At 33.4% G+C, this 72,089-nt stretch overlaps 2 protein-coding genes and 1 non-coding gene across 3 annotated transcripts; 1 reads left to right on the forward strand and 2 right to left on the reverse strand.

Annotated features, from left to right (window-relative positions):
• Positions 1 to 20,835: 20,835 nt before the first annotated feature.
• On the reverse strand, positions 20,836 to 22,445 carry LOC139861260 (pentatricopeptide repeat-containing protein At2g29760, chloroplastic-like). Its single transcript, XM_071849595.1, has one exon. It carries the CDS (start codon positions 22,421 to 22,423, stop codon positions 20,846 to 20,848), a length of 1,578 nt encoding a protein of 525 aa, XP_071705696.1. The 5' UTR covers positions 22,424 to 22,445; the 3' UTR covers positions 20,836 to 20,845.
• A 7,438-nt stretch (positions 22,446 to 29,883) lies between these two features.
• Positions 29,884 to 32,959, forward strand: LOC139861269 (vesicle-associated protein 1-2-like). Its single transcript, XM_071849606.1, has 8 exons — positions 29,884 to 29,996; positions 30,108 to 30,178; positions 30,401 to 30,482; positions 31,125 to 31,240; positions 31,911 to 32,063; positions 32,157 to 32,198; positions 32,440 to 32,517; positions 32,742 to 32,959. Exons 1-8 carry the CDS (start codon positions 29,945 to 29,947, stop codon positions 32,850 to 32,852), a joined length of 705 nt encoding a protein of 234 aa, XP_071705707.1. The 5' UTR covers positions 29,884 to 29,944; the 3' UTR covers positions 32,853 to 32,959.
• Positions 32,960 to 71,472: 38,513 nt separating this feature from the next.
• Positions 71,473 to 71,579, reverse strand: LOC139887298 (small nucleolar RNA R71). Its single transcript, XR_011773135.1, has one exon. It is a non-coding gene; the product is annotated as a small nucleolar RNA R71 (small nucleolar RNA).
• Positions 71,580 to 72,089: the final 510 nt, after the last annotated feature.

The raw sequence follows: 72,089 nt of genomic DNA on the forward strand, positions 1-72,089 counted from the left end.
AAGAACCGTTACCCACTACCGAGAATCGACGACTTATTTGATCAACTACAAGGCTCGTCGGTTTATTCGAAGATCGATTTACATTCCGAATATCATCAAATGTGGGTAAAAGAGGATGATATTCCGAAGACTACTTTCAGGACGCGATACGGTCATTACGAGTTTATGGTTATGCCGTTTGGTTTGACTAACGCACCAGTTGTGTTCATGGACCTCATAAACAGAGTGTGTAGACCATATCTCGACAAGTTTGTCATTGTCTTCATCGGTGACATACTTATTTACTCAAAGAATGATCAAGAGCATGAAGAACATTTAAGGAAAGTACTGGAATTGTTGAGGAAAGAAAAACTGTACGCTAAGTTTTCAAAGTGTGCATTTTAGTTGAAAGAAGTTCAATTCCTCGGACATGTTGTGAGCAAAGAAGGTACTCAGGTTGATCCGGCAAAGATTAAAACAGTTGTAAACTGGGAAACCCCAAAAACTCTGAAGCATATACATCAATTTTTAGGATTGGCTGGTTACTACAGAAGATTCATCCAAGATTTTTCCAAAATAGCAAAACTGTGATGACCCGAAAATTTCTGACCAAATTTAAACTTTATCTTTAAATGATTTAATGCTTTCGACACGATAAGCAAAGTCTATGAAGTTGAATCTTAAAATTTTAGAACTGTTTCATTTATTAAATTACATTTGACTGCTCTCGACGATTCATGAACAATTATATGTATGTATATATATATATATATATATATATATATATATATATATATATATATGTACAAGTAAAAACGACTTTCCTACCGTAAAACACTATTTGCTACAGTAAAATGACTTTCCTACCGTAAAACACTATTTGCTACAGTAAAACACTATTTGCTACAGTGAAACCGTATTTTGCTACAGTGCTACAGTGAAAGCGACTTTGCTACAGTGATTTGCTACAGTAACACACTATTTGCTACAATAAAACACTATTTGATGTCGACGAACTAGCAAACAAAAACAGGATAAGGCGGCCATGCGATCGCATGGCAAAAACACAGAAAACTCATGCGATCGCATAGGGTACTGTAGCAGGCCAGAATCCTATAAAAGCTCGAGCTGATTTCCACATTCTTCCGTATTATTTATTATATTTATATTATTATTATTATTATTATTATTATTATTATTATTATTATTATTATTATTATTATAATTATAATTATTATTATTATTAAGATTAATATTATTATTAATCTTATTATTATTAGTAGTATTAATATTATACATAAAATACTACGACGAGGTCTTGAGTGTATCACTTTCAAAATGGTTTTTCGAGCGGGATAGAACTAAGCAAATTATGGGTTATTGCCAAGGAGGTTATGGGTAATGTTCGGGGGAATATTTAACCTAGTGTTTATCATCTCCGTTACGTCTACGTACTTTTCTGAAATATTGAATCACAATATTGATACGTAAGCATTTATATTTTATCTTTTATAAATTAATAGTGTATACATGTCTAGTGCTCGAGTATATATATTTATACATGCTTGTATACTAAATTTCGTCGTTAAACAGTTTATAATAAATCACGAATTAAATACATATATGACGGGTAAAAGGTATATGATATACATGTTTTCGGAAAGCTGGCGAAAAATCAATAACTTTTCATTTAGATATCGAATAATTTCGATGAACGGATTAAAAGATATGATCAACTGAATTATGATTAACGTTAATTGAAATTGCTTTTGAATCTATAATTAAGATTTAAACAACTTGTTTACGAGATTGATAAATTGGATTTTTGAATATTACCAACCGAGTAAATGAATCCTTATATAAGGTATGTCTCGTTTTGTTGAACTATTGTCAAAATTGACTTTTTGAAACGACTTTGGATAACTTTTGTATGTCGATCTCGAGCATTAGGATTGTGATACACTATGACCTGACCTAGCTTGATAGACGTTTATTGACCAACATATGTTCTCTAGGTTGAGATCTACGATTATTTGGTAATCCGAGTTTCGATCACATTTTGGTGAACGACTTTATATGCTGCTAAGGTGAGTTTCATTTGCTCCCTTTTTAATTGCTTTTGCAATCTATATTTTTGGGCTGAGAATACATGCACTTTATTTTAAATTCAATGGATACAAGTACATACTAAATTCTACACTGAGTTTAAACCGAAAATCCCTTAGCTTTGGTAACTAGTAACTGCCAGTTATAAGAACTGGTGAGCGCGAGTAGTAGTATATGGATCCATAGGGCTTGATATCCCCGTCCGAGCTAGAGCACTAGCCTTTTAACGGACGTATGCTATTTGAGAAGCGTACACGTTGGTTTGCGTGTATTATTAAGATGATTATACAAAGGGTATAAAATATATATACGTTAAGTTTAGTTACCAGGGTGCTCAATTTCGTAGAATATTTTGATAAACGTTTTTGGATGAAACAACTGAAAACTTGTGATTCACCTTTACATACAGATTATACGAAACAATAAAACTATGAACTCACCAACCTTTGTGTTGACACTTGTTAGCATGTTTATTCTCAGGTTTACTAGAAGTCTTCCGCTGTTGCTTATATGTTAGACAAGCTATGTGCATGGAGTCTTATATGACATACTTTTCAAGGAAACGTTGCATTCACCAAATCATCACCATGTATCTTATTTTGACTGCATTGTCAACGGAAGTACTATTGTAAACTATTATTTACGGTGATTGTCTATATGTAGAAATCATCAGATGTCCAAAACCTTTGATTTAAATATTCATTTATGGTGTGCCTTGGATTTAGAGCGATCGCCACAGTTGGTATCAGAGCATTGGTCCTAGTGAACGAGGTCTTGCATGAGTGTGTCTAATTGGTTATTGTTAGGATGCATTAGTGAGTCTGGACTATGACCGTATATGTTTTTACCAAGTTTTGCTTACCATTTATCTTCGAAAATTACTTGCTTATCATTCCTAAGTCTAGACACGTCTTACTGCATTTACTGCATAGATAGTGTACCGACAAAATTTATATCTTAGCATATCTGTTACTGTAAACTTTTCCTCACATCTTCCGAAAATTTCTCCGTAATTTACGGGATTTTGGTATTATATATACATATGTAAATTATGTATTGAGGAGTACCAATCTAAATTCTATAATCTATCTTATATCAAAAAATCAATTCCCTAATTATACAAGATGGATCACGTATCTAGTTCAAATTCCTTAAATTCTGATAGCTATTTCGATATGGATATTCACCTGAACTCCGAAGATAGTGTAACCGGAATGGATCAACCAATTAGCCATCATCTATTCTGGATGAATTGGGGATGGGTTCGTAGCTTACTTAGTCATTGGAGACAAGAAGAAGGCGATCCCTTCCATCCACCACATTGCCCTCTTGGCGAAGAACCTGAAGCACTTACCGGCGAACCTGTTCGTAATACCATTTTCTCTCTCATTTCCAGAGTATCTAGTCATGATTATATACTATCTCACATTCTAAATCTTATTCGTCCGCTCATCCGAACCACCGATCATCCCGGTATAATAGAAGAAGTCAACGAGCTTCGCGCTCGGGTAGTGGCTTTGGAGAATATGGTGCGAAGGTTACAAACACCAGCAGCAGCACCAGCAGCATAACCAGTACCACCATCAACAATAACAACAGTACCATTACCACCACCAACAACCACATCCGCATCCGACATCTCAATATCACATCTAAAAACTGTACTTCGGATATCAACATCATACGCACAGTAGATACCAAGGAGTGCCAACAACAATAAATGATGAAGTACTGATTCATAACTTCATCGAAGAAATATTCTACGGTGATTATGTAATCTCTAAAATCTTAGAGATTATTTATCCCAGTTCTAACCGTAAATCATATAAATAGAAGGAAGAATAGAAACCCTAACAAGAATGATGCGTAAGGTACAAGCTAGACTTGTTTTACCAATAGCATCAATAGTACCCTTAGCCTCACCAGCACAGTTAGTGCTGTCAACATCATTAGAATCATCAGCACCTCTAACATCACAAGCTCTGCCAGTTCAAGAAAGCACCGTGGATATTATTACAAGTCAACAACGCGTATATTTGTATCAACGAGTTATGAAATATTAACTCATTCCCTCAGAAGAATTTATATGTATATCTTATATATATTTTAAAACCATCATAAATCTTTTCGTACTAAGCTATTAAGTATGAATTGAAAAAGGGTAAATACTACTCGGTTAAATTCATATTACTAATATGCTATGATGTCCATTCTTCATTAACAACTTAACCTTCGTTAACTACAATCTCTGTTTCAATCCAAAGAATTCCGTTTCATAATAAACCAAGTGTATTATTCAATAATATGGTTGATTTTACACTTTCATCTTCGATGCACTCGAAACTTTCTAGAAAACATCATTTGCACCTTGCGAAGTTTGCAAGAATTCCACGAATATCAATACCCTTCACCAAGGAATATCAATAAGAATAAATAATGAAGTATTGATTTCATTAGCGAAATACTCCGCAAAGATTATGTAATCTTTAATATTTTAGAGATTATTCATTTCTAATTCAAGCCGAAAATCAATTGAGCTTAATATGATATTAAATCATTAAATCTGTATTACATCTGAAGAAAATATACATACATATATTTTCATAAAAACGGTAATAAAAATTCTTTTGTACAAAGTATTAATTGTGAAATCTTTAACGGGTAGGTAATACTCGGGAAATATATAAGTTCACAATTAATATGTTATATTGTACATTCTTCAACTTTGATTCAAAAATTATTAACTATGCTCACAGCGATATACAATCGTTTTCATACAAATTCAATTACATATTCTGATATTGACGGATCAGAATCCAAGTCATAACTCTGAACCGGTGAAATCATTCTTAGATCTCTACATCTTTCAAAGCTATACTTTGACTTCAAAACTGTGAAAGATCCTTTGGTATTGTTTTTACCAAAAATAACCTTGCAATTCCTTTTCAAAGTATCCAGTATTATCAACCATTCAACCAGTCAACGACGACCTTTCAGACTTGTAATTTTGGCATATACGTTTTTGTTACTGGGGAACCTTTCATGTTCCACCACATTAGCAGTAAATTTACCAACAACTTCATTGATCTTTGACCTTCCGAAAAATCCTTATACTCATTGAAACTGTATCATATACTCATCCACATCTTGCAACGGTGATTGCCATACCAACTATCGGGAATTAGCAATCAGTATTTTGAATCTCGCAGCATTTTCTACGACAACAGTTATATATAGATAACATCTATCTTCTAGACTTACAGATTTCGAATGTGAAGTTTCTGAAAAACACCTTAAACTACGAACTAGTTCTCGAAATCTTGAAAAATGCTGATGAAGCAGCAAAAACTGTAAACGACCTTAACAGTAAAAAGTTTGATGATAAAGGATAGTGTGCTGGCAAAGCTCGGAAAAAGAGAAAGTTTGGAACTGGAAAACGGATTGAGCAAAGTATGAAAGAGGCTGTGGATAAATCACAAGGACGAAATCTGTCTTCAAAGAATCCAAATGATTCAGTATCTGCTGAAGCCATTAACGAATGCCTAGCTTCCAAATCTAAACCCTTGCGGACAATATTCTTCATCATCCTCTGATATTAGAAATTCTAAGATATCATCGTATCTTTCATTATAAATATCCTCCATATTTCTGGAGATAATTCCATAATCATTCTTATCGAAAATCAATTTTCTCCTTACGATATATGTGTTACACCATAAAAGAAACTATTTTAGTTTCTAAATTCTGAAACTTTCAAGTTTAAAATATAAATGTTTTGAAGTAATGTTGGGAATTGAAGCATGGGTTAGTATAATATAATGACACTTGATCAACGTGATTATATTACAGTAAGTCATGCTGAGTTTCTAATGGAACGTGATAAAGGTTCACAGATCACACCCTCATCATAAACCATGTTACATAACTCTTTCATTCTATATAATCTCTAAATATATCAAGAAAATATATTTCTTGATGATTCGGTCTTTTCCGGATATTCTGGTAATTTGACAAGTCAGATTGTGCCATTACCGTTTCTTTCTTAGAACGTTAATTATGTTTTTTTTTCCAAAATTCATACCTACGAATTCTGGACCATTATTCGCTTGACTTAAGGTCGGGAAGAGAAAACGAAAGCATGAAGCTCTGAAATATAATGGAGAACATAAAGCCCGATAACAACCCCGAAATTACAAACCGTGTATATCAATGCGTATAGCAATATAAAGACACGGGAGAATGAAAAACACTATAACCCCAAGGTAATAGTATAAGAAAATAACTTTCTCTGGTGGCAGATGAAAAAGAAGAATGAAGGATACGATAGCCAGGAAAATATCAAGAATCAGAACTGGATTAAGCATTTTCACAATCTATTGGGATGTATGAAATAAGAAAGAAGATTATAGGAGTGGTAAAAATAAATGAAACGGAAGAGGTCAATTTATAGCAATCGAGACAGATTACGCATTTAATCAAAGAAAATCCTAATTTCCGCAAATTCCGAAGAATCAAATCTTATTTAGATTATGAAGATTTTCTATTCCTTAAATTCCGGAAATCAATCGTAACTAAGTCAAAAGCTAAGACGAATCTCTATTCTTTCATGTCACTCTTTTACGATAACTTCTCTCATACGCTTCGAGAAATCGGATTGTTTTATCCATATAATTCAACGGTGATAAAATTCTATTTATCAACTCATATTCGTCATGAAAACATTTCTATTGTTAGCCATGACGACCTCACTTAAATTTCGGGACGAAATTTCTTTAACGGGTAGGTATTGTGATGACCCGGAAATTTCTGACCAAATTTAAACTTTATCTTTAAATGATTTAATGCTTTCGACACGATGAGCAAAGTCTATGAAGTTGAATCTTAAAATTTTAGAACTGTTTCATGTATTAAATTACATTTGACTGCTCTCGACGATTCATGAACAATTATATGTATGTATATATATATATATATATATATATATATATATATATATATATATATATATATATATATATATATATATATATATATATATATATGTACAAGTAAAAACGACTTTCCTACCGTAAAACACTATTTACTACAGTAAAATGACTTTCCTATCGTAAAACACTATTTGCTACAGTAAAACACTATTTACTACAGTAAAATCGTATTTTGCTACAGTGCTACAGTAAACACTATTTGCTACAGTAAAACACTATTTGCTACAGTAAAAATACTATTTGCTACAATAAAACACTATTTGATGTCGACGAACTAGCAAACAAAAACAGGATAAGGCGGCCATGCGATCGCATGGCAAAAACACTGAAAACTCATGCGATCGCATGGGGTACTGTAGCAGGCCAGAATCCTATAAAAGCTCGAGCTGATTTCCACATTCTTCCGTATTATTTATTATATTTATATTATTATTATTATTATTATTATTATTATTATTATTATTATTATTATTATTATAATTATAATTATAATTATAATTATTATTATTATTAAGATTAATATTATTATTAATCTTATTATTATTAGTAGTATTAATATTATACATAAAATACTACGACGAGGTCTTGAGTGTATCACTTTCAAAATGGTTTTTCGAGCGGGATAGAACTAAGCAAATTATGGGTTATTGCCAAGGAGGTTATGGGTAATATTTAGGGGAATATTTAACCTAGTGTTTATCATCTCCGTTACGTCTACGTACTTTTCTGAAATATTGAATCACAATATTGATACGTAAGCATTTATATTTTATCTTTTATAAATTAATAGTGTATACATGTCTAGTGCTCGAGTATATATATTTATACATGCTTGTATACTAAATTTCATCGTTAAACAGTTTATAATAAATCACGAATTAAATACATATATGACGGGTAAAAGGTATATGATATACATGTTTTCGGAAAGCTGGCGAAAAATCAATAACTTTTCATTTAGATATCGAATAATTTCGATGAACGGATTAAAAGATATGATCAACTGAATTATGATTAACGTTAATTGAAATTGCTTTTGAATCTATAATTAAGATTTAAACAACTTGTTTACGAGATTGATAAATTGGATTTTTGAATATTACCAACCGAGTAAATGAATCCTTATATAAGGTATGTCTCGTTTTGTTGAACTATTGTCAAAATTGACTTTTTGAAACGACTTTGGATAACTTTTGTATGTCGATCTCGAGCATTAGGATTGTGATACACTATGACCTGACCTAGCTTGATAGACGTTTATTGACCAACATATGTTCTCTAGGTTGAGATCTACGATTATTTGGTAATCCGAGTTTCGATCACATTTTGGTGAACGACTTTATATGCTGCTAAGGTGAGTTTCATTTGCTCCCTTTTTAATTGCTTTGCAATCTATATTTTTGGGCTGAGAATACATGCACTTTATTTTAAATGCAATGGATACAAGTACATACTAAATTCTACACTGAGTTTAAACCGAAAATCCCTTAGCTTTGGTAACTAGTAACTGCCAATTATAAGAACTGGTGGGCGCGAGTAGTAGTATATGGATCCATAGGGCTTGATATCCCCGTCCGAGCTAGAGCACTAGCCTTTTAACGGACGTATGCTATTTGAGAAGCGTACACGTTGGTTTACGTGTATTATTAAGATGATTATACAAAGGGTATAAAATATATATACGTTAAGTTTAGTTACCAGAGTGCTCAATTTCGTAGAATATTTTGATAAACGTTTCTGGATGAAACAACTGAAAACTTGTGATTCACCTTTACATACAGATTATACGAAACAATAAAACTATGAACTCACCAACCTTTGTGTTGACACTTGTTAGCATGTTTATTCTCAGGTTTACTAGAAGTCTTTCGCTGTTGCTTATATGTTAGACAAGCTATGTGCATGGAGTCTTACATGACATACTTTTCAAGGAAACGTTGCATTCACCAAATCATCACCATGTATCTTATTTTGACTGCATTGTCAACGGAAGTACTATTGTAAACTATTATTTACGGTGATTGTCTATATGTAGAAATCATCAGATGTTCAAAACCTTTGATTTAAATATTCATTTATGGTGTGCCTTGGATTTGGAGCGATCGTCACAAAAACCCTTGACTGCATTAACGCATAAAGGAAAGAAATTTGAATGGAAGGATGAACAGGAGGAAGCGTTCCAATTGTTGAAGAAAAAGCTAACTACGGCACCTGTATTGTCATTGCCTGAAGGGAATGATGATTTTGTGATATATTGTGATGCCTCAAAGCAAGGTCTCGGTTGTGTATTAATGCAATGAACGAAAGTAATTGCTTATGCGTCTAGACAATTAAAGATTCACGAACAAAATTATACGACTCACGATTTGGAATCGGGCGCTGTTGTTTTTGCATTAAAGACTTGGAGGCATTACTTATATGGGGTCAAAAGTATTATATATACCGACCACAAAAGTCTACAACATATATTTGATCAGAAACAACTAAACATGAGGCAGCGTAAATGGATTGAATTGTTAAATGACTACGACTTTGAGATTCGTTACCACCCGGGGAAGGCGAATGTGGTAGCCGACGCTTTGAGTAGAAAGGACAGAGAACCTATACGGGTAAAAGCTATGAACATAATTATTCGTACTAACCTTACTACTCAAATAAAGGAGGCGCAACAGGGGGTTGTAAAAGAAGGAAAGTTGAAGAATGAGATACCCAAAGGATCGGAGAAACATCTTAAAATTCGGGAAGACGGAACCCGATATAGGGCTGATAGAATTTGGGTACCAAAGTTTGGAGATGTGAGAGAAATGGTACTTAAGGAAGCACATAAAACCAGATACTCAATACATCCCGGAGCAGGAAAAATGTACAAAGATCTCAAGAAGCACTTTTGGTGGCCGGGTATGAATGCCGATATTGCTAAATATGTAGGAGAATGTTTAATGTGTTCTAAGGTCAAAGCTGAACATAAGAAACCATCAGGTCTACTTCAACAACCCGAAATCCCGGAATGGAAATGGGAAAACATTACCATGGATTTCATTACTAAATTACCAAGGACTACAAGTAGTTATGATACTATTTGGGTAATAGTCGATCGTCTCACCAAGTCAGCACACTTTCTGCCAATGAGAGAAGATGATAAAATGGAGAAGTTGGCGAGATTATACTTGAAGGAAGTTGTCTCTAGACATGGAATACCAATCTCTATTATCTCTGATAGAGATGGCAGATTTGTTTCAAGGTTTTGGCAGACATTACAACAAGCATTGGGAACTTGTCTAGACATGAGTACTGCCTATCATCCATAAACCGATGGGCATAGCGAAAGGATGATACAGACTCTTGAAGACATGCTACGAGCATGTGTTATTGACTTTGGAAATGGTTGGGATCGACATCTACCATTAGCAGAATTTTCCTACAACAACAGTTATCACTCGAGTATCGAAATGGCACCGTTCGAAGCACTTTATGGTAGAAAGTGCAGATCTCCAATTTGTTGGAATGAATTGGGGGATAGACAGATTACGGGTCCGGAGATAATCCAAGAAACTACAGAGAAAATCATACAAATTCAACAACGGTTGAAAACTGCTCAGAGTCGACAAAAGAGCTACGCGGACCTTAAAAGGAAAGATATAGAATTTGAAATTGGGGAGATGGTCATGCTTAAGGTTTCGCCTTGGAAAGGCGTTGTTCGATTTGGTAAACAGGGGAAACTAAATCCAAGATACATTGGACCATTCAAGATTTCAGATCGTGTCGGACCAGTAGCCTACCGACTTGAATTACCTCAACAACTCGCCAATGTACATAATACCTTTCACGTCTCGAATCTGAAGAAGTGTTTAGCTAAAGAAGATCTCACTATTCCTTTAGACGAAATTAAAATCAATGAAAAACTACAATTCATTGAAGAACCCATCGAGATAATGGATTGTGAGGTTAAAAGGCTCAAGCAAAATAAGATACCGATTGTCAAGGTTCGATGGAATGCTCGTAGGGGACCCGAGTTCACCTGGGAGCGTGAAGATCAAATGAAACTAAAATACCCGTACCTATTTCCAGAAGATTCGTCAACACCTTCAACAGCTTAAAATTTCGGGACAAAATTTAGTTAACGGGTAGGTACTGTAGTGACCCAAACTTTTCCAGGTTTATATATATTAAATGAAATTGGTATATTTACATGATTAAATGTTTTCAACATGTTAAGCAATCAAACTTGTTAAGACTTGATTATTTGAAATGTGCTTCATATAAACAATTGACCACCTAAGTTGACCGGCGATTCACGAACGTTAAAAATTTGTAAAAACTACATGATGATATATATATGGATATATATATATGGTTAACATGAGATTATGATAAGTAAGTATCTCACTAAGTATATTAACAATGAGTGATATACATAAAAATGAGTTTATTGAATTAAGAAACTCGAAACGATATATATAACGATTATCTTTATAACAACGTCTTACTAAATACATATGAATCATATTAAGATATGGATACACTATGTTTAACATGATAAAATGATAATTAAGAATTTCGAAACGAGGCATATATGTAACGATTATCGTTGTAACGACATTTTAATGTATATATATATCATATTAAGATATATTCATACATTATAATATCATGATAATATAATAATTTAACATCTCATTTAAGTATAATAACAATGGATTAATTACATTTAACAAGATCGTTAACTTAAAGGTCTTAAAATAACATTTACATGTAACGACTAACGATGACTTAACGACTCAGTTAAAATGTATATACATGTAGTGTTTTAACATGTATTCATACACTTTTGAAAGACTTCATGACACTTATCAAAATACTTCTACTTAACAAAAATGCTTACAATTACATCCTCGTTCAGTTTCATCAACAATTCTACTCGTATGCACCCGTATTCGTACTCGTACAATACACAGCTTTTAGATGTATGTACTATTGGTATATACACTCAAATGATCAGCTCTTAGCAGCCTATGTGAGTCACCTAACACGTGTGAGAACCATCATTTGGTAACTAGCATGAAATATCTCATAAAATTACAAAAATATTAGTAATCATTCATGACTTATTTACATATAAACAAAATTACACATCCTTTATATCTAATCCATATACTAACGATCAAAAATACCTACAAACACTTTCATTCTTCAATTTTCTTCATCTAATTTATCTCTCTCAAGTTCTATCTTCAAGTTCTAAGTGTTCTTCATAAATTCTACAAGTTCTAGTTTCATAAAATCAAGAATACTTCCAAGTTTACTAGCTCACTTCCAATCTTGTAAAGTGATCATCCAACCTCAAGAAATCCTTGTTGTTTACAGTAAGATATCATTCTAAATCAAGGTAATACTCATATACAAACTTTGGTTCCATTCCTATAACTATAACTATCTTAATTCGAGTGATAATCTTACTTGAACTTGTTTTCGTGTCATGATTCTACTTCAAGAACTTTCAAGCCATCCAAGATCCTTTGAAGCTAGATCATTTCTTGTCACTTCCAGTAGGTTTACCTACTAAACTTGAGGTAGTAATGATGTTTATAACATCATTCGATTCATATATATAAAACTACCTTATTCGAAGGTTTAAGCTTGAAATCACTAGAACATAGTTTAGTTAATTCTAAACTTGTTCGCAAACAAAAGTTAATCCTTCTAACTTGACTTTTAAAATAAACTAAACACATGTTCTATATCTATATGATATGCTAACTTAATGATTTAAATCCTGAAAACACGAAAAACACCGTAAAACTGGATATACGCCGTCGTAGTAACACCGCGGGCTGTTTTGGGTTAGTTAATTAAAAACTATGATAAACTTTGATTTAAAAGTTGTTCTTCTGGGAAAATGATTTTTCTTATGAACATGAAACTATATCTAAAAATCATGGTTAAACTCAAAGTGAAAGTATGTTTTTCAAAATGGTCATCAAGACGTCGTTCTTTCGACTGAAATGACTACCTCTTACAAAAATGACTTGTAACATATATTTGTGACTATAAACCTATACTTTTTCTATTTAGATTCATAAAATAGATTTAAATATGAAACCATAGCAATTTGATTCACTCAAAACGAATTTAAAACGAAGAAGTTATGGGTAAAACAAGATTGGATATTTTTTTGATTGTTGTAGCTACGAGAAATATCGTAACAATTCTATACAAATCATATCCTAGCTAACTTATATTGTATTATACATGTATTATAATATATTATGTAATCTTGGGATACCATAAACACGTATGCAAATGTTTTGACATATCATATCGACCCATGTATATATATTATTTGGAACAACCATAGACACTCTATATGTAGTAATGTTGGAGTTAGCTATACAGGGTTAAGGTTGATTCCAAATATATATATACTTTGAGTTGTGATCTAGCCTGAGACGTGTATACACTGGGTCGTGGATTGATTCAAGATAATATATATCGATTTATTTCTGTACATCTAATCGTGGACAACTAGTTGTAGGTTACTAACGAGGACAGCTGACTTAATAAACTTAAAACATTAAAACATATTAAAAATGTTGTAAATATATTTTGAACATACTTTGATATATATGTACATATTTGTTATAGGTTCTTGAATCGACCAGTGGCCAAGTCTTACTTCCCGACGAAGTAAAAATCTGTGAAAGTGAGTTATAGTCTCATTTTTAAAATCTAATATTTTTGGGATGAGAATACATGCAGTTTTATAAATGTTTTACAAAATAGACAAAAGTATGCGAAACTACATTCTATGGTTGGATTATTAAACACCCTTCAAGTCTGGTAGCCTAAGAATTAGGGAAATGGCCCCTAATTGACGCGAATCCTAAAGATAGATCTATTGGGCTTAACAACCCCCATTCAGGTTATGGATGGTTTAGTACTTCGAGATTATTATACAGACGAGAGGTTCTGTTTTGGGGATATTCTATGCATTAAGTTAACGTCGGTTACCAGGTGTTCAACATATGAATGATTTTTATCTCTATGCAGTTTACGAAATGCCTGATATGAGATGTGTTATAAAAATGAAATCTTGTGGTCTATTATTATGATTTGATAATATGTAGGTTAAACCTATAACTCACCAACAATTTTGTTGACGATTTAAGCATGTTTATTCTCAGGTGATTATTAAGAGCTTCCGCTGATGTATACTAAATTAAGGACAAGATTTAGAGTCCATGCTTGTATAATATTGTTTAAAAACTGCATTCGAAGACTTATGTTGATGTGTAATATTATTGTAAACCATTATGTAATGGTCGTGTGAAAAACGCTATATTTTAGATTATTATTATTTGATAATCATCGTAATATTTTAAAGGTTATGGTTTGTTCAAAAATCGAATGCAGTCTTTGAAAAACGTCTCATATAGAGGTCAAAACCTCGCAACGAAATCAATTAATATGGAATGTTTATAATCAATATGAACGGGACATTTCACAAAACTACAAGGTTAACCCCCTTAACTTCAAACATACGAAAGTTGGCCGCACAACCCGAGCCTTAGTGAATTCGCACAACCCGATATTCACTTCTTCACCAATTCAACAACCGAGGTTGGCTGAACTACCCGAGCCTTAGTGAATTCGCACAACCCGAGATTCACTACCTCATCAACAAGATGACCGAACAACCCGAGTCATCATGAATCCGCACTACCCGAGATTCACTACCCAAAATATTATGAATACGTGCAAACCGATATTCATTTCCCACACCACAACCCACACCGTAGGGGTTATAACTCCAAATTACAATCCATGTGATAGCGTACACACAAGTGTGCAACTCGCCAACGGTGGTCAACCAAAACGCACAACTGTGCCAATTGGACCTATTACACAAGTCCATAAAAATCCACCTATATGTGAAGTAAGCTCTATAACCGAGAACCACTTCACCCGACCCGCACTCATCCTACACATACATATGCATATAGGATATTAACACTCACCTTGTCGTCTTGATGAATGCAACCGGATAATTCGCAACTCGCCGATGGAAAGTACCTATTCCAATATCACAATACAAGTAACACACTTAGAGTGGATTTACAAACCAACTCAAAATGACACTTAGTGTATTTTCGACCAATTGCACTTCCAAGCACAAACCGCGACCAAACTAACCAATAATCACTAACACGAGTGAAAATGGTCCTAATACGCCAATTAAACCCATAAACCCTAATTTTGACTCAATTTAAAATTAGACATTCAAATACACTAAATTGGGTTTCAACACTTCCATAATCACTAAACCTAGTGATTAAACCCAAATACAAGTCGTAGATCATGGCTAAGTCGGTTTCCAACCCAAAACCCACCAACAACAACAATAAACCCGATTACTAGTATCAAAGAACTCACCTCAAGAGTTTAAATGGGTTTCTCTACAATTTAGGTTCAAACCCTAACTTTGAATATCAAAATCAAATAATGAAATTCGGAGTTAGAACTTACCACAATAACCAAAACGTAGCTAGGAACGAGGTGAACAACTTTAACACTTGAGCTTTTGATCAAACCAAGCTTCTTCTTCTCCAAAACCCCAATCCTCTCACTAGAACTCTCCCTCTCTCTATAGATAGTTGAGAGTGTTTGGTGGATGTCAAAATGATCCAAAGTTGGATCTAATCCAGCTGATAAGGCCTCAAATCTGGCCTCAGGTGAAAAGACCAAAAAGCCCCTCATTAAACTCAAAAATAGAAAAGACAGGAATTCTGTCACAGGCCACGTGCGCGGCGCGCTCCCTTAAGTGTGCGCGGCGCGCACACATGTCTAGGCAGATTCTGAGCTTTTAATTTTACACCATGCCCCACCCACTATACGTACACCATTTTTAAGCTATGTACCATAAATATTTGGGTCTTACATTTTGACTTGTCGTGCGAAGGGTTTTGTATGATTTGGTATCAATTAAATAGAAAATACAAACATTTACAAGAGAAAGTTTAAGCCAAGTCTTCATTGTTAAGGAAGAAGGAGGATAAGATCGAATCGAGCACATTTTATTTACACGATATGTAGACAATATCGAATTTGGAAACGCGGTTCAAAAGATGTAAGTAGAAGACCAAGTCGGAGATGTTGGAGGATGTTAGTCGCGCACAGGTATGCATTAGTGTTCTTTGGATCCGGGGGACAAAAATTAGTTGAAAATTATTTTTTTCCAAGACCTTGAGTATTGCAGTTGCTGCTCCATCGGTAATTTTGGTTGGTGATGGGTCTTAGAATGTTTTCACCTACAAAATAGTTAATCGGACCGGGAAAAGAATCGATCGTGACACTATTGATGCTAAAATGAAGAAGTCGATTGTTTAGCTTGGTTAGCGTGCTTATTTGTTCGTTTACTTTTATGTTTGTTTTTGTTTCGTGGATTTTTTCTTTGGGTGCGATCTGATTCTTGTTGTGTTGGTTTTGTAGGTTAGATCCTTTTGTGTTGGTTTTGTAGGTTAGATCATTTTATCTTTATAGTTTGTATTGATGGTTTTAGTGATGTTGATAAGGCTCGGTTTTAGATTGTTTAGTTCGTTTTCTCGCTCTCTAGGTTCGAGTCTTGTCGTAAACACGTTGTATCTTTCGGTTGAGAATGTCTTCATTTGATAAACTTTTTCGTTTATATTATAGTTTGCCTTATTTTTGACAAAAAAATTCACTACAACTACCGATTTGAATGGAGATATACTTCGATTACAAATAAAGTTTACAAAAAGTGTTTACAAACAAACCTGAACCAATCACGTGAAAAGACACAATGACAAACATGAAAATAATACTAACTAATTGAGTAATTGGTAGTTATTGATGCCATGCTAGTTTGTAAAATTTTCTCTTAAGTTTGTAAGTGTAGAATTACTCATTTGAATGTGAAGGTAGCTATTAATAACCTATGTTTCCTTCTCCTCAAAGCAAATATAATATTATGGCTTGTTAATGTAGTTTTTTTTGTTATTATCCGATTAACGACTAAGCCAGCCCCATCTATAGATTCTGGCTTCGCCTCTAATTACAAACGAATATCCTAACTAAAATGCAACACTTTTTGACGACCCAAATGAATATCAACCCGTTCCTGACTCCTTTAGGGGAGGTCAGGAGTTCGACCCCGTTGACTATATATTAAAAACACAAGTTCATCCCTGCCATGAAGTATCCACCCATGACACCTTTCCCATATCGTTTGGGAGGTAAAGGGGTGGGGGATTTTATTTGGCCGTGCGCTTGGATTAGTTTCAAGGTAGCCTCCTGGGCAGCGATGGAGGCGGGTTTATTATCGTTGCATCGGCATAGTCGAAACGGGAGATGATCGCAACGGGTGGTTTAGTCCCCCTCGGGTGATCCGAACTGCTGTTCAAAAAAGCAACATATACTGATTTATGACGTTTATGATATATTGAGGACCCTAAAAAGAGACGATTAGTCTTAGGTGATGTTTGTTTCTTAAGATGTGTTTTGTCTGAAGATCTGTGGATCACGTCTGTAAAGAAGACGTGACCTAAAATTTGGTATGCTGAATATTGAAAACTATTTGTTTTTATGTCTGCAAAATAAACTAATCATGTCTGCAACAGTTAGAGCACATTTCTAAGTCTGCGAGGTTGCAGACAGGATAAAGCATTATTTTATCTTATGTTTTCAAAAAACAAACAGTCTGCAGCTAAGACATAATACATAATAAGATTGAAAAAATAAACGAAACCAGTGTCTTAGATTGAAGAACACTAGCTATAAACAGGAACACATATATACATAACAAAATTGTCTACACGTGTGTAGTTGTCTCTGAGAAAAACATCAAGCTCTTCATGCTTTCGTAATAAAATGAAAGTAAATAAATAAGTACTAGTATTATTAATCATAAACATGACATAACATTCATCCTATTTATCTCTGACAATAGATTATTTCACTTACAAACAAAAGTAGACAAGATATCAACGAATCAAATCAAAAACAAGAACAACTTATTTCACTTAAACAAGAAAAAAAAATACTAATAGTGATCTGGGCCACAAGGATGGCAGATGCAGGAACCATCGTCACAGTACGCGTCCTTTCGCTTACACCAATAGTTTTGGCAAATATCATCATCTTTGCAATACCACAACAGGGATCTTCGTTTAAATGGTTCCGGTATCACCAAAATCCCCGGATGACAAATACACTTCCCATAGTTAGTGTCACATAAAGCGTCTTCTGTTCCACAAAACTTTGTACAATAATCAGGGTATGTTGGTTCTGATGGTGGTTGTGCCGGTGGACTTGTCGGTGGACTTGCCGGAGGTGGCCTCGTTGGTGGGCTTGCTGGAGGTGGCTTCATTGGTGGGCTTGCGGGAGGTGGCTTCATTGGTGGGCTTGCGGGAGGTGGCTTCGTTGGTGGGCTTGTGGGAGGTGGCTTAGTTGGTGGGCTCGCGGGAGGTGGCTTAGTTGGTGGGCTTGCAGGAGGTGGCTTCGATGGTGGGCTTGCAGGAGGTGGATTAGTTGGTGGACTTGCGTAAGGTGGATTTGTGGGTGGGCTTGCCGGAGGTGGTTTGGTCGGAGGGCTTGCTGGAGGTGGGTTCGCTGGTGGGCTTGCCGGAGGTGGGTTCGTCGGTGGACTTGCGTATGGTGGGTTTGTTGGTGGGCTTGGTGGCGGCGGTGGCTTTACTGGTGGGCTTGATGGTGGTGAAGGGTTTACTGGTGGGCTTGGTGGCGGCGGTGACATCACTGGTGGACAATACGATGGCGTTGATGGTGGCGGTGATGTCGGATATGACCATACTGAATGTTAACATTAAAAAAACATACATCGTATATTAATTATTACTCAAATTAAATAAGATATCATAAAAGAGGTTATGACTAATATGTCGTTAGTCGAATCTTATTTTGAACAGATAGAAAGGTACGTATTTTAGTTAAGATATGTTTGGCAAAATCTTCGTGCATACGTCCGTATTTTGGGGTACTAATTGTAAATGGTAAGAATAGTTTCTAAAGATATGTAACATTAAGCAAGTGTGGTGCATTTTATTCTTTGCTACTTCATTCACTATTCACTATAGGTTCTATAACGAAGAAAAAAGATAAAAAATAAATTTGAAGAGGATTAATCAAAGAGTAGCTATTACCTGGGGCAAATAGGAAGATCGTTAAGAGAGATATCTTGAAGGGAAGGTACTTCATCTTAAAATTTACCTGTAAAGAATTGATCAACTCTTGTTAATATTTATACCGAACCAATTAACACTAATCAACGTTTAATGCATTGTCCCATGGAACTGAAACGCAAAATTTAAACAGGAGGTATTGATGAAAAGTAATTGTAACGAGTAGGTTATAACTATATTATATTATACTCGTAAATAACAACAACGCCAATTTAAATACATAGGAATATATGAACATTAAATTTAACAGAAGAATTTTTTTGGTATATATACTCCGTATGTTACTTAACAAATTGCTCACGTTAAATCTTGGTAAACCATGCAAAGTATGGGGATCAGAAACTTTTGTTTAGGAAAAATCTACTTAAGACTTATAAACCATTCAATTAAGAGTTAAACGCACTTTTACATTTAACTACATTACAAATTTGAGTCGTAGAGAACATGTGACCCCAATTGATTCAAGGTGGATCCGCCCCAACACGTAATACTAACTTGTACGAGAATTGTTAAGACTAATTTTGTAGCATATATAAAGGTACTTGTTTAATCTAGCCGTTATATTGCAAGGGTTACACACTATGGGTAAGTTGACCTTAGGATCAAAGAAAGGCTTCTCAGCATTTCCCTTTTAAAGATGGTCACAAGATGCCACAAAGTTAGAAGTATCAGCCAAGTCAAGACAGCCAAACGGTTCACATTTCCTCTTTAATAAAAGTGGTTCCAAAAGGTTTATTGGAGTCTTACTCTTAATAGAAATAGAAATGGTTGTTGCATACTTGGTGTATATAAACACACTTGTAATGAATCAAATGAACCAATTCAATTTGTATCAAAATCAATTCTTATTTCAATACAAAGATAAGTTCTTAAATCTATCAAATTATCACTATATAGACACATTTTTTTTTTCTTTTTGGATATTAGAAGAAAATAATAGAACACTTTATACACCATGTCACATTCGATGCCTAAAGTTGATAGTGTCAGTGGTTTTTCTTTTGGCTGGAATAAAGGCTGGCTTGTTTTTTTACACTGCTTATCCAGCCTTTTTCCTGGTGAGATTCTCTTGCTCGGAAGTTTGGTAGTGGTGGGTTCGTTTGAAGGAGTCAGATTGTTTTCCGGTCTGTTCGCCAGTGGTATTCCGATCATTTACTAGAGGTTTGTTTGTTTAACTGTTTAGTTGCGGTGGCGGTCAGCGTTCTCTCGACCGTTGACATTGGTTTAATTTTTTCTTTGTTAAGTGCTATCAATATATCTAGGTTTCCTTGTTGTCGTGTTAGACATAGATTTCTTTCCTAACAAAGTGTGTTTCCACCTTGTTGATGAAACCGTTTGTTTTTAGGTTAGATTTTTTTGTCATATTCGGGCTCTCTTTGTATCGGTTGTACTTGTTTGTTTGATCTTCAGATCCATTAATGTTAACGTTTATTACCTAAAAAAAAGATGGTTTTTCTAACAACTACTCTTGTCAGAAACATCACATTTAACTTTTAATGTGATAAATAAAATATCAATCTTGTTCAAATGTGTACGTTGATATGTCAAAGTATAAAGAGATCATGAAACATGAATAGATCTCGACTGCTCACCTAACACTTCTAAAATAACCTGCATATCAGTAGCAAGCTGATGCATTGCATTTTCTGCAGTAAACTCATGAACAAAACCATTGATCTCAATCCAACTACACCCAGGTTGTTTCTTAATATTCTGACTTCTCATCATCTTTCTTATCTTTAATGCATCTTCCCACTTGTTATTTAACCGATACACGTTCCATAAAAGTACGTGCACTCCATCATCATACGGTTCTAACTCGAGCACCTTCTTTGCTGCTATTTCAGCCAATTCCAACTCTCGTTTTATCATACAAGCACTCAATACCGATCTCCAAATAACAGCATCGGGTTTCAAAGGCATACCTTTTATCAACTCCATTGCTTCATCTATATGCCCCGCCCTGCAAAAAAGATCCACCATACAACCATAGTGTTTGATATTTGGTTTAAAACGATATAAAACCATTCTTTTAAATAACAATCGTCCTTCTTTAATTAGTCCTCCATGACCACAAGCTGATAACACAGACAAAAATGTAACATCATTAGGATTCAACCCACTACACACCATATCATCAAACACTTTAACTGTCGATCTACCTTCACCATGCAATGCCAAACCTGAAATCAAACTTGTCCAAGAAAAAACGTCTTTTTTAGCCATTTTGCTAAAAACTTTTTGTGCCATTTTCAAGCTTCCACCTTTACAGTACATATCTATCAAAGCATTATTGACCGAAACATCACTATCGAAATCAGCTACTTTATTAACATACCCATGTAACGATCCACCAAAATCAAGCGCACCAATATCCGCACAACCAGAAAGAGTAGCAACAATTGTAACAGTACTAGGACGATCTTCGTTTCTCATCTCACGAAACAATTTCAATCCACGAATAACATCCTTACCACGAACATACCCCACAATCATTGCAGTCCAAGAAACAACGTTTCGTTCAGGCATTTCATCGAACAGTTGTCCAGCACTTTCAATATCACCACACATAACATACCCATTAACCAAACTAGTCCAAGAAGCAATATCCTTCACATCCATAACATCAAACACTCTTTTCGCCATCTCAACCCGCCCGTTTCGCGCATAAAAATCAATCAACGCATTACAAACAATTGGCCCTTTTTCTTCACCCTGACTACCCAATTCATATCTCAGCACCATTCCATGAACAATTCTCCCAACAACCAAATTCTTAGCCAATCCACACGCCGAAATCGCTGCAACGATGCAATGCCCATCGGGTTTCAACCGTGTGGATACAATCATTTTGGAGAATAAAGTGAGGGCTTTGTGAGGGTGCTGAGTTTGTAAGTAAATAGACATTAAACAAGTCCATGAAACTATGTCTGGGGTTTGAATTTGGTTGAATGTTTTGTGAGCTTTTATTGGATTTATGAGTTTTTTGGCGTATATGTTTAAGAGTTTACATGTGAAATGTTGGTGGACTGGAATTACACCAAGTGTTGTAGCGTGAGCGTGGATTTGGGCGATTAGATTCTCGTTTCTGTTACATTTGTCGAGTAAAGATTTTAGAGATGATAAACGATTGTTCATAATAATGTAATAGTGATCGATGCTGGAGATACTGAATACGTGGAATGAATGGATGATCACGTGTTCATCGCTTCAAGTATTTTAGTCACCGGCAGGTACAGTCAAAAAGAAAAATTAAATGTGGATTTCACTAAAAAAATAAAAATAAAAAAGGAACAGTTTCAAATGTTTCACTTTTCAACCTTGAGATTTACTCAGGTACATAATCTTACCTTACACTTCACTTCTTTACACTTCTGCTACATTTTTACAATCTTTTTACCCAAATAACTCTTTGTGACCTACTGCTACTACAATAAGCAAATACAAGAACAAACGACAACAAAACTCAATCCCACATAACTAAAGTATGAGGGAGGTAAAATGCAGTGACGAATCCAGGGTGAAAACCAATGGGTCCTAACTTTTTTTTCCAAAATTAATTATATCTCAAGGGTACTTTAGTGGTTGTTTACCTCTAAAAATCATAGATTTTAAAATTATATAGGGTCATATAGTTGAATTTAATGGTGTCATATATAATTTGAAGTGTAATAGCATAAAACATTTTAAACTTAATGGGGTCATGAGACCTCATATCCTCCGAGGTGGACTCGCCACTGGTAAGATCTAGACAATCATTTCTCTATCATAGAATAAAAAGAATGTTATAATTCAGTAGGCTTATAACTACCTTTAGTGGTTTGATTCTTGATGTTATAATTCAGTAGGCTTATAACTACCTTTAGTGATTTGATTCTTGATTAAGAATACTAATAATGAAGTGTAAGAACAAAGATGATAATGGAGAGAAAGAAAGAAACACTTTGTAAGTGTGAGAAATGGTGCAAGTTTAATGCTTGCATTCATGAGTATTTATAGCCTAAAATCTCAATATAAAAATACATACTTTGTGTACCAAAATTGACTATATGTATACACCAAAATTGACTATCCATATCTATATTATTATTATTATTATAACACTCCCCCTTGGATAGCAATTTTATTTTGTTGAAGATCAACTATAAATTACTGCCTCGTTAAAAACCTTGCTAAAGAAAACCCAGTGGGAAAAAACTTTAGCTAAGGGAAAAAGAGTGCAGCATGGAGTTGACTCCCCCTCAAGTAGACATCGCTTCAGCTGTTACATCTTTTGAACATGTCTCATGCCAATGTTATGAACGTGTGTTCTGAAAATAGCAGTTGGAAGTGCTTTCGTGAAAAGATCAGCAGAGTTTTTGCTAGATTGCACATATCTCATTTCAATCTGGTTGTCCTTAATGAGATTTTGAGTGTATGAGAAGAATCTAGGTGGTATGTGTTTTGTTCGGTCACTTTTGATATACCCTTCTTTCATTTGTGCTATGCAAGCTGCATTATCTTCATAGATAGTTGTTGGACTTTTATCGCGTTCTAGTCCACAAGAATCAGTAATGAGTTGTGTCATTGATCTCAACCAAAAACATTCTCGAGTAGCTTCATGTAATGCAATCACTTCGGCATGATTTGACGATGTAGCAACAAGTGTTTGTTTTTGAGAACGCCATGATATTGCAGTACCTCCATTTAGGAATACATATCCAGTTTGAGATTTAGCTTTATGTGGATCAGATAAATAACCTGCATCTGCATAACCAACCAAATCTTGTTTTGATTCGTTAGAATAAAATAATCCTAAATCAGTAGTTCCTCGAAGGTATCGAAATATGTGTTTGATCCCATTCCAGTGTCTTTTGGTAGGAGCAGAGCTGAACCTTGCCAACAAATTAACTGCAAAAGAAATGTCAGGTCTTGTACAATTTGTAAGATACATAAGAGCTCCAATTGCACTAAGATATGGTACTTCTGGTCCAAGAATGTCTTCTTGATCTTCACATGGACGAAATGGATCAGCTTCAACATTGAGTGATCTAACAACCATAGGAGTACTTAATGGTTTTGCCTTGTCCATATTGAAACGTTTCAAAATCTTTTCAGTATATGTTGTTTGATGTACAAGTAAACCATTAGGCATATGCTCAATTTGTAAACCAAGGCAATACTTGGTTTTTCCGAGATCTTTCATTTCAAATTCTTTCTTTAGAAGTTGAATGGCTTCATGGATCTCTTTATTTGTACCTATGATGTTAAGATCATCAACATAAACAGCTATGATCACATATCCGGATGTTGTTTTCTTAATGAAAACACAAGGGCAAGTAAGATTATTTGTATACCCTTTGCTTATCAAGTAATCACTTAATCGGTTATACCACATACGTCCCGATTGTTTTAACCCATATAAAGATCTTTATAATTTAATCGAATACATTTCTTTGGGTTTTGCATTTGATGCTTCTGGTACCTTAAATCCTTCAGGTATCTTCATATATATATCACTATCAAGTGATCCATATAGATAAGCAGTCACAACATCCATGAGATGCATTTCTAAATTTTTAGAAACTGCCAGACTGATTAAGTACCTAAAAGTAATTGCATCCATAACAGGAGAATAAGTTTCTTCATAATCAATTCCCGGTCTTTGAGAAAAACCTTGAGCTACAAGTCTAGCTTTATACCTTGTAACTTCATTTTTCTCATTTCTTTTTCGGACAAAAATCCATCTGTATCCTACAGGTTTCACATCTTTAGGAGTGAGAATGATGGATCCGAAAACTTTTCTTTTATTGAGTGATTCTAATTCAGCTCGTATTGCTTCTTTCCATTGAGCCCAATCATGTCTATTTTGACATTCAACCATAGATGTTGGTTCTGGATCATCATCATTATTCATGATGTCATATGCAACATTAAATGAAAATTTCTCATCAAGATTTTTCATTTCATTTCGGTTCCATAATATTTTTGAATATGCATAATTGATTGCAATTTCTGTATTGACATCATCAATCTCCTCTGCAGTAGGAGTACTGATTTGTGGTTCTTCTTGAACACTTTCTTTTACTTCATTATCAGCTGATTTTCTTTTTCGAGGATTTTTATCCTTTGAACCGATTGGTCTTCCACGTTTCTGACGTGGCAAAGATTCATGAGTGACGTTATTGCCAGCTTTTGGAATTTCAATTCGAGCTGGAGTATTTACTGCTGGTATATATGATTTTGTCACCGTTTTTGTATCTGTAAATGCATCAGGCAATTGATTTGCAAGTTCTTGTATATGCATTATCTTTTGAACTTCTGTCTCGCATTCTTTTGTGCGAGGATCAAGATACTTTAATTGAGGTTCACACCATGAAACATCATTTTCTTTATTTTTCATTTCTCCCCCTAATCTAGGGAACAATGTTTCATTAAAATGACAATCAGCAAAACGTGCTGTAAAAACGTCACCTGTCATAGGTTCAATATACCTTAATATTGAAGATGTTTCATATCCAACATATATTCCCAACCTCCTTTGAGGACCCATTTTTGTACGTTGTGGTGTCGCAATTGGAACATACACTGCACAACCAAATGTTCTAAGATGGGAAATATTTGGCTCTTGACCAAAAGCAAGTTGTAGGGGGGAATATTTATGACTTGCACTTGGTCTGATGCGAATCAATGCAGCAGCATGTAAAATTGCATGACCCCATATAGATACAGGGAGTTTTGTTCTCATTATCAATGGTCTAGCGATTAACTGTAAACGTTTAATCAATGACTCGGCTAAACCATTTTGTGTATGCACATGAGCAACAGAATGTTCAACAACAATTCCTATAGACATGCAATAGTCATTAAATGCTTGAGATGTAAATTCACCAGCATTATCAAGTCTCACCCTTTTAATGGTGTAATCAGGAAAATGAGCTCTCAATTTAATAATTTGGGCAAGAAATTTTGCAAATGCCACATTACGGCTTGATAACAGACAAACATGAGACCATCTGCTAGATGCGTCTATTAGAACCATGAAATATCTAAATGGTCCACATGGTGGATGAATTGGTCCACATATATCACCTTGAATTCTTTCAAGAAACATTGGTGATTCTTTCTCAACCTTAAGTGGTGAGGGTCTAGTTATCAATTTTCCAAGAGAGCAAGATGTACATGGAACCATTGTATCATGATGGATTTTTCTATCCTTTAGTGGATGTCCATGAGTACATTCAATAATCCTTTTCATCATTGTTGATCCTGGATGGCCTAATCTGTTATGCCATAAACTGAATACACCAGGATCAATATATTTTTCGTTAACTACCATATGTATTTCTGGTACATTTATATGTGTATAATGTAATCCAGAACTAAGTCTTGGCAGTTTTTCAACCACATGACTCTTGTCAGTGATACTTAAATATTTCTCATTTTCTGTTGTCACTGACTGATAATCATACCCGTTAAGGTATATGTCGGAGAAACTCAATAAATTTCTGCTTGACTTGGGAGAAAATAAGGCATCATTTATTAAAAATTTTGTACCATTTGGTAGTATGAAATTTGCCTTTCCTATCCCTTTTATCAAGTTAGCAGGTCCTGATATTGTATGTATAGTTCCTTCCGTTGGTTTTAGATCAATAAAATATTTCTCGGATTTAAGTATAGTGTGTGTAGTTCCACTGTCTGCTATACAGAGATCTCCACCACTTGATTGATGTTGTATTCCAGCAAAATTCATATTGAACTTCATATATAAGAAATAAATAGTGAGTACATTAATATTACACAATATTTTAAACGCAAATAGATAGTACTGAAACATTTAGCAAACATAATGACAAAGACAGACGATATTAAATCGTTTATTTTTCAAAAGACACACAACTTAAACATTCAAGAAATCTTCATATAAATCAGATGGTTTCTCAGTGACTGTTGGATCAATATTATCCACAAAATTTACTTCCTTTTCTTTACCTTTCAGCGAATCCTGATACATCTTAACAAGATGTTTAGATGTTCGGCAAGTATTAGCCCAGTGGCCCATTCTACCACATCTGTAGCAAGATTCTTCAGAATTTTTAGAAGAATTTTCTTCAACATCTTGTTTAATGGGCTTGTTTTGTGGTTGATATTTATATTTTCGTGGATTACTATTTCTTTGACCACCACGGCCACGACCACGACCACGTCCACGCCCATTACCATTACCATAAGGATGGTTTCTACCATAGTTATGGCTTTTGGCATGATGATGGTGATGGTTATTATAACCACGACCTTGCCCGCGTCCTTGTCCCTGTTTATAATTATTTGCAGTATTTGCTTCAGGGATTGCAAGTGTACCAGTAGGACGGGATTGCTGATTTTTCATTAATAGCTCATCATTTTGCTCTGCAACTAAGAGATATGAATTAAGTTCAGGATATGTTTTGAACTTTAGCATTCTCAAATTTCTTTGCACTGTGATGTTTGCAGCATTCATTGTGGAGAAAGTTTTCTCCATCATGTCTGCATCACTAATTTCATGTCCACAGAATTTAAGTTGTGAACATGTATTATACAGAGCTGAGCTGTATTCATTTACTTTCTTAAAATCTTGGAACCTTAATGTTCTCCATTGTTCCATTGCAGCTGGAAGTAAAATTTCTCTTTGATTATTGAATCTGCTTTTGAGACCTTCCCATAAAACATGGGGATCTTCTACAGTCACATAATTATTTTGTAAGCATTCATCAATATGTTGATGAATAAAGCAACATGCCGTAGCTTGTTCTTTTTCAGAACAAGTGTTGTTTTCATTTATGGTTTCAAGAATGCCCATTGATTTAAGATGCATTTTTACTTTTATAACCCATGGCATGTAGTTGTTTCCAGTTGATTCTAAAGGAGTAAATTTAAGCTTTTCCAGATTCGACATTTTCTATTATCAAAAATTAAAACAAACATCATGATAAATTAGAGTCAATTTATATTCATAAGTATATAAACATTAAACATAAATTTAATATAACATAAATGATAAGTAGGTGACAGTGTCGACCATGTGTAAGCAATCATAAATAAATGTTATATAACAAAAATATAAATATTAGTAAACATAAATGAAAATTTGGCGACAGTGTCGACCATATATTTTTTTCAGGTGGTATAACCGACCTATATCATTCTGGTGGTATAACCGACCATATATCATTTTGGTGGTATAACCGACCATATATCATTTTGGTGGTATAACCGACCATATATCATTTTGGTGGTATAACCGACCATATATCATTTTGGTGGCAGAGCCAACCATATTTAGTATTAAGATTATCGTGCTGATAACGTGTTATAATTCAGTAGGCTTATAACTACCTTTAGTGGTTTGATTCTTGATGTTATAATTCAGTAGGCTTATAACTACCTTTAGTGATTTGATTCTTGATTAAGAATACTAATAATGAAGTGTAAGAACAAAGATGATAATGGAGAGAAAGAAAGAAACACTTTGTAAGTGTGAGAAATGGTGCAAGTTTAATGCTTGCATTCATGAGTATTTATAGCCTAAAATCTCAATATAAAAATACATACTTTGTGTACCAAAATTGACTATATGTATACACCAAAATTGACTATCCATATCTATATTATTATTATTATTATAACAAAGAAGTCATTTCTCCACCCAAAGTGAAAACACCCCAAAAGTAGAGAAAGTCCTCACTCTCAATGTTCTATGAATAGAGAGATTGTTTCCGAATGGACCTCTGGCCAATAACTAGGTTAAAAAAAATAATATGAGACGCCGTGAAAATGGTAAAATCAAATTTTTATGGGTTTTAATCATGTCTGAAGTTCAATCTAGGCTATAAGCGACAGTCAAAACGCCAATAAATCGACGTTTGCTGTTAACTCAATTAATATTGAGCCATATACAATAAGCAAATGTCAAGTAAAAATTGATAAAATGGAAATTTGCATGAGCTTTATTTCGTTGATATGCATGGTAGCAAAAGACATCCGTTGCCGCGTCCATTGTGACGTTCTGATGACTAGCCCATCTCGACTCCGTCTCGGTGTCTAACAAATCGGGACACCAGTTAAAAGTAGAAAATTCATTTAAAGTCGGTCAAAAGTAAGTCAAATCAGTAAAAAATTAACGTAGTTTAGTGTTACGTTTTTGTATTATATTAGCGGTAATAGTGATTATATGTAAAAACTAATCAATCGAAGTTTTTTTTTTTTGGTTTAATATATGTATATAATATATTAATATATCTAAAGTCAGCGTCAGTTAACGTCCGCCTCCACCACATCTCGACCTTTTAATCGGCCATTTCAACCATGTCTCGCACCTTTTTTTTGTTCAGTCTAGTTTCATTTTCATTCAAGTACCATTTAAAAGTAAAAAACAGGAAACAAAAAATAATAATAAGTTGATACTTTTTACAACTATAGTTAAAGGTCAAACAAAAATTGCTAAAAAGGTCAAACATAAATTTTGAAAAGGAAAAACAAAACCAAAACCAAACCAAAATCATTTCCTCGTTTCTCTCTTCGAAATTGCCGGATCATATATAAATCCCTCATCCTTCCCAAAATCACATTATAATAATAAGTTTGTATTCTTTAATTTTTGTTCCCTTTTGGATTACGAATCCAAAATAACCTAAATTTAAAATGAGTACAGGAGAGCTTCTTAATGTCGAACCTTTAGAACTCAAATTCGTTTGTAAGTTTCTGATCTAAAATCACCGATCCAGAATTTTTTGTATATGTATATGTAAATTGAATGACATTCTGTTTATATAATTTTAATTATCTTGATTTCGTTGATAATCAGTTGAATTGAAGAAACAGATCTCTTGCTCGCTTCAATTATTGAATAAAACCGAGAATCATGTAGCTTTCAAGGTATTTTTTTATTAGTTTATTGAGTAATGATGATTGAAATTAGGGATTTTGATTTGTGATTATTTTTTTTTTTTTTTTTTTTTGAAATTGTATCAGGAATTTGATACATTCTGTTCTTGTGTTGATTGATTTTGAATTTTGGGAGTGTGTGATTGTGATCTGAATTTTGAAAAATTGTTTTTTTTTTTGTTTGAATATTTATGGGAATGGAAAAAATTTCAGGTGAAAACGACTAATCCGAAGAAGTATTGTGTTCGTCCAAATACTGGTGTCGTCTTACCTCGATCAACATGTGATGTTACAGGTACATTGTCCCATAGCATTTTGTTATTAGATTTAGTTTCATTGTTGTTGATGAACTTTTATATGAATCGGAATGTGTCCTGTTATTTGAAATTATCGAGAGTTTGAATCGCATCTATGATGAAATCACAAATTTTAAAACTGGGGAGGGGGTAAGTTGATTGAATAGGTGTCCAACTTAACAATATTAATCTGGGATTAATAGTAACTTTTCGTGAAATTTGCATCTAAGCCATTGTATTTGGTATCATAGGGCATACTTCATTTTATCTTTTCATGATTGTTCATAATGACCAAAGTTTAACGAAGTTTGGAAATGCAAATGTAACTACAAAACAGCCATTGTAATCGAGTTTGGTCCTAAATTTTTAATTTGAAAAACATTCACTATTGCTTGAATGTTCAAATATTGAACAACTTGTGAAAATGGAAATACACTACAGGGAATGTACTTGCTGTTTGTTGCATGATGGTTTTGGGTGGAGGTTTATACACTTGTAACTTTTTGATGGTTCTAGGAAGTGACTATAAACAAAGTACTACAAATCACAATTAGGGTTACTTATAGTAGAATTTAAATTCTGTTAAAAGCCACACATTGTGCATGTGTTGCAAATTTGTTAAATTTGTAGTTTTGCTACAGTCACAATGCAAGCTCAAAAGGAAGCTCCAGCTGACATGCAATGCAAGGACAAGTTTTTGCTTCAAAGTGTAGTTGCACCTGCCGGAGTAGCCCCCAAGGACATCACCCCGGAAATGGTAATAAAATGCTCCAATTTATCCATAGGTGGCTATATGGGCAGATTGGGTAACATGCTACATGGGTAATTTCAGTAACGGTCCCCAATCGTCTGGTTTTTTATATTTTAGAAATCTATGTACAGAAATTATTATGATGATAAAAACTATATTCTTATGATAACAATTTACTCTTAATTTGTTAAGTGAAAGTCTGTGTTTACCTAAAGTTCACTAAATTTTATATACAGTATCAGGTGGCTTATAAGTTGGACCCTAGGAATCTAGGATTGTATTATAAAAAATTCTCTCTTTATCTGTTTGAGTCATATTATATGCCACATAATTCTCTAAATAAGGATTTTACTTGCTCGATCCATATAAGATAAAATATAACAAAACTTGACCTTATTTAGGCAAATGGATCATCTTCACTAGAGAGGATATTTCATTTTTCATCCTTATTTACGCAAACATTGACCTCTAATTTTCATTTTTGGATTAGATATAGAGGTAGAAAGGATATTTCTTGTAACTCTTGGTTGATTAAACTATTGTAATTTTTTATTGTTATTTTTTTATAAAAAAAATAGATCATCTTTCCCACCGCTATTTTGTAGCTTACAAAACCCTTATTTCACATCATCTTATCGCTTAAAGATTGTGACTTTTTGATACCATGAATTTACAGTTCAGTAAGCAGCCGGGACGTGTTGTGGAAGAATGCAAATTGAGAGTGATATATCTTCCTCCACCTCAACCACCGTCACCAGTTCTCGAGGAACCTGATGAAGGGGCTTCACCAAAGGTTTCTTTCGATAGTGGGAATCTTAATGGAACCGAGGTTACTTTTTATCCATAAAATGTTCCGATTTTTAATTCTGTTCTTTGCCTTGGTCAGTTAATTATATGCTCTGCTTCTTGTTGATACTTTCAGGTTTCAAGACAGTATGTGGATTCTGATGATAAATCCTCAGAGGTTAGTTGACATTTATGTCTGAATTGTTTATTGATTTTTCTATAACTTAGATTTTTTAATATTGTTATATACTTACATTGATGCAACATTTTTTTTTATGTGGAAGCTTAATATTATTAGACATGTAGATTTTCTTTTTCATCTGTAACAAATCTAAGAAAAATATTAATCCCGTGTTCATCTCCACTTTTGGTAGTGGGGTTGCTTAAATTTTTCTAAATTAACCCTCCTGTATTTGCAGGCAAGATCTCTCATTACAAAGTTAGTCGAGGAGAAGAATGCTGCTTTTCAACAATGCAACAAAATTCGACAAGAAATGGTGAGACATGATCTATCCCATATATATCCTCGCTTGTTCAAGCTCTTTATGCGTTTTATAGTTGTTTTGTGGATTGTGTAACGAGTCAAACTCAGTTGACCCATTTCTAATTTAGCTAAAGTTAAGTCTTTTTACATGTTTGACCTGTTGGAGATAAAGTAGAACCCATACAGACTCATAGTATTGAATCTTGTTTTTCTTTTCTTATACTTGATACGATACAGGAACTCTTGACACGTGAAATCAACAAAAGTCAAGGGGGTGGTGTTTCGATCATCGTTATTATCATCATTGGCTTAATTGGACTACTTTTGGGGTACCTGTTGAAAAACTGAGCCTCAAATTCCATTTCTTCCCTTATATTTTGTCAAATTGATTACTGTAGAAAAGAGAAGAAATTTATGATCTTGATGTTTCACAGTTACTTATAGAGGAGACCTTTAGTTGGTAGCTTTCTTTGATATTATTCCTAATACCATTTATACTTTGTAATCAATTTTATTAAATTCATATGATCAATTTTTCCATGTACACAATTTTTCGAGTCCATGTTGGCTATTTTTTAGCCATAACCATGGCGCTATGCTATGACATTATATGCACTAACCCTCCATAGAGTTAGTCATGGAGTTGTTCAACATATCTATGACACAAGGGACTAGGGAGAGAGGGAACGCGATTTGAATTGATGTTTTACGTTTTGCTTTTGAGGTTGTACACTATTAGGTAGCGTTTAATTAGTTTGTACTTTATTAGGTAGTGTTTAATTAGTTGTACACTATTGATGTTTCAGTTAATGATATGTGGAAATTTAAAAAATGTTAATCATAGTTATGATATAAGGAGTGATCTTACGTGCGTAAGAATTTTTTTTTATATATTGAAAGGCACAGTGGATTCGTATTTTGTCCCATGAATGCATAAATTATAAATTACAAACAGATTCAATATCAACAAATAAACCTATAGTAGTCTAGTGGTTAGCCTGCATCCTAATCTACGGTTAAAAATTTAAGGTTTTCACTGTTTAGACTGTCCAGTAAAGATGAATATTTTTAATTAGATGTATATAGTATTTTTTTTCTTATCACTACGAAGTACTCCGTATAAGATATGATACTATTAACGTTTGTAATCAATACTACAATCATCAAACTATCTTGAAATGGTTAGGCCTGTGTCCTAATATATATACATTTTTTATTATGTACAATATAAATATAATTTTAAAATCTAGCATGACAATGTGATGGGGGGTCATGAGTTGTCTGTAGCTTGTACGTTGTTTACATCGACAACAAGGAATGATGACACCAGCAGCATCTGCAAGGAAGTTTCGTATATTAAGAATCAAGACCCACACAATCTAACTTCACCATTGTATGCATTATTACAAAAATTTAAAATCACATAAATTATTAATTTATATGCTACCAAGTACAGTAATAAAATTACTGAATCACTGTACATATTCCTTCTACGTTATGCAAAAATATATAAAATTAATTAATTATTAATTATATGGGTATATATCTTACCTATTAGTTCTTCCTTCTTTTGATAGATCATTTAAACAACAAACAAACAAGTACATACACTATATTCAACATAAATCTATCAACCAATACTCCAAAATATTCCATTTTTCCAAATTCAACAATGCCTTTGCACTTTATGTTTTTAGCAAAAATGAATTTATTGGGCTTCTCAAAGTTTCACACTTCTGCTACCCCAATTCTTGCTGCCTTAATTTGGCCATATTGTGTAAAAGTATTACTCACATTGAGACCTATAAAAGACATTGTTGCAAGTATTGTGCATGATTCCCATCTTTTTGTCTTCCAGTTAGGCCGTATAATCACTTCCGAGGCCGCGAGTGGAAGAAGATTTGAACGAATTGTTCGGTTAGCTCATGAAAGGCTTGTTAGCGCCCAACAATCAGTTGCTCGTGTCACCGAGGATGATACCTTCCATACTCTCTCGATTGTCGCCCTTTAAGGTAATGCCTTGTATACGAATCAATACATACATTAATACATTAATATTGCTACAAATGAAAGGATCATTCAGTTTTCCCTGTTCAAGCTATCCAGAAAACAGGCGAAATATCTTTACCCTGTTATAAGCGGCCTAACCGAGTTATAACTTTATCATTTTCGACCCTTTCCCTTTTCCCGAGTACTACTCAATATAATCGTCTTTGTTGCTCATGTTGCTGCGGAGCCCCTGTGCTATTGGTTTGACCCTGCCGGGTACTCGAATATTTCCATGTTCCGATTGTCAACAAAAACCATCAAAGTGCTCCCCTTATATGCTTGTACATATATTTCTATCCAAGTATATATACACACAAATTCTATATGTAATGTTTGGTATATCAAATGAGAATGTTCCTTAAATGTGTACTAAAACAAATGTCACTAATTCACTATTGTTATTATTATTATTAATCAATCCTGCCTATCCTTTTTTGGGTAAAATATGCAATACAACTCTCTAATTGTAAGCAGAAAAAACACTTAAATTAATTATAATTGTTTCCAATCAATTTTTTTTTGAGTACAGGCCGGAGCAAGCTAGTTTGAACTATTTCATTGAGACTAAAAGAGGTAGCTAGCACGTTCACACGGACCTATAACGTACATTGTTATACGTACATTTGAGATTCATTCTTGTGCTTACTGGATGTCTGGACTAGGTTCTTGTATGAATTTATATATTTGTACACGTAGCATTAGGATTAGTTCAATCCATCCAAATAGTAATTTGTACGGATACGTTCAGATTTTGAATTAGTCCAAACATTCAGGCCTAGCGGTATGAAAGTTCGAATCTCTTCTGGGACAAAAAAAGGGTTGGTGTACTGTTGTTCCAAAAAAAATACTCCGTAGCAATTTAATTTAATTGAATTATTATATATTTATTTTTAAATATATGCCGTTCATACCTTTAGGCACCCATATTAGTTAGATGGCCATATGTATTTTGTTTTAGTCGAAGTCTCATGTCTCAAATTCTATGACAATATTGTCACCATGCAAAACAATAAGACCGGCCTTCAAATGAAAAGATTGCCCAAGAACTTTCCATGTAGCTTCCCACGGGACCTACGAGGCTACGACAAAACACACACACACACACACACACAAAAAAAAAAAGTACATCCGTAAACGAATAAAGTGTTCCATGTTCTCGTGATTATTTTCTGACGACTTCAAAATATGTTTTCAGTGCGATTTGATCCTGAGAATCCTAATTAAGAGAAACTCGTGGCCCTTACCACTGGAACGTCGGCTATCCGTATGACCGTATACACAAATTACACACAGTAATTTTTGTAAAAGATGCAAATGGTATATTGAAATAACATAGTTTCTCCCCTTTTAATCAACAATTATAACTAAAAGGGTGGTGACGTAGTGGTACTTGATCTCTAACAGTGAATTGTTATCTATGGTTGTTAAGTTCAAATTCTAGGAGCAAAAAATTAAACCCCTTTGTATTCAAAAGGTTCACCTGCAACGACATCTGGTTACTCGAAACTTAAGTGATCCGCATGTGATTAGTCAGTTCATAAAATCATAAAATGAAACGAATATCCATGTTAAACCAAGGAAACAACAAAATTCATTAATAGCTACTAACTCAAGTCGGATAATATTACCAATATAACTAATAGACAAAATTTGTCTTATTTGTTATAATAGTACTATTTAATTTTTCATTTTTTACAAATCAATCCCCTAACTTTCATTAAAATACAAATCGAACCCTCTACTTTATACCTATATTATAAATTATTATTTATCCCATCACTAACACCAAAAACACCCACCACGCTTTACCGGCTTCTACACTGCGTTCAAACAGTAGGACTCACATAAGCCACTACTGTGCTACATTTTTTTTTTATCTCCAACGATAAAAGAAGCAACTTTCTTAAAAGGAACAACCCTTCAATGCTACCAAAAGATGTCGAAAAATATTTTTTTTTACAAAATAGATCAACTAACTTTAACGCTAAAAGAAGCAAATTTCACAAAAGGAACAACCCTTCAATGTTAAATGTCGAAAAAAATTCTTTTTTACAAAATAGATCCACAAAAGGAAAGACTTTTTTTTTAACTCGCATTCAAAACGGAGCCCTCGGCGCGAAGCGAGGGCTCCACAACTAGTTGGTACTAATAAAATACTTTGATTTTTCTTTACAAGATGGCCAGATGGGTAATAAAAATAATTTGTTTATTATTGAGAAAAACTTAACGTTACTAATCAAACATATGTGTATGGCCTTATTCTTTTGTCAATATACTATTCAATAATTGTATGTTACTACTAGCCTACTACCTTAAGGCCCAATAGCCCGGGCCCATTTACATATAATCTCGTCAATTCGTCATTCAAAAAGTAAAAGGGCCATACAACAATGCTTATGTTAAACCGTGACAACCTTCTCGGTTGAAGATAAGAAAAATACATTCACGACTTATTCTACTAACATAATAAATCTCAGAAAAAACTAAAAAACTAACTCCAAAGCTAGACAAATCCCTCTCTTTTATAATCTGAGAAGAGACTATATAATAAAAAGATAAACACTAAAAACAAAAGCATAAAAATAAGAAACTAAAAATTATCCAATTCTAATATTTTCACTCGTTTCCTTTGTCTCTAAGAAATAACCCGCAAACTGAACCTGTCCTCCAACGTTGTAAACTTAGCCCAAGATAATCAGCCCAAGTATACAAAGTTGGAAGACAGGTCCAGTTTGCGGGTTATTTCTTGGAGCCAAATGAAACGAGTGAAAACATTAGAATTGGATAAAATCTAGTTTCCTATTTTTATGCTTTTGTTTTTAGTTTTTATCTCTTTATTATAGTCCCTTCTCAGATTATAAAAGGGTGAGATTTGTCTAGCTTTGTAGTTAGTTTTTTGGTTTTTCCTGAGATTTTATTACGTTAGTAGAATAAACAGTGAATGCTTTTTTTGATCTCCAACCGAGAAGGTTGTCACAGTTAAACCGAGAAGGTTTGGCTAACTATCGCATCTTTATTGTTTACTCACGATCCTTTTTGTATTACCAACAATTGACAATGGACCCACCAACACACCATCAACTGAACAATAAACAAACAATAGAATACCCCTGCATACAAAACATAAACAACTAACATCACTCATTACTCAACCAATATCCAATAGAAAATTGCAGATCACAAACCTAACACATTCGGCATAGCTACCATAAACACTCACCGGGAAGTCCAAGAACACCCTCCTCGAGACCGGAACCAGCAAACCGAACAGAATTCTCGATAATTAAATATCCTAATTGAACCGCCAACAACGTACTATCTATAACCGCCCTGAAGAGCAGTGGCTCTGTTGCTTTGCACGCCTACAGAGAGAGACTCAAAAAGTACCGACGCTCAATCAAAAGAAAGAGGCTCCCACGTGCCATTGATTTTAGCTCTTACTGAGTTAGCTCAACTACAATTCATGATGAATCTAACCTAAAGACGGTCAAGGTACTACCCATAGATCTACCCAGAAAACCTAGAAATATCAGCTATGTCGGCAACAACGTCAGAACTCTTCGAAAATAACCGACGACGAGAAGGGAGGATCTGGCGAAACAATAACGGAATAAACAAACAGGGAAGTGACCAATAAACGAGTAACCAAACAAAAAAGGGAAACCATGAGGATCTAGCTGAATACCCGACACAGGACCTAATTTTGACAGGAAACCAAAAAGATAGAGAGATCATGTAAGAAGGAGAACAAAGGACGAAAAATGAAAGAAAGAGATCACCGTAAAAGCCCGTGGACCGAGGCATAAATCTGACAAGATCAGAATTTCAAAAATCGCCATTTTGAAAAAAGAATGGAAAGATCCGGTGCCACATAAGTAGGGATGACATCGGGTCGGGTTTGAGCCGGGTTTGGGTAATCCCAGACCCGAACCCGATTAGAAAAACCCGTCCCAAACCCGGACCTAAACCCATCGAGTCCCCATTTAGTTACTAACTAGCGGGTAAACGGGTTTCCCCACGTGTATTCAGGTCCCTATTTACTTACGAACTATTGGATAAATGGGTTATTTCACGGGTATTCGAGTCTTTTTTGGGTAATCGAGTATATGGGCCTGGTATATGGGCTCGGGTCTTTCTTCGGGTATACGGGCCGGGTAATCGGGTCTGTGTTTAAAACCATACCCGGACCCGGATCCTCGAAAAAATTAAAAAGTTTGCCCATACCCGAACATAGACCCATTTACCCGGCCCGAACCCGGCTCAAAAATATCGGATTTCGGGTTGCCCCATCGGGTACGAATTTTCTTGCCATCCCTACACATAAGGAAATCCGGTACCACCAGCAGTGTTGTAAAAAACCCGATTTCTCACCGAGTAATCCCCGATTAATCATTTTTAGGAGCAATCCGTTCCGTTTTCCAAAAATCCGTTTAATTAAACGGTCAACGTTAATTGATGGATCAAAATCCAATTTGGTAATCAAAGTCAGTCAAAGTTAAAAATGGTTAACATTTTAACATGAATTTAAACTAGAATTTTATAGTTTTGAAGCAAAATGAACAATTTTAGACAATTATGTTAAAAATTATCTTTATATTTATGATTTTTTTCTATAGTTACACATATAATTTTTAAAATTTACTATTTAAATGTATACAGTACAATCCGATTAATCTCTAATTAATCCCCGAATTGCCGATTAATATTAATCTTTCCAAAGTCCCGACCGATTAATCCCCGAATAACGAATTTTGCAACCTTGACCACCAGTGAAAACTCCAACAACCATCTCAACCAGAAAATAAACGAAGGCTAAGAATCAAAAACAAAAACAAAAACCACCATATAACCTATGTCATTCGTAGAGCCTCAAGGATGAAGCTCGTTGCCTGCAAAGTTCAATCTTCCGAAGCACGGTGTTGGTCTTCGATGACGAAAATAAAAAAGATGGCCAAAGATCCAAGCCAGAAAAGAATGTTTCGCTGCAACCACATACTAACCCACACCGAACCGTAGACTGTCTATGACATTTGCTGACTAGGCGAGAGCACAATCACCGTTGAAAATAATTATTATAAAAGTGTTAGAAATTTAGTATTTTTATCAATTATTATCATTTTATTAAAAATATTAGCTCTAAAAAAATACTCCGTAATTGTTTGATAAACTCAATTGATTTTGCACGGTTATTTTACCTACCCGGATAACGCACATGCTCCAAAACCTAGTATGTATATATATATATATATATATATATATATATATATATATATATATATATATATATATATATATATATATATACTAGGTTTTGGAGCTCGTGCGTTGCACGTTGGAATTCATATTATTTCAAAGATAGCGTACGTATAATATTAGTAACATCAAATGAAAACTTATACAATTTTTGTCACATATCTGAATGAATGAAACATATTTAAAAAATAGATTATACTTGGTGGAAATCATAATAATGTAACATAATTTAAATATTTGTAAAAAAACATTATACATACATAATAGTTCAAAGATATAATACAAATGGAAAATTTTTAAAACATTTCTTCAATTAAGTCTATAAGTGTTGCAAGACTTCTTTGTATACCACATTTTTTGTTGTGTTAGATAGTTTGTTATCCTTTTCTAAGATTAATATCTTGATTCCAGGGCTACAATTTAAAATAACCGTTTTACAACAAAAATGAGTGACGTTATTTGGAGAAAACCCGTCGGACTCTCCAATCTACAAAGAACTCTCTAAATTGCGGAACCACTTGCAAATGGAAACCACGGTTCGCCGTATTTTTAGAATACGAAACTGAACAAACCCAGACTGTATGAATTTTCCCCCTACTTTCCCTACTAACACATTAACACTTGTCGTTAGAAGGTAACTCGATATAATCAGCGTATTTGCCCTTTGATATTAATCTGGAGATTTAGATGATAAATTCACTTATATTCTTGATAAATCCACTCACAATTATGTGTAATATTTATGTTCAATACAAATGTCTAATGCATGATATGAGTAGATTTATTAAATACACAACTGGAAATATCATTGACCGAACCAAAAGCTATATTCACTTTTCTTTATTGTTAGAAAACTGAGATAGGTTGTGATTTTAACGTTCGAATTTCGAAGACCCAAATTGGCCCCACGTATATGGACCTGTAACAGTATGGGTTAGGGATGGTTTATATAAAAAAGAAGTCAAAATTTAGAAAAACATGTTTATTAATTAAGTGGCTGAGCCAAACATCCAAGCCAGTGAGCCATCATGCACTGCACGGACACACGACAGTTAAGTTAGGTGAAGCGGCACCGTTTTTACATTGTGATATTGATCTATACTCGTGTTGAATTTTCATGGTCAAAGTCAGTTATTTTCCAATTAATGATTAGTCCACCATTACCAAACAGCAAAGTTGGTCTTAACTATTCCAAATTTTAATTTCCAAACAGGCAATTTGCTATAAGAGAAAAGGCATATAGCGTTTTTCACATTTTGATGCGAAATATCCTAATTAATACTTAAAAATTATTCAACGAGAAAACTAGATTATATCAACACTTAAAAAAAAAAACGTACAGCTCAAAATACCAAACAAAATTAGGTACATTTACATAGTTTGAATTGTTTATACTTAGAGTAATCCCAATGGTGACGGTACTTACTTCCCCAGTAGCGTGGCGTGCTGACTGAATCTTTTTTTTTTGCATGCTGAAAGCCATCACCGGCTGGTTCACATGCGTTATCCACATCTTAATATTTTTCTACCCTTCACCCAATATTTTTAATCATATTTTAACACATCACTGACACTCTTTCACAACATTTTCCCACTATTTCCTTTCATCCCATCACTCTTGTCATCTCTCGGCCATCTTCCACAAAAACTCTATCACGTTGTTATTGTAACATCCCGCCTTTTTCCGTTAAATTTATTTTAACACCGTCTTTTTTTTTTTTTTTGATAATATCTTTCGTTATCTAAATTCGTATCCCCCGTTAATAAGTGTTTCCAATATTTTCGCTATTTAATTATAACATCTCTCGTTTACTCTAGCGTTTTTAAAATAATTCGTTTGGTTAATTCACGCATCCGCTTTAAACTTGAGGGACAGAAGTTGGCTAGTGGGCAAACTAGTTGACTAGGTCAACTAGTCAACCCACCATCTCATCCATTCATTCACTTCCACTTCACCTCCTCATCATCTCTTTCTCTCTAGTTACCAAGAACCCATTTTTAACATCTTCAAAGATTCATCATCTATTTCAATTCAAGCAAGCAAACATCAAAACAAATTACATATTCGTGATCCTCTCTCCATCCTCTTCAATTTGGTACCAATTTCACTACTTGGGGTAAAGTTTCTAAAAACTCTAAATTTCTCTAATTCGTTTTATAGACTTGAAATGGTGTTAATTAGTGTCTATGGCTCATTGTGATGTCGTGTATGTAATTTGTATGCTCGATCTTGTTATTTGGTGTAACTAGCATGAACTCTTGAAATGGGTTAGTTAACTCTTTGATTTTGGATGATGAAATATGTTTAGATGTTAAATCTTGTGTGTTAAAAGTGTTAATAGCATCATTAGCTTCGTTTTGGTATGTTGCATGACATGAAAACCTTACATTAACATGATTACTGATTTTGTGATTCTTGGTTAAGGTTTGATAGATCTTAAAATGAACTTTTGATGCATTAAATGCTTTTCAATGTTATTTAGTGTTTAGCTGTATTGTATGCATAATTACCTACGAAACGGCATATTGTATGTGTAAATTGAGTTCCCGAATCATGAAATGCGTTTTACGAACTTGAAACTTGAATGATGAACTTTTAACGATCATTCGACGGGGTTTTTGTTGTTGTAAATGATGAATTTGATTGATGAAACGTGTTTAGTTGTATTCCTCGTCAAATTTTCTTTCCAACGATATAAGATACGTGTGTTGAATGTTTACGGTTCGTAATTTATGTTTGAATGAAACTTGGTTTGAGACTTAGACATTTGAAACGACCCAGGCACCAGCTCACGTTATATGCCACGGCGCGGCGCGACATTGGTCGCGTTTGAGGACTGATCAACTTTACATTTACACCAAAAATTCTAACTATGCTACGCACCTCCTATTACCATGTAACTTGTTCTAACATGCTTATATATGAATAATTAGCTCAGAAAAATAGTTCGGGACCCGACCCGAACGTGTTGACTTTTTCGTTGACTTTGACTTGACTAAAGTTGACTTTTGTTCAAACTTAACCAATACTTGTTTAAACCGTTCTAATCTTCTTGTATACTTGATTCTTGCATGAAACTTGCAAACTTGATTCGCATGCTATATAATCGAGTCATATTGAGCCATAGGACTAATTGAACAACTTTGACCAACCGTGTTTACCGTTATTGATACGACCTACTTGTTTAGGTCAATACTAGCATTCGTTCTTGCACACGTTTACTTTGTGAAATACCTTATTTACTCGTGCACTCAAGGTGAGATCATAGTCCCATCTTTTCAACAACTTTTATACTTTTAAATCATGGGATGAGAAACATATACGTATCATACTTTTATGCTTTGAACACAAGTATGAAAACAAACATTCCACAGCGAGTTAGAACAAAAAGCCTCAATTCAATTATCATTAGTTACACTTGCAGGGTGTAAACGTGAACTTATGTTATGTGATCACATGGGCTTGACGAGCCCTCATTCGGACGGTTCGCTACCGTTAGCGGATGAAATATATTTTCGAGTATAGCGTATGTTCTAACACTACGTAACAGGGTACAAAACAGTTAAGTTTGATAATTGGGTGCTCGCGAATGTACTTTTGGAATGCAAACGATTTAGATAATCAACGTTAAGGAAATACAAAATCTTGTGGTTCAAAACAACGTTTACAAATACACCTATGATTTTACCAACGTTTTTCGTTGACAGTTTTCTATATGTTTCTCAGGTTCATACTTGGCTACTTGATACATGCTTCCGCACACTTTGATTACTTGCTTGGAGTCAAGCATACATGCATACGCTAGTGATATCACCTTGGGATTTAAACTTAATGTTTACATGCATACGCTATTGATAGCATTCGTGATTTTCAACTCATATTATGTCGCAAGTTATTTTATTTATACTTATTAACTTTTGCAAACTTAAATTTGTTGTCGAACCGTTTGGTAACTTAAAACTTTGCAAGTCATGCACGTTTCAAATGAATGCGACATAATTTTGGTCAAAAGCGTCTCATTTAGGGACTATAACCACGTAACGGGACCTAAGTTAACGGCGCCGTCAATGACGATTTTTTCGGGTCGTTACAGATGGTATCAGAGCTGGTTTAACCTTAGCCGTAAAGGTAGTCACGCGTCCGGCTGTCACACCGGGCACCCGAACGGACTATGCTTTTTGGCGGGTTAATCGTAGAGGGGGTTCTCACAGTGTAACCTGTGACGAAGCATTGGCTCTTACCCCTTGCGGTCCCTTTGTAGGAGGGTTGGCAGTTTGGTAGAAATGCGGGCCGTAAAATCAGTGTCTGAGGTACGCTCAGTGGTCACCAAGCGGTTAGCTGGAAAGGCACTGAGTGAGATGCGTCCCCAACTGTCATTACAGATGGTATCAGAGCGTTGGTTGTAGGGATCTAGGATGTGCATTAGTGTGTCTGACAGAGTCGTTAGGACGCATTAGTGAATCTAGACTATAACCGGATAGTTAATCATTGCATTCTGACTTGCATTTGCTATAGATAGCACTTACTTGACTACTTGTGCATTTACACTTGAATCATTCTTAGGCGAACTTCTTAATGGTACCAAATTTTCATCATACGAACTCGTACTCTGCCACATTCTGATAACACACGTAAATTCAAGATTCATACGCGTAAGGATGATGACGACTTCATTCGTTACACTAGTTCGGGAACTTTGTCTCCCGGGTTGTTATTCACCACCGTCCCAGCTTACTATCTACGAGTACTATAAAGTTTTCACCACTATGGAAATCACTAGCCACTACCGATGTTACACCGGTGTTCTTCACTATCTACCACTTCTTGTTACTACCCCCAATGTGAAGACCCGGAAATTTCCGAACAAATTTAAACTTTATCTTTATATGATTTCGACATGATAAGCAAAGTCTGTAATGTTGAGTCTCAAAAGTTTTGAACTGTTTTAATATATTCAGTTACCCTTTAACTACGCTTGGCGATTCACGAACAATTGTGTGTAAATAAAAAATGTAAATATATATATGAATAAACAAAGTCTATACATAAGTAATATTATATATGAATAAACAAAGTCTATACATAAGTAATATTATATATATTGTAATTTATAAAATATTAAAGATTCAATAAATTATATAATTGATAGTAATATATTTGTAATGTTAATATTATTACCATTAGTTTCACAATTATTATCAATAATTATATCATTAATATTATTATATAATGTATATATGAAATTTGACATGTACAAGTATTATTATTAATATTAGTATTATTATCATTATTAATTGTTATTATTATTATTATCTGTTTCATTAATATTAGATATTAAAATTCGTATAATTAATGTTATTATGATTCTTTATATATTTAATATACAGATATATAGATATATATGAAATTTGTTATAAGTTTTAATATTATCAAAATTATTAATATTATTATTATCAACAATATTATGATAAGTAGTATTATTATTAGTATTAATAAACATATTATTGTTATCGTTTTATTATGATTATTATTAGTGTAATTATTAGAAATTATTATTAAGAATTATTATTATGAATTATTATCATTATCATTATTATAATTATTAGAAAATAATACAATTTATTATTATTATTAATATTATTAAAAATCATTTTTTATTATTGATAAAGATAATATTAATATTATTAATTATATTTAATTATTATTAATATAATTATTAATAAAATTGTATAACTAGATTCAGGATCAGAAATCGATTTCACATCACTTTCCATCTGTAGATAATTGATTCAATTCGTACAAATCAGGATTTAATCACTAGAACACATCCAAATTCGGTTAGGAATTGTACGCCACTTTTATTTTTTTATTTTATTTACTGTTCCTGATATTGAAACCTGTCGAGCAAATTGAACTACAAAACAAATGCAATTGAGTCACATTAGCTGTAAATATGCCTTATAACCTCTATATAATTCGCTAGTAATGCAATTCGAGTTAAAAGAGAAAAATCAAATAGAATTTTTAAAAAGAAATATGCACGATACCCTGCTCTTGAACTCAAAACACCATATCACAGATTCTAATTCAATTTCAAAAACTATTAAAGCAATCTTGTTAGGATTGATCTATTCTAACTATCTGCAAAGTTTCACGACCCAATTCTTCTTATTGATTGTGAATTTTCGAGTCAAACTTTATTTCTAAAAAGTCAACACTTCCGTTCTTCGTGAAATTCAAGCTCGTTCTTAAGTTTCTATTTCAATTGAGGATGGAGAAAGATTCAAGGAAGGTTTTAAAGCATATTTCATTTAAGAATCGTGAGCTAAAACGCTATAAATTTCAAAATCAAATATCGAGTTCATGAAACTCAAAATACGACTGTTACAGTCATTTTTTTTTATTTTCTGTTATTCAATCCCATTCAACTGAATCATAGTACTTTCTGTTTTGTTTGAGAGTCCTAAAACCAAAATAATTATTTACTGTTATAAGGAATTGTCTTCTGGTCGATTTGATTCATGAAGAAGGAGATAGAACAGTTTAAATCGTGGGTTTTATATAAGTGGGTCAAGAGTTTAATCAGGAAAGTAGAAACAGACGAATGGTTAAGGTGTTGTGCGGGTGAGCGAAAGGTCTCGGGTTCGAGTCCCGGCAATGGCATATTCTTTTAAGCATTTCTTCAAAGGTTGTAATTATTATTATTATTATTATTATTATTATTATTATTATTATTATTATTATTATTATTATTATTATTATTATTATTATTATTATTATTATTATTATTATTATTGTTATTATTATTATAGTTAATGTTATTATTAGGATTATAATTATTATTATTGTTATAATTATCATTATTATTATTATGGTATCATTATAAGTATAATTTATATAATTATTATTATTAATTTTATCATTTTAGTATTATTATCATTTTTATGATTATGATTATGATTATTATTATTATAACTATCATCAAAATAATATAATTATAAATATTAGCATGAGTATCATTTTTGGTACTACTATTGTTATTATTATTATTAACAAAAGTATTATTATCATTATTAGTATTGTAATATTAAAATTTTAATCATTTTTACAAAATTTATTATTTTGTTATCATTACAACTATATAATTATTATTATTATTATCATTGTTACTACTAGTATCAATAATATTATTATTACTATGATTCTTATTATAATTATTATTATTATAAGTAATGTTATTATTATCATTATAATCAAATACAACTTTTACTTACCGTTATTAATATTATATGTTATTATGTATATAAAAATAAACTTATAAGTAATATTACATATAAGTGTGAATTAATTATATTAACAATCTTTATATAGATATTCATATATAACAAATTAGATACTTTTATAATATATATATATATATATATATATATATATATATATATATATATATATATATATATATATAATCATAATCATTTTCAAATACATACAAATTAATTATATAATATATAAAGTTATAATATATAAAATTGTCCGATTACGAGTATATGTTTTAATATATATATGAATGATATAGGTTCGTGAATCCGAGGCCAACCCTGCATTGTTCAGTTTCGTCGTATGAATATTTTTACTACAAAATATTGGATTGTGAGTTTCATTTTGTGATGACCCGAAAAATTTCAACTTATTTAAACCAATTCTCTATACGATTTTTTATTTTGACACGTTAAACAAAGTCTGTTAGATTGAGTCTCAAAATTTTAGAACTGTTTAATATATACAATTACCTTTGACTACTCTCCACAATTCATGAACAATTATATGTATGTATATATATATATGTACAAGTAAAAACGACTTTCCTACAGTAAAACACTATTTGCTACAGTAAAAATGACTTTGCTATAGTAAAACACTATTTGCTACATTAAAACACTATTTGCTACAGTGAAACCGTACTTTGCTACAGTGAAACCGTATTTGATTGATTAAAGTGGGATAAAAGCTAAAAAGATTTTTAATTTTATTTTTACTTTGTTTTTAAAATTAATATTAAAATAATATTGTAAATTTTTTTATAATATATATATTTAAAATTGTAAATATTTGAAAAATTAATATTTTAATATAAGTTTGTATGTATAAAAACAAAAATATAATTTAAGTTTGGTGTAAATTTTTAATATGAATTTTTAATTTTATGCATTTTAAATTTAAGTTTGGTGTGAATTTAAAAACAAAAATTTACTTTATTTTGCTAAGTTAAAAATATGATTTTTAAAATTCGTCGTGAGTTGAACACTAGGTCATTGAACCGATATTGCTTTACCCGAGGGAGGGACGAGAACTTTTATTATCATTATTTTTAATCTTATTGAAATAAAGTAAGCCAAAAACATTAAAAAACCCAAAAATCTTTGCTTTTAAAACCGCGCTTAAAAATGACAAATTTTAAAATTTTTGTCGAGGGACGGACTAGGACATCGATCCGAAACGCCCTCATCCTAAAAAGAAACAAAATTTTAATTTTTAAATTAATTTTATGTTTTATAAAGTTATAAGGTTTTATGGAGAAAAAAAAAAACACCGCAACTCGCGGAGGTTTAAATGGCCACACCACCGCACTCGCGGAGGTCAAAAAAACCCAGAAAAAATAAAACTGATCGAACAGACCAGTTTGTACACACACATACCCATTTTCTGCGAAAAACCCACGAAAAAAATCGCCCAAATTCGCAATTTTTCACCATTTTTCATCAAATCTTTCATAAAATCACAATGAGGAGACTATTATCAAGGAATTACTCGAGGAAATTGGTAAATTTCTACACCTAAACACCATTTAATCCGAATTTTTAGTGTTCTTGAACAATTTTATGCCTAATTCGATTTTGATGCTTTCTAGTGTAATAATGCTTCAATTATTTGTGTATTATGCTTGTATAACCTAGATTGATGCTATTTAACATGATTAGAAGCTTTGAACTTCAATTTTTGAATAATCTAGGGTTTGTGTTCTTGAGCAAAATTAGGGCTTTTTGATATAAACAGGTTATGGCCGAATTTTGTTGTTAGTTTATACTAAATTGAGTAGTGTAACATGTTTAGGTTGCTAAATGATCAAAAGTTTGATCCTAAACATGATTTATGAAGATTAAAGTGGACTTTTTGAACCAAAATTGCATAAACTTGATTTAATTGATATGAATGCCATGAGGAACTTATTTAATTGTTATAATGATTGTTTTTGACATGTTTTAAAAGATAAATGCGAAGGAACTTTGTATACATTTTTGTAAAAGTATATTTGTAAAAGTGTAGAATTGTTAATATTTTGAAAATGTGTATAGAGTTTAATATGGATTAAACATGTCATTGAAATTGTTTAGATTTATGATTTTGCTAAAACTAATACATATTTGGATGCACAAAAATTGTGTTTGATATATTTTGCAGACTAAAAGGGGTGAATCTTCATCCCAGGCTCGCAATGCTCCTTCGGAAGATGCAGATCAACAGGAAATTAATAACCAATACCGACAAGATATGCCTCCCCCAATTGTTTCATATTCAAACATTCATGAGGCAGATTTACATCCGAATTTGAGATTTGATAGATATTGGATAGACTATCCAAAATATCAAAAGAACCTGCACAACCTTGTGTCTAATAATGTTGAGGTACCCAGAGTTATAGATTGGGAACCATTAGAGGTAGTGGAATTGACCGACCCAATCAGGAAATTACTTACTCAAAGGTATGGTAATTCTACTTTTAGTGATTGGGTAAGTTTATTCAACATGCGTAGACCTCTGTATAGAGAATGGTGTATAGAGTTATTATGTACTATTGAAATAAATGATCGGGTAGATACTTTAACCGATCGTAGTTTTCTTAGATTTATATTAGGAGGGGAGATGCACTATATGTCTTTACTAGATATGGCTCGGGCTTTACGTATATATACGCCCGAGGAGCTAGCATCTTATGATTACCAGAGGTTAATAGTTTATGGTAGGAGGGTGGATGAGAATTTTGATACGAATGACGTATGGAGTAGGATGACTAGCCATCGCCGATTCCAGGGAGATTATACTCCTATCTTGATATTGATAGATCTGAATTAAGAGTAATCCATAGGTTTTTAGCCAATTCGATTACACAACGAGGTAAGAATAAGGAAAAGGTAAATGAACAAGATTTGTTTTACCACATGTGTATTCGAGACCCACAGAGCGCTGTAAGTATACCTTTTTGTGTGAGTTATTATTTATTAACTATGGTTAGGGGTATGAGGCGTGGTAGCATAATAGGAGGTGGTATATTTATTACTTTAATTGCTGAATATCTCGGTGTGGATAGAAGTCGGGGGGGATTATTAATGGCAGAACCAGAACCCCTCGATAGAATAGATTTGCGTGTTTATCATGGTACTAAGGTCTTAAATAAACGAAACAACACGGCAGTACGTTATGATGGCAGGCATCCACAGGTTGAGAGAGATCAACAGCAAGGTCAACCGGGAGGGGGTAATCCAATGACGGAAATGCAAATTTTTATATCTCGACACGAGTATGAAATGGCTAGACAAAAAGCATTTCAAGATTGGCAGTATCATCAAAGCCAAATCATAAGTCATTGTACACACGTAGGTAGAAACTACATTCCTACCGTTATGCCTGAATTTGCTCCTTGGACTTTAGAGAGCCGACCACCATATCCTACATATGACCCGGCCCAAGCATTTTACATCATCTATGGATACGCTTGGGACCCATACTGGAACCATCCTCCTCATCTGTAATTTTCTTATTTTATATTTTTGTTTATTTTATTGTAGTGTTACTAATTCTAAATTTTCTTATTTCTTATTTCTTATTTTATTATTATAATAGCTTTTATAATTTTCTAACTTTATTAGATTTTAATAATTTTTGAATTTGGTGTGAAAACCCAACTTCAAAAATATGTATATATGTGTTTGTAGTTTATCTCATGTACAAAACAGGGTAAAACAGCGCATTTTCAAAGACTGGCATTAAGTTCAGCAAAAGCTATTAATTTTGACGACGAAACGAAAAAACAAATGTGATGTACCAACAGACGGAATGAACAAATGATGTGCACCATTTATCATTCAGCAAACAAACGCCAATATGTTTGGAAACTTTGGTAAAATTTAATCATTTTTCTACGCTAATCACCCTCAATAATTTAAATTGTTACTGATTTATGCAAATGAGGGCATTGCAAGATCTTAAGTGTGGGAAGGGGTTAAATTCTTTCGGATTTTAAAATTTTTTTGATTTAAACACTTGGTTACCATTAAAAATACTAGTAACGTAGTAGTTGTATTAGAATCTAGTGCTCTCTGATAACAAAGAACAGCCCTAGTCTTATATACTGACTACCCACTTCTAGTAAAAATTTTCAAAATTTTCAATTAAATGAATTCAAAATCATGTTTATACATATTTATGAACGATAAAACTAGGTGTTAACACCGAAATTATTGTTACCTCGGAAAGGACATAAATTGAGAAACAAACCAAAATGTTAGAATTCATTTAAAATGGAATAGAGAACAATAAAAAGGCAAATAAAAGAAAATAAAAGCCAAGTGTGGGAAAATTTACCAAGTTATTTAAAACATAAGTCACATATTTTTGTAACAAATAACTGAAGATACTTTTGTTTTGGACGATTTTAATCAGTTTTACCCGATTTACTGTAATATATTTGAAAGAAAGATGGATCTACACGATGAATCAATTCCATCATTAAAAGGAAGTAAAGTCTTCTGAAAAAGAAACGCGCTTCTTGATTTAGGTCATGAAGTTGTCGTCCAGACCAGCTGTAGGTTGACGAAAAATCTAGAAAAGTCATCTCTAAAATCAGTAGGAAATCCACGGACCTCAGCATCAAACAGGGTCACCAAGTGGTCAGATTTATCCTAACCATGAGAGGATCTGTCTTGTAAAATGGGGAGAACGCCGTGCAAATTAGCTGGATAAGACTAATGAATCAGATCCCCAGAAAGGATAATCTCCTTTAAAGATCAAAAATCAGCTTTTAAGACTGATATTACTCAATCCTTGAGATTGACCTTAAAGATTGAGAATTACAAACTCATGGAATTCGATGATATCTAAACTCGAGCTTGAACGAGAAAATATTTTGATCAAAATTACAAACAGATTTGTTTTCTGAAAACCCATTTTAAATGCGTTCATTACCATTGAACGTAAAATCCTAGGAATTCACCTGAAATTCATTAGGTCACCTGAACCAATTCGGGTGTCAACCGTAAGAACGGTGGTTGCATAGCATGGTCAAAGACAGGACCTTGTGCCAGACCGGAAAATTATAAGGGTGAGCTTTACTATTGCTCCTACAAAGGATAGTAATTGCATCCGATACGTTATAGACCATAATTAAAAGCATGTCAGGGGACATTGCCTTAATAGTTGCTTGTTCAACGCTTTCCTTTACAACCGGACGGTAGTTTACTGAAAGGTAATATACGGGGCAAGTATACTGGACGTGTTGCTTTCCCAATACAAGGTTAGCAAGTGGGTGACACAAAACCGCAAGTTTTGAGCTAAAATTTTCAAATCTGAAACCCACCAAACCCAAAAAAAGAATTTGCAAACACCGGTGAAGGGTTATTCCGGAAAACTTATCTAGGGTAAAAGCTAGATTGAATTTTCAAAAAGATCAAATATTTTCATAAAGATCTAATTTTCTTAAAGGATCTAAATTTTTATAGTCATGTGGGACTGTAAACCACAACGTTACTATCATTGTTCATACCGCCGTAATGAAATCACTGATGTACAAAGTGTGAAGAATAAAGAAGTGATTCTAGTATGTTTTTATTCAAGACTATATTGCTTGAGGACAAGCAACGCTCAAGTGTGAGAATATTTGATAATGCTAAAAATGAACATATATTTCATCGCATTATCCTTCAAGAAAGACAAGCTTTTAGTTGCAGTTGTCCTATTTACAAGTAATATTCGTTTAAATAATAAAAGGTGAAGACAAAAGACAGATTTGACGAATTGAAGACGCAAACGACCAAAAAGCTCAAAAGTACAAAGTACAATCAAAGTGGTTCAAATTATTGATAAGAAACGTCTAAAAATGACAAGAGTACAAGTTGCAAAATGCAAAGTACAAGATATTAAATTATACGAAAGGACGTTCAAAAATCCGGAACCGAGACATGAACCAGCTTTCAACGTACTACGTAAAGGACCGAAAGTTACAAATTAATTATGTATATAAATATAATATAATATATAATTAATTATATAAATTATATATTTATATTATATTTATATAATTAAATCCGTCGGCAGACTAAGATCCAAACTTGTGTGAGCTGGATTCCACAGCTCCGCACTCGCGGAGCTTTGAAGACCAAAAAGGCCGCACTCGCTGGCTATAAAAGAACATGCATTTCGACGATTTATAGACACTGTAACGACCCGCACTTTTTCGATCATTCTATACTTATAAGATTAACATTTACATAAATTAAACCTTTTCAACATGATAAGCAATCCAAATTGTCGAGACTTATATTTCCGAAAAGAGTTTTACACAACGTTTGACCGTCTAGTTTGACCGATGATATCACGAACTATACAATATATGATAATTATACGTTTGTGTATATATATGTATATATATACATATTTAACATGATTAAAGAATGTTTTAATACCTCATTTTATATTAATAACAATAAGTTACAAGTATATTTTGAAACTACTAACTTAAGTTTTCAAAACGATAACTATACGTAACGTTATTTGACATAAATACTTAAGACTTATAATGTTTATACATATATCGTATAAGTAATGTATTTAATCACTTTTAAGAACTTAAATACATAAAATCATATAAGTGTATTCACAAAAGATAGCTATATTTGAATCCTCATTCCATTTTTCACAAAATTTCTATACGTATACCTAGAGTATTTGTACTCGTATCATACCAAGCTTCTATACGTATTTACTAATAGTAAATACACATCAAATCACCACCTAACCCACCCTTGTTACTGCCCTTAGAGCAAGGTAATTGGAATTTGGATGCATGCATGAATTATTATACAAAAATACAACAAAACTTTTGTTCTTGTCTCCCCATTCCCACGTTTTTAAGGAGGTCACAAGGATCATCATTTTGCTTCATTTAAACATCCATTCTCTAGCTAAAAACACACACTCTTTCTTACTCTCTAAACTCCATAACAATCCAGCAAAGTTCCATAAAGATCTAGCTTCAAAAACCATACTAAAACACCATAAGAAAACCATACAAAAACACTTCAAGAAAACCTTCCAAGAACACCAACTTACTTCCAAACTTTCATCCACTTCTATCACCCTTTTGATTCTAGCTTCTTACTCCTCTTTTACAGCAAACTTATCCAAGGAACTTGAGGTAGAATCTATGTTCATAACCTTATTCAATTCATATATATATAGCTATCTTATTTTGTGGTACAAAAGTTTAACAACAAGAACATAGTTTGAATGTTTTCAAACTTGTTTGCAAACTAAATAGATCCTTCTAACTTAACTTTTAAAATACTTCAAGACATGTAACATAACTTATTTATATGTTAATTTAACAAGGTAAAACTTGGTTTTTCAAAGTATAAGTATTTTTGGAAAAATGGTCATTAAATGATTTTGTTGTAACAAAATGTTTAACTTCATATGTTTCACTAAACTTTCACTTATGCCGTATGATTTTGAATACAAACCAAGGTATTTACAGTTCATAGTCTTAAAGAAGAACTCGATCCAAGAAGATGGCAATTTGAATCAACGAAAACGGACTTGTAACGAAGAAACTATGACCGAAACAAAATTGGCTATCCTAGACATTTTCAACTTCGGGATTCATTGGAAAAATTTACATAAAATCACATACTTCTAAGATAACATGATATTTTATATATATGTACTTATAATTCAATTTTATATGGTTCAGGATCACCCGTAAACAACACGAGAAGATTAATCATAAGATTCCATGATTGTACGCAACACGTCATTTGACAACACCGGTACTTTATGTACGCAACACGTCATTTGACAACACCGGTACCATGGGTCAAGATTAATCTCGACCAATACATATACGATGGGGTTTTATTTATTTCGTTGGGGGTTTTATTTATTTCATTGCGGGTATATTAAACATCTAAAAATGAACCATTAAAATTGAATTACTAACAACGAACTGCTAACTACGGACTAAGGAATTATTCAAAGTATTAAAAGTATAACAAGTATATATATATGTGACGTTTGTTTAAAAAGAAAAGGTATTGATATATTATATATGGATAGGTTCGTGATATCAACCGGAGACCAAGTCAAATTATATATATCTTCAAGACAACAGTGAGTATATAGTCCCACTTTTAAACTCTAAATATTTCGGGATGAGAATACATGTATTTTATGTTTTACGATATGGACACAAGTAACTGAAAAATATGTTCTACGTTGAGTTGTACCACTGGCATACTTCCCTGTAGCTTGGTAACTAATATTTACAGCGGTATTGTAAACGCGAATCCTGTTGATAGATCTATCGGGCCTGACAACCCCAACCGGACTGGACGACCAGTATTCAACGGTTGCACAGTACTTCGTTTTGTGACTACACTTGGTACGGTGTAGTAAGATTTCATATTAAAGGGAATATGCGACGTGAAAATGTTAAGTATGGTTACCAAGTGCTCAACCACTTAGAATACTTTTATTAAACTGTTTATATACGAAATCTTGTGGTCTATATATATATTGCTGCCGGCATTAAACCTATATCTCACCAACTTTATGTTGACCTTTTTAAAACATGTCTATTCTCAGGTGATTTCTAAAGCTTCCGCTGCATCATGTTGGATCTAACCAGGATCTTGCGTACGCATGTTTGTGTCAAAAATAAAACTGCATATCCGAGATGTTGTATTGTAAAATATGCTAGAAACCGTGTTGTTGTCATCATTTGTAAAGTTTGTAAGTCGAAGATTATCGCTAAACGTTAATCTTCTTTTTATTGTCTTAAGCTTGTATCAAAAATAATGGTTATGGTTTGTAATGTATAATATATGCAGTTTTCTTTCAAAAATGTCTCATATAGAGGTCAATACCTCGCAATGAAATCATACGTTATCTAACGCGTTCTTATGGTTAAGAACGGGTTATGACATGTGGTATCAGAGCGTTGGTCTTAGCGAACCAGGTTTGCATTAGTGTGTCTAACCAAGAAGTCGTTAGGATACATTAGTAAAGTCTGGACTTTGACCGGGTCTGATTTAAAAAAAAAAAAAAAAAAAAAACCATTGCTTATCACTGTTGGTTAAAATTTATGTGTAAATATTATGTAAGTACTAATGGGTTAGTTGTTGTGTGATAGATGTCGGGCTCGAAACTTATTATCACATTCAGCGACTCCGAACCAGAATCTTCAGATGGTGTTCCAGTCATTAACCTATCCGATGACGAAAATAATATCTTTGGGGAAGACTCACAAATTCCGGATGAACCGACTATAGAGAACCCGGAAAGTGAACCTGAGGAGGAAAGTGAACCCGAGGAGGAAAGTGAACCCGAGGAGGAAAGTGAACCCGAGGAGGAAAGTGAACCCGAGGAAGAAATACAGGAAATTACAAAAGAAGAGTTCGAACTAGGAAAGAAACGAAAGGCTAATGAATTAGAAAATTCAAATCCTGAGTTTAATGAGAATGATGTGGCACCAATTCCACTCAACACTACCACCCCTATCCCCGCTATTCCTATTAGTGCTATCCCCGCATCTAGTTCTTCGGCACCTCAGCCAAAACGTAGGGAGACAGCTAGGATTCGCGTTGGGGGATTCCCTGGACATAAATGTTTTGGGAAATAGACCAAATGATGCGCTACCGTATTAAACCATGGAATCACATAATGTTTTGTATAATATTATTAGTGTGGTTTGTTTAAAGTTTGATGTAAGCATATGTAAAATAGCGAAGTATGAAATGCAATAATTTTCCATGGTTAAGTATTATTTAGATTGTAGTAATTGATTCTGTACTAAGCTATTAAGTATGAACATTAACGGGTAGGTACTACCCAAGATATAATTATAAAACGCTAATAAGAAGAAAAGGCTTTTATAATAATACCTGGTTCATATTATTAACAAGCTATAAATGTACTATAAATACACACTACATCTATAATATTCCATGTGAATAATTATTTTCTTTCATTAGGAAATGGCGCGATTGAATCGAATGACGGAACAAGAACTCGAGGAACTCATCAACCAGCGAGTGAACGACAGAATGTTATGGGTTGAGGCTGCAAGAGCTGCTGCAGTTAATCCAAATCCTCGTGTAGGATGCTCCTACAAGACGTTTCAAGCTTGCAAGCCCTCATCATTCAGTGGAACGGAAGGACCGATCGGTTTAACCCGATGGATAGAAAAGATGGAGACGGTGTTTAAAATCAGTGGTTGTGATGAAAAAGACATGACCAAGTTTGCATCGTGCACTTTACAAGATAGTGCACTCACATGGTGGAAGAATTATGTGAAGGCGGTAGGAGGAGATGTAGCTTATGATACTCCATGGGAAGAATTCAAAGCAATGATAATCACCGAGTATTGTCCAAGGAATGAGGTTATTAAGTTAGAAGATGAGTTACGAAGTTTGAAGGTGGTTGGTACTGAAATCACCAACTACAATCAGCGATTCATGGAATTGGTTTTACTATGTCCTGAATTGGTTCCAACCGAAGCACGGAAAATTGAAATGTACAAAGGTGGTTTGCCCAAAAAGGTCAAGGCAAACGTTACGGCGTCGAAACCTAAGACAATTCATGAAGCTATAACCATGGCGAACGAGTTAATGGATCAGGTCATTCTGGATAAGAAAGCATTCACTACTGAGGTGAAGGTATCGAGTAACAAAAGGAAGTGGAACGGAAATTATGATCGAGGTTACCAACAGCAATCTTTTAAGAAACCAGAAACCCCGAAAGGTGCGGGTAGCGGTTCAGGCTTTGGTTACAAAGGACAAAGTCCTTTATGCAACCGTTGTCACAAACATCACTTTGGTTACTGTAGTGTGTTGTGTACCAAATGCAATCGACAGGGACATCTTGCTGAAGATTGTAAGGCTCTCGTTACAAATGCAAATGGTAACAAGACTCCTGCCACCAACGCAAATAGAACTGCTTTGGCTAACATTACTTGTTTTGGGTGTGGAAAACAAGGTCATTATAAGAGCCAGTGCCCGAATCAGAATGGTGGACCTGCACGTGGAAGAGCGTTTGTTATTAATGCTAGAGAGGCACGAGAAGACCCGGAGCTAGTTACGGGTATGTTTACCATTAATAACTTATCAGCATCTATTTTATTTGATACTGGCGCCGATAGAAGTTATGTGTGTAGAAATTTTTACACTAAATTGAATTGTTCATCATTACCTCTAGATGCTAAGTACTTGATTGAGTTAGCTAATGGTAAACTAATTAAAGCCGATAAAATTTGTCGTGGTTGTGAAATAAATCTAGCCGGAGAAACGTTTAAAATCGACTTAATACCCGTAGAATTAGGAGGTTTTGATGTAATAGTCGGCATGGACTGGATGTCCAAAATAGGAGCGGAAGTTGTTTGTGCTAAGAAGGCAATTCGTATTCCTGGTAAGGATAAAATACCGGTGATGATTTATGGAGAGAAAGGTAATTCAAAGCTAAAACTCATTAGCTGTTTGAAAGCCAAGAAGTGTTTAGAAAAGGGATGTTACGCTATTTTAGCACATGTTAATAAAGTCGAAAAGAAAGAAAAATGCATCAACGACGTGCCTGTGGCAAGAGATTTTCCTGAAGTTTTTCCGGAAGAATTGCCGGGATTACCTCCATTTAGATCGGTAGAATTTCAAATAGATTTAGTACCAGGAGCTGCACCAGTGGCTCGTGCTCCATATAGACTTGCATCGTCCGAGTTAAAAGAACTTCAAAGTCAGTTAAAAGAATTACTGGACCGTGGATTCATACGACCGAGTACTTCACCGTGGGGAGCTCCAATTTTGTTTGTTAAGAAGAAAGATGGATCTTTTAGGATGTGTATAGACTATCGTGAATTAAATAAGTTAACTATCAAGAATCGGTATCCACTACCGAGAATTGATGACTTATTTGATCAATTGCAAGGATCATGTGTTTATTCGAAAATCGACTTAAGATCGGGCTATCATCAACTACGCGTTAAAGAAGAGGACATTCCGAAAACTGCTTTTCGGACACGTTATGGTCATTACGAATTTTTGGTTATGCCGTTTGGATTGACGAATGCGCCAGCTGTATTCATGGACCTCATGAATCGAGTTTGTAGTCCGTATTTAGATAAGTTTGTTATCGTTTTCATTGATGATATTCTTATCTATTCCAAGAGTGAGCAAGAGCATGAAGAGCATTTAAGGTTAATATTGGAGTTGTTAAGAAAAGAACAGCTATATGCTAAATTTTCTAAGTGTGCTTTTTGGTTGAAAGAAGTGCAATTTCTTGGCCATGTTGTTAATAGCGAAGGAATTCAGGTTGATCCAGCAAAAACTGAAGCTATTGAAAAATGGGAGACTCCTAAGACACCAACACAGATACGCCAATTTTTGGGTTTAGCCGGTTATTATAGAAGGTTTATTCAAGATTTTTCCCGAATAGCTAAGCCGTTGACAGCGTTAACGCAAAAAGGGAAGAAATATGAATGGACCTCGGAGCAGGAGAACGCATTTCAAATACTGAAGAAGAAGTTAACTACGGCGCCTATATTATCGTTACCAGAAGGGAACGATGATTTTGAAATATATTGTGACGCTTCGCGACAAGGTTTTGGTTGTGTTCTTATGCAACGGAAGAAAGTTATTGCATTTGCATCCCGACAATTGAAGATTCACGAGCGAAATTATACGACGCATGATCTAGAATTGGGAGCAGTCATGTTTGCATTGAAGATGTGGAGACACTACTTGTATGGGGTTAAATTCACTGTGTTTACTGATCATAAAAGCCTTCAACATATTTTTGATCAGAAACAATTAAACATGAGGCAACGTAGGTGGGTCGAGTTAATAAACGACTATGATTGTGAAATTCGTTATCATCCCGGAAAGGCGAACGTGGTGGCCGATGCTTTAAGCAGAAAGGAACGAGAACCAATTCGAGTTCGAGCAATGAATATAAAAATTCGCATGAATCTCAACTCACAAATCAAAGAAGTTCAACAAGAAGCACTCAATAAAGAAAACATAAAGAATGAAATAATGAAGAAGTATGTGAAGCAACTCGTTATACGGGAAGACGGAATTAGATATTTTGCAAATCGTATTTGGGTACCGAAGTTGGGTGGATTAAGGAAGTTGATATTGAACGAGGCACATAAGACAAGATACTCGATACATCCTGGAGTTGGAAAGATGTATCAAGATCTTAAGACACGTTATTGGTGGCCTAACTTAAAAACCGACGTTGCAACATATGTTGGGGAATGTTTGACTTGTTCCAAAGTCAAAGCAGAACATCAAAAGCCGTCAGGGTTACTTCAACAACCAGAAATCCCAGAATGGAAATGGGATGGTATTACCATGGATTTCATCACGAAGTTACCAAAGACTGCCTGGGGATACGACACCATTTGGGTGATTGTTGATCGTCTCACCAAGTCTGCACATTTCTTGCCTATAAAGGAAACAGATAGAATGGAGAAACTATTACGATTGTATATAAAGGAAGTTGTTTCAAGGCATGGAATACCTATTTCCATTATATCCGATCGTGATAGTAGATTTACCTCAAAGTTTTGGCAATCACTACAGGAGGCACTAGGAACTCGTTTGGATATGAGTACCGCATATCATCCGCAGACCGACGGGCAGAGTGAAAGAACAATTCAGACTCTTGAAGACATGCTCAGGGCATGTGTGATCGATTTTGGAAACGGATGGGATAAATATCTACCGTTAGCAGAATTCTCGTATAATAATAGTTATCATGCGAGCATTGGGGCTGCGCCATTCGAAGCATTGTATGGAAGGAAGTGTAGATCTCCTATCTGTTGGAATGAAGTAGGAGATCGACAATTAACTGGTCCCGAGATCATACATGAAACGACTGAGAAGATAGTGCAAATCAAGGAGAGATTAAAAACAGCCCGCAGTCGCCAAAAGAGCTACGCCGATGTCCGAAGGAAACCATTAGAGTTTCAGGTCGGGGACATGGTTATGCTAAAGGTGTCACCTTGGAAAGGTGTGATACGTTTTGGAAAAAGGGGTAAACTGAACCCAAGGTACGTAGGCCCGTTTAAGATCATCGAACGCATTGGACCGGTAGCTTATCGGCTCGAGTTACCGCAACAACTCGCCGGAGTACATAATACCTTTCACGTCTCAAACCTTAAGAAGTGTCTTGCAAAGGAAGACCTCACCATTCCTCTTGAAGAAATCCATGTCGACGAGAAACTACAATTCGTCGAAGAACCAATTGAAATCATGGACCGTGAAGTTAAACAGCTCAAACAGAGCAATATACCGATTGTTAAGGTTCGTTGGAATGCTAGAAGAGGTCCCGAGTTTACTTGGGAACGAGAGGATCAGATGAAACGAAAGTATCCGAATTTGTTTCTCGATGACGCAAAATAGGTACAATTTTAAAATTTCGGGACGAAATTTATTTAACGGGGAGGTAATGTAACGACCCGCACTTTTTCGATCATTCTATACTTATAAGATTAATATTTACATAAATTAAACCTTTTCAACATGATAAGCAATCCAAATTGTCGAGACTTATATTTCCGAAAAGAGTTTTACACAACGTTTGACCGTCTAGTTTGACCGATGATATCACGAACTATACAATATATGATAATTATACGTTTGTGTATATATATGTATATATATACATATTTAACATGATTAAAGAATGTTTTAATACCTCATTTTATATTAATAACAATAAGTTACAAGTATATTTTGAAACTACTAACTTAAGTTTTCAAAACGATAACTATACGTAACGTTATTTGACATAAATACTTAAGACTTATAATGTTTATACATATATCGTATAAGTAATGTATTTAATCACTTTTAAGAACTTAAATACATAAAATCATATAAGTGTATTCACAAAAGATAGCTATATTTGAATCCTCATTCCATTTTTCACAAAATTTCTATACGTATACCTAGAGTATTTGTACTCGTATCATACCAAGCTTCTATACGTATTTACTAATAGTAAATACACATCAAATCACCACCTAACCCACCCTTGTTACTGCCCTTAGAGCAAGGTAATTGGAATTTGGATGCATGCATGAATTATTATACAAAAATACAACAAAACTTTTGTTCTTGTCTCCCCATTCCCACGTTTTTAAGGAGGTCACAAGGATCATCATTTTGCTTCATTTAAACATCCATTCTCTAGCTAAAAACACACACTCTTTCTTACTCTCTAAACTCCATAACAATCCAGCAAAGTTCCATAAAGATCTAGCTTCAAAAACCATACTAAAACACCATAAGAAAACCATACAAAAACACTTCAAGAAAACCTTCCAAGAACACCAACTTACTTCCAAACTTTCATCCACTTCTATCACCCTTTTGATTCTAGCTTCTTACTCCTCTTTTACAGCAAACTTATCCAAGGAACTTGAGGTAGAATCTATGTTCATAACCTTATTCAATTCATATATATATAGCTATCTTATTTTGTGGTACAAAAGTTTAACAACAAGAACATAGTTTGAATGTTTTCAAACTTGTTTGCAAACTAAATAGATCCTTCTAACTTAACTTTTAAAATACTTCAAGACATGTAACATAACTTATTTATATGTTAATTTAACAAGGTAAAACTTGGTTTTTCAAAGTATAAGTATTTTTGGAAAAATGGTCATTAAATGATTTTGTTGTAACAAAATGTTTAACTTCATATGTTTCACTAAACTTTCACTTATGCCGTATGATTTTGAATACAAACCAAGGTATTTACAGTTCATAGTCTTAAAGAAGAACTCGATCCAAGAAGATGGCAATTTGAATCAACGAAAACGGACTTGTAACGAAGAAACTATGACCGAAACAAAATTGGCTATCCTAGACATTTTCAACTTCGGGATTCATTGGAAAAATTTACATAAAATCACATACTTCTAAGATAACATGATATTTTATATATATGTACTTATAATTCAATTTTATATGGTTCAGGATCACCCGTAAACAACACGAGAAGATTAATCATAAGATTCCATGATTGTACGCAACACGTCATTTGACAACACCGGTACTTTATGTACGCAACACGTCATTTGACAACACCGGTACCATGGGTCAAGATTAATCTCGACCAATACATATACGATGGGGTTTTATTTATTTCGTTGGGGGTTTTATTTATTTCATTGCGGGTATATTAAACATCTAAAAATGAACCATTAAAATTGAATTACTAACAACGAACTGCTAACTACGGACTAAGGAATTATTCAAAGTATTAAAAGTATAACAAGTATATATATGTGACGTTTGTTTAAAAAGAAAAGGTATTGATATATTATATATGGATAGGTTCGTGATATCAACCGGAGACCAAGTCAAATTATATATATCTTCAAGACAACAGTGAGTATATAGTCCCACTTTTAAACTCTAAATATTTCGGGATGAGAATACATGTATTTTATGTTTTACGATATGGACACAAGTAACTGAAAAATATGTTCTACGTTGAGTTGTACCACTGGCATACTTCCCTGTAGCTTGGTAACTAATATTTACAGCGGTATTGTAAACGCGAATCCTGTTGATAGATCTATCGGGCCTGACAACCCCAACCGGACTGGACGACCAGTATTCAACGGTTGCACAGTACTTCGTTTTGTGACTACACTTGGTACGGTGTAGTAAGATTTCATATTAAAGGGAATATGCGACGTGAAAATGTTAAGTATGGTTACCAAGTGCTCAACCACTTAGAATACTTTTATTAAACTGTTTATATACGAAATCTTGTGGTCTATATATATATTGCTGCCGGCATTAAACCTATATCTCACCAACTTTATGTTGACCTTTTTAAAACATGTCTATTCTCAGGTGATTTCTAAAGCTTCCGCTGCATCATGTTGGATCTAACCAGGATCTTGCGTACGCATGTTTGTGTCAAAAATAAAACTGCATATCCGAGATGTTGTATTGTAAAATATGCTAGAAACCGTGTTGTTGTCATCATTTGTAAAGTTTGTAAGTCGAAGATTATCGCTAAACGTTAATCTTCTTTTTATTGTCTTAAGCTTGTATCAAAAATAATGGTTATGGTTTGTAATGTATAATATATGCAGTTTTCTTTCAAAAATGTCTCATATAGAGGTCAATACCTCGCAATGAAATCATACGTTATCTAACGCGTTCTTATGGTTAAGAACGGGTTATGACAGACACCTTTTATATTTTATATATATTTTTATTTCCCCATTTTTATGTATCAAGTATCACTCCAAATCGTAATCTCAATTTATAATTTTAATTTTAAGTTAGTGATAATAATAAGGATCAATTAGTCGAATGTTTTAAGGTTTTGTAAGTCGAAACTCTGTCCGTGTACCACTACGCTAATAACACCCACTGTAAGTTATGTTTATGTTATTTTCATTAATGTCTCGTAGCTAAATTATTATTATGCTTATTTAATGCCGAAGTAATCGTGATGTTTGACTAAAAATATTAAAATTTGGTAATTGGGCTTTGTACCATAATTGGGGTTTGGACAAAAGAACGACACTTGTGGAAATTAGACTATGGACTATTAATGGGCTTTATATTTGTTTAACTAAATGATAGTTTGTTAATTTTAATATAAAGATTTACAATTGGACGTACCTATAAATAACCATATACACTCAATCGGACACGATGGGCGGGATATTTATATGTACGAATAATCGTTCATTTAACCGGACACGGGAATGGATTAATAGTCACTAGAATTATTAAAACAGGGGTGAAATTATGTACAAAGACACTTGGCATAATTTATAACAAAGTATTAAAACCTTGTTACAGTTTAAGTCCCCAATTAGTTGGAATATTTGACTTCGGATATAAGGATAATTTGACGAGGATACTCGCACTTTATATTTATGACTGATGGACTGTTATGGACAAAAACCAGACGGACATATTGAATAATCCAGGACAAAGAACAATTAACCCATGGGAAATAAACTAAAATTAACACGTCAAACATCATGATTACAGAAGTTTAAATAAGCATAATTCCTTTATTTTCATATTTAATTGCACTTTTAATTATCGCACTTTTTAATTATTACAATTTTATTTCATCGCACTTTTATTTATTGCAATTTCATTATCGTTATTTACTTTACGCTTTAAATTAAGTTGTATTTATTTTTAATATTTTACATTAGGTTTTAACTGCGACTAAAGTTTTAAAATCGACAAACCGGTCATTAAACGGTAAAAACCCCCTTTATAATAATAATATTACTTATATATATTTGTATTTTTATAAATTAAAACTAATATAGCGTTAAGCTTTGTTTAAAAGATTTCCCTGTGGAACGAACCGGACTTACTAAAAACTACACTACTGTACGATTAGGTACACTGCCTATAAGTGTTGTAGCAAGGTTTAGGTATATCCATTCTATAAAAAAATAAATATCTTGTGTAAAATTGTATCGTATTTAATAGTATTTCCTAGTAAAATATAAGCTATTTCATATACACCTCGCATAATATCAAAACCCTAGCCTGAACTATAAAATAGACGTATGCTATTTGAGTGTATCGTACATGTTGGTTGCATGTTAAACACAGGGGTATTTATTATGTGACGATCGCTCCAAATCCATATGGACGAACACGTCATTCATCGATTTCATTGCGAGGTATTTGACCTCTATATGATACGTTTTGTAAACATTGCATTCTTTTGGAAAGGCACACCATAAATGAATATTTAAATCAAAGGTTTTCGACATCTGATGATTTCTACATATAGACAATCACCGTAAATAATAGTTTACAATAGTACTTCCGTTGACAATGCAGTCAAAATAAGATACATGGTGATGATTTGGTGAATGCAACGTTTCCTTGAAAAATATGCCATGTACGACTCCATGCACATAGCTTGTCTAACATATAAGCAAACAGCGGAAGACTTCTAGGAAACCTGAGAATAAACATGCTAACAAGTGTCAACACAAAGGTTGGTAAGTTCATAGTTTTAGTGTTTCGCATAATCTGTATATAAAAGTGGATCACAAGATTTCAGTTGTTTCATCCAGAAACGTTTATCAAAAGTTTGTCAATAGATTCTACGTAACAGAGCACCCTGGTAACTAAGCTTTAACGTTATAATGATAAATACCCCATTTGTTTTAATACACGCAAACCAACGTGTCCTAAACTCAAATAACACACGTCCATTAAAAGGCTAGCACTCTAGCTCGGACGGGGATGTCAAGCCCTATGGATCCATATACTGTTATTCGCGCCCACCAGTCCATATCCTATGTACTAGCAGCTACTAGTTACCAAAGATAAGGGATTTTCGGTTCAAACTCAGTGTAGAATTAAGTATCTTCTTGTATCCATTGCGTTTAAAATAAATTGCATGTATTCTCAGCCCAAAAATATATATTGCAAAAGCAATTAAAAAGGGAGCAAATGAAACTCACCTTAGCAGCATATAAAGTTGTTCACCAAAATGTGACCGAAACTCGGATTACCAATTAATCGTAGATCTCAACCTAGAGAACATATGTTGGTCAATAAATGTCTATTAAGCTAGGTCAGGTCATAGTGTATCACAATCCTAATGCTCGAGATCGACATATAATAGTTATCCAAAGTCGTTTCAAAAAGTCAATTTTGACAATAGTTTAACAAAACTAGACGTGCCTTATATAAGATTTCATTTACTCGGCTGGTAATATTTAAAAATCTATTTTATCAATCTTGTAAACAAGTTGTTTAAATCTTAATTGCAGATTCAAAAGCAATTTCAATTAACGTCAATCATAATTCAGTTGATCATATCTTTTAATCCATTCATCGAAACTATTCGATATCTAAATGAAAAGTTATTGATTTTTCGCCAGCTTTCCAAAAACATGCATATCATATACCTTTTATCAGTAATATATGTATTTACTTCGTGATTCATCATAACTGTTTAACGACAAAATTTAGCATACAAGCATGTATAAATATATATACCCGAGCACTAGACATGGATACACAATTAATATATAAAAGATAAAATATGAGTGCTTACGTATCAATATTGAGATTCAATATTGTAGGAAAGTATGTAGACTTAACGGAGATGATAAACACTAGGTTTGACTTGCGAATATTACCCATAACCTCCATAATTATAACCCATAATTTCCTTAGCTCTATCCCGCTTGAAAACCATTTTGAAAGTGACACGCTCATAATCTCGTCGTAGTATTTTATGGACACAAATACATACTGATAATGCTAAAAACGAACATATATTTCATAGCATTATTCTTCAAGAAAGACAAGCTTTTAGTTGCAATTGTTCTATTTACAAGAGATATTCGTTTAAATAATAAAAGGTGAAGACAAAAGACAGATTCGACGAATTGAAGACGCAAACGACCAAAAAGCTCAAAAGTACAAAAGACAATCAAAAAGGTTCCGATTATTGATAAGAAACGTCTCGAAATTACAAGAGTACAAGATTCAAAACGCAAAGTACAAAATATAAAATTGTACGCAAGGACGTTCGAAAATCCGGAACCGGGACTAGAGTCAACTCTTAACGCTCGACGCAACGGACTAAAAATTACAAGTTAACTATGTATATAAATATAATATAATATATAATTAATTATATTAATTATATATATATTATATATATATTATAAAACCGTCGGCAGAGAAAGACTCCAAGGGTGTGAGCTGTAAATTCATTCTCCGCGACTCGCGGAGTTTGAAGAGGATTTTGCCGCGAGTCGCGGAGCCCCAAAAAACGAAAATCCCTATAAAGCCAACCGAATTCTGATCACAATTCATAATCTATTTTCTCTCTTCTCTCATATATACAATATATATATATATATATATATATATATATATATATATATATATATATAATTTATATTTTAATTTTAATTTTAATTATAATTCTAATAATAAGGGTATGTTAGCGAATGTTGTAAGGGTGTAAGTCGAAATTCTGTCCGTGTAACGCTACGCTATTTTTAATCATTGTAAGTTATGTTCAACCTTTTTACATTAATGTCTCGTAGCTAAGTTATTATTATGCTTATTTAAAACGAAGTAATCATGATGTTGGGCTAATTACTAAAATTGAGTAATTGGGCTTTGTACCATAATTGGGGTTTGGACAAAAGAACGACACTTGTAGAAATTAGACTATGGGCTATTAATGGGCTTTATATTTGTTTAACTAAATGAAAGTTTGTTAATGTTAATATAAAGATTTACAATTGGGCGTCCCTATAAATTACCATATACACTCGATCGGACACGATGGGCGGGGTATTTATATGTACGAATAATCGTTCATTTAACCGGACACGGGAATGGATTAATAGCCACTAGAATAATTAAAACAGGGGTGAAATTACATTCAAGGGTAATTGGTGTAATTGTTAACAAAGTAGTAAAACCTTGGTTTACACACAGTCGATAACCTGGTGTATTCATTAAACAAAGTATTAAAACCTTGTTACAATTCGAATCCCCAATTAGTTGGAATATTTAACTTCGGGTATAAGAATAATTTGATGAGGACACTCGCACTTTATATTTATGACTGATGGACTGTTATGAACAAAAACCAGACGGACATATTGAATAATCCAGGACAAAGGACAATTAACCCATGGGCATAAAACTAAAATCAACACGTTAAACATCATGATTACGGAAGTTTAAATAAGCATAATTCTTTTATTTCATATTTAATTTCCTTTATTTTATATTTAATTGCACTTCTAATTATCGCACTTTTATTTATTGTTATTTAATCGCACTTTTAATTATCGTACTTTTTAATTATCGCAATTTTATTATTCGCAATTTCATTATCGTTATTTACTTTACGCTTTAATTTAAGTCTTGTATTTATTTTATATTTTACATTAGGTTTTAACTGTGACTAAAGTCTTAAAATCGACAAACCGGTCATTAAACGGTAAAAACCCCCTTTATAATAATAATATTACTTATATATATGTTTGTATTTTTATAAAAATAAACTAATATAGCGTTGAGCTTTGTTTAAAGATTTCCCTGTGGAACGAACCGGACTTACTAAAAACTACACTACTGTACGATTAGGTACACTGCCTATAAGTGTTGTAGCAAGGTTTAAGTATATCCATTCTATAAATAAATAAATATCTTGTGTAAAATTGTATCGTATTTAATAGTTTTTCCTAGTAAAATATAAGCTATTTTATATACACCTCGCATAACATCAAGTATTTTTGGCGCCGCTGCCGGGGACACTCTTAAACGCCGGAGGCGCAACGCTAATATAAAAAAAAAAAAAAGATTTTTAGATTACTTCTATTAAAAATTCGTTTTTGTAAAAATACGTTTTAATTATTCAAAAATATAAAAAGAAAAACAAAAATATAAGTATTTTTAAGATTTTGTTAAATATTTAAGTTTTATAAGTTTCTTTATTTTTATTTTAGTTTATAATAATATAAATTTTATTAAATATCTTTTATTAAAAAAAAAAACAGAAAACAGAAAATAAATAAATAAAAAAAACGCGTAAAAATTTTAAACTGCTCCAGATCTGAAATTCTGAACCCCGCGACTCGCGGGGTTTGATGCAATAATTACCGCGACTCGCGGAGGGTACCTGACACACGAAAAAAAAACCCTAAACCAGCATTAATTACGGGTATTAATTAATTATTATTATTATTTAACCCTAATAATTATTATTATTATTATTAGTTTTATTTTAAGATTTACTTTTTATTTAATTTGTATTTTTAGTTTAATTAATTTATTTAAATTGTAAAATTAGTAGTTTTATTAAATAAATAATATAAAAATAATATTTTTATAAAAATTGTACTTTTTACAACTTTTTATATATTTTTATATTTTGTCCCTTTTTAATCGTTGTAGCATAACTTTTGTATTTTTAAGCTCATATTTAATTTTAAACTTAGTTTTTGCTATAGTTATTTTTACTCCTAGATTTTTAGGCTTTGCCGTAGAATTCCTTAAGTGCTTTTTCTTTAGACTAAGATTTAGGTGCTTTAGAATTTTGCGACGCCTTTTTAAGTTTTAGTTTCTTTTTAAGTTATTTCCATTTGGGATTCAGTTTTTCCTGTAAGCTTTAATATTTTTAGACACCTTTTACTATGTATCAATTATCATTCCAATTAGTAATTTCAATTTGCGATTATAATTTTAAGTTAGTTGTAGTAATAAGATTAGGTTAGTTAAGTATTTTTAAGTTTTTATAAGTTTCTTTTATTTTTCCGTCACCTTTTATTTTTCAACCATTTTTTTTTTTTTCCGACGAACTCTTTTTCTTTCTTATTTCTCGCTATTCTAGTTTTAGGACATAGATTTTTATTCTACTTCTTATCTAAATTTCTTAAAATTACGAAACTTTATTTTAAGTGGTTAAATTAATAGACATCAAAATTTTCTGGTTCGTAGTAATAGTTGGATTTGTACGTGGACCGGGTTATTGGAGCCAAACAGTCCTCAATTATATTGAGACCAAACGAATCCTGCCCCTCTGCTGCATCTTTTGGCTATTCGAAACGTGGGCAAAATCAGAAAAGTCTATTGATTGGATAACTTATATAATTTTTCTTTCCTTTTTAAAAACTAATAGGATATTCAGTGAATGCACCGAGCAAGACGTTCACCGCCGGTCATACGTTCACCACCTGTAACTCGATCAAGACATCGTTTAACAAATATCACCGCCGTTGATTTTTCTTTAGAATCGTCATCTAGTCGACCAAGTACTCCAATTCAAATTTCCGATAATCCATCTTTTGAACCCGATTTCACAACTAAGAACCCGGAAGATATTCAAGGACAATTCCAAGATCCTGAACCCCAAACCGTTAAATCAGAATCCTCTAGTGATTCGAATACAACAAATCCAATCATGGAAAATCTAGAACCTCTAAGTATGGAAGAACGAATGAGAGCTAAGCGCACTGGCCAAGGTCACGCCATTATTAAACCAGAAGTTAATGCTCCAGATTATGAAATTAAAGGACAAATCCTACACATGGTAACTAATCAGTGCCAATATAGTGGTACGCCAAAAGAAGATCCCAACGAACATCTTCGTACCTTTAATAGGATCTGTACACTATTCAAAATCCGAGAAGTAGAAGACGAACAAATCTATCTCATGTTGTTTCCCTGGACTTTAAAGGGAGAAGCCAAAGATTGGTTAGAATCGTTACCTGAAGGGGCGATTGATACATGGGATGTTTTAGTTGAAAATTTTCTTAAACAATTCTTTCCGGCATCTAAAGCCGTGAGACTTCAAGGAGAAATTGTTACGTTCACACAAAAGCCAAATGAAACATTATATGAGGCGTGGACAAGATTCGGAAGGATGTTGAGAGGATGTCCTCAACACGGTTTAGACACTTATCAAATAGTACAAATATTCTACCAAGGTGTCAACGTTGCTACACGGAAAGACATCGACATAACAGCTGGTGGTTCAATTATGAAGAAAACCGCAACTGAAGCTTACAAAATTATTGATAACACAGCATCCCACTCACATGAGTGGCACCAAGAAAAAGATATCTTTCGATCATCTAAAGCGGCTAGAGCTGATTCTAGCCATGACTTTGATTCCGTTTCCGCAAAAATAGATGCTTTCGAAAGACGAATGGAAAAGATGAATAAAGATATTCACGCAATACGAATCAGTTGTGAGCTATGCGGTGGACCACACTTATTGAAAGATTGTCACATTGAACCAACCATGGAACAACGAGAGAATGTTTTCTATATGAACCAAAGGCCGGGAAATAATTATCAAAATAATTATCAACCGCCAAGGCTAAACTTAAATCGAAATCAAAACATTCTTTACAATCCAAAAGGACCCGAAAATAACTGGTATAACCAACAAGGTCCGAA

The sequence above is a fragment of the Rutidosis leptorrhynchoides genome, chromosome 1 (genome assembly GCF_046630445.1).
Source record: "Rutidosis leptorrhynchoides isolate AG116_Rl617_1_P2 chromosome 1, CSIRO_AGI_Rlap_v1, whole genome shotgun sequence".
NCBI lineage: Eukaryota > Viridiplantae > Streptophyta > Magnoliopsida > Asterales > Asteraceae > Rutidosis > Rutidosis leptorrhynchoides.

Bases quoted from the DNA above. Each gene is read 5' to 3' on its own strand.
- LOC139861269 (XM_071849606.1), top strand. From the start codon at position 29,945: ATGAGTACAGGAGAGCTTCTTAATGTCGAACCTTTAGAACTCAAATTC. The intron at 29,997-30,107 runs GTAAGTTTCTGA...GTTGATAATCAG, and splicing joins TTTAGAACTCAAATTCGTTT to TTGAATTGAAGAAACAGATC. The intron at 32,064-32,156 runs GTTACTTTTTAT...TGATACTTTCAG, and splicing joins GGAATCTTAATGGAACCGAG to GTTTCAAGACAGTATGTGGA.
- LOC139861260 (XM_071849595.1), bottom strand. From the start codon at position 22,423: ATGAACAATCGTTTATCATCTCTAAAATCTTTACTCGACAAATGTAAC.